Here is a 72,089-nt window from a genome sequence, read left to right as displayed (position 1 = left end):
TAGGCGGGCGAATTCTACAATGAGGGGAGAGAAAGACTCGACTCGATAAGACTCGATAAATGCCTCAATAATGGTGGAGATTATGTTGAGAAGTAATTGAAGTGTGGGGAATACAATGCAACAAAAATGGTTTGTAAATTTCTTCCTGTTTACTTACTACACCCTTTTGGAACTTACTTTAAGAACACGCCTCGTATATATATATATTTTTATTGGGTTATTTTACGACGCTGTATCAACATCTAGGTTATTTAGCGTCTGAATGATATGAAGGTGATAATGCCGGTGAAATGAGTCCGGGGTCCAGCACCGAAAGTTACCCAGCATTTGCTCGTATTGGGTTGAGGGAAAACCCCGGAAAAAACCTCAACCAGGTAACTTGCCCCGACCGGGATTCGAACCCGGGCCACCTGGTTTCACAGCCAGACGCGCTAACCGTTACTCCACAGGTGTGGACTCGCCTCGTATATCTTACTATCATCAGGTGAACAACAACTCTGTAAATCTAATAGTGTATCTCGTATGTGGCACATAATATTAAACCCATAATGTTTTCAAGAAAATTTTTAATTTCTATTGTAATAACAGCTAGGAAGTTCTTATCGTAATTCTGAATTTGATTTTGGACTGTAACGGAACTGAATACATAGTAGTACAGCAGCACGATACGTCAACAGACCAGCAAAACAAACAAGTATTGACGGCTGGTAAATAAACTCGTCTTTCAACCAACATTTAACGAAGAAAAATCCGGGAAAATATGAACATCTTACACACTCCTGTTCGCATAATTATTTAATAACAGATGAGTTTACTTTTTTGGAATCATCCATAAAATTAACATTACATAAATAATACAATAATAACAGAATAATTCACTTTGTTCAAAACCTAAACTATTAATATAAATTTAAAATATTCTTCAATCTATTCACGACTCTACACAACTCCACAGAATGATACTATGCGTTGTTTATGTGAACTGTATGTCGTCTGTAGCGAGTGTGAGTAGGGCGAGGCGCGGGTGACATCTATAGTCCTCTGCACACAACTAAAATCTACTGTTTTGGTACGAACTTTCTACCTATAGTTATGTTTAATTTTAATTTTCATTGTTACGTTTCCATGTTTACCAAGTAACTTACATGTATTTACCGTTATGTTCATCAACCCATTCTCAATTGTTGTGGTATGACTTCTTAATTTTACTCTAATGTTTACTGTCTTAAGATAATGTTAAAGTTTTCGTTGTGAATGGGACGTAAAAATTAACCGAAACTAACTGGCATCATTTTAGAATTTACTTGTTTGTATCTAATTAAAAATTAATACAATCTCAAACGCATCTACATTTTAATAAAGCAATGTTAGTTAATCATTTTTCCTTCATTTTGGGCCGATATCCCATGCATAACATAATTAAAATAATCCTTTATGAAGAAGGCTCAATTAAGCCTAATTTTTCTATAAATTATATTATGAATAAAGTATTATCAGATAGAAGCCTCGTGTAACTAACTGCATTCGATCATTTATTTAAAGGAAAACATTGCCTTAAGTATAGGAATGATGACATCTGTGAGGTATTTCGTCATGTGCACATTTATGCTATGAAAAAATCAATGACGTTTCAAGTACAGCGACAACCATAAAAACAGGAAAATTCATTGTAACATTACCTCGCTAACAGTTGTACATATACCACGTTAAGTTGCACGGGCGATATACTGTAACTATGGATTGTATTCGGTTATTTTTTTGTTTGGAGAGTGAGCAAGTTTCAACTACTCGGTTCCAATAAATTGTTTTCAATAGTGTATTCTATTAATTTAACTCACATTTCAAATGCAGAATCTATTTCAAATGGTATGGTAATATATAGTAGGTATTCTGAAGTATCAGAGAAAAGAATTTGAAATGTTTGGAATTGTTACAGTCACCACCAAGAATTTGGCCATTAGATCATCATTCAAATAGCCTACATCCGAATTTCTCATTCTGTTTTGTATTGTATTGTATTATATTTATTAACATTCCATGGTATTCATACATGCTTACAGCTAGAATATGGAACAAGTCAAAATACTTAATACTATTATAAAATCTTAATTTATAGTCACAGTCTAGATGAAATATATACAGACGAGATTTATAGTATAGTCTACTAGTATAACACAAAGTTTTAGTATCAATTTCATGAAGTGTTACTGAATGTCATGAATTCACCTACAGAATAGAAGGCGTGAGAAATTAGGTACTTCTCTAATTTGGCACTAAATAATTTTATGTTTTGAGTTCCATTTTTTATATCGATAGGGAGGCTATTAAAAATGTTTACTTCCATATAGCGCACTCCTTTTTGATAGCACGATAGACTTGCCGATGGAATATGAAAGTCATTTTTTGACGTTTATTTATGCTATGAACTGTTGAATTAGGTACAAAGTTTTCACGATTACATACGAGGAAAATTATTAATGAAAAGATATACTGACAAGCCATGGGCATTATCTCTAGTTTTTTAAAAATAGTCCTACACGATTCCCTAGATTTGGCACCTACTATTATTCTAATTACTCTTTTTTTGTAATAGAAATATATTGTTACTATCTGTGGAATTTCCCCAGAATATTATTCCAAAACTCATTACCGAGTGGAAGTATGCAAAGTATATTGTTTTTAAGGTATTGATATTTACTATCTTTTGCATAGATCTAATAGCAAAACGAGCTGAATTTAGTTTGGAGGTAATTTCTTTAATATGATTTTTCCAATTTAACACATTATCGATTTTTAAGCCAAGAAATTTGGTTGTTGTTGTTTCTAATAGGGATCTATTGTTAATTATTGCGCTAGAAATTTGCGATGTTGAATTTGGACAGGATTTAATTTTCTTCTTCCTTCATTAACGTAATTAATATTACAAAGATTTCTTCTCAATTATTTAGCGTATACGCTGGTAGTATAGGTACATTTTTATAATTCAAACATTCTGAGATTACATAGGACCTACGGTGGAATTTTTTATCAGGATTGTAGGAGGAATATAAATAATAATCCAGCCAACAACAGATTTGTACAAATAATATATCTCAAATTTCTTTCTGAAATTGTTGGTTGGTCTACTGTTTTACAAATCCGTCCAATACTTTGTAGCGTACCATGAAAACCAAAAGTTCTCTCTTTATTTTGAAACATGAAGATTGACATTACTGATGTGTAATGTTCTGGGTGACATTTCAAGAAAATTAAATATTAGCAAGGTTATAATATTAACATGACAGAGAACCAATTTCGTAATTAAACATATTCTTGAGTTCCAAGTAGTTTTCATCATGCAGTAAATCTGCCTTCTACCTCCATTCAGCTTGTACTAGAGAGAGAGAGAGATTTGAAAAAATTGTCTGTCCTCCACTGAGGGTGACCAAAAGGATCCAGAAGGCAATAATACAACAAGTAATTTGCAAACAAAGTTCAAGATTAATATTAAAATTAATATAGTATTATTGTTATTATTATTGTTATTATTATTATTATTATTATTATTATTATTATTATTATTATTATTACCTACTTTGTTTTTGTAAACTGCTTTAGTTTTGTGTCACAGAACCATAGGATATGCGTTTTATATTTTCCTTCTTTCGTTTGTTTCATGGTATATACGTTTGAGATTGTTGCCTTCGCTTGACAGAAAATTGCAAATGGAATGTGTTGTGTGAAAATGTTAAGGGAAGGGGATTCGATCCGGTGCTGTAGATTGAACTTCGGCGTAGCTCAATGGTTAATGGTTAGAGCGCTTGCTACGTAGAACCAAGGACCCGGGTTCAATTCCCGGTGCCGGAGCGAATTTTTCTCCTCTCATATAAATTCTATAGCAATTTTCGGTATCGGTTGTACAGCCAGATATAATGTTTTATTTCAGTGGTTTTTTAAATTTTGTTGCAGATTTCTGCATGATACTTTATTGTTCTGTAATTGTTAATTTATTATTGCTCAGCATTTAACTCAGATTAAAGTATTATAGTCGAGACGCTGTTATTCCCGGCATGACTCCTCCTCTTTGCTTACGTTTTAGGAAGTGAAGGCTCTATAAAGTCTAGGTAGGTAGTATCGTTCGCCATTTTTGTTCTTTCGTTGCCGAGCTGCCATACGAGGAATCTATTTGCCACACCGTTAAACATTATCATGTCGTAGCTCCTATGACAATAAATCAAACGCACTGTAATTTAGCAAATAATTGAGCGGCAAATAACGTCTTCGTGTGCTTTCTGCGAACGCCAACGAAAGAGCTAAACTGGCGGGCGATTATATTAAGTATTTATCGAGCCTTAAGAAATGAATAACGTCTTCCTCAGCGAATCACAAGACGCACACGTTTAACATGCAAAAGACCTTCAACAGTTCTACAGCAGTCAGCGCTCAGGACAGACGTGTGCGAGAAGCTCTGTTAGTTAGAAGGTTATATAGTGAGGTCATAGACTGGAGTGTAGCGAACTCCGAACAGAAAAATGGAGGTTAGAATGAAGGAGTTGAAAGAAAAAGTCGAGGATTTCAGCAGGAAGATGGAAGAGATGCAGCTAGAAAACAAACAAATGAAGAGGAAATTAAAATTCTGGGAGGATAAGCAGAGGAAGAAGAACTTAGTGAGAATGTGTGAACGAATAAGTGAATTAGTGTCCAGAGAAACAATAGTTGATAAAAGAAGTGACTAGAGAAAATTAGAAGTGTTTGTTAATAGTAATTGGTAGTGAAATGTTACTAATATTGGAGTGTCGACTAAGTTAGCGTACAATCAGAGAAATCGAAAGGATAGGAAGACAAAAAGTATTTCAATGTAAGTTTACAAAGGTTGAGTTGACTTACAAAAATTGTGCCAAACGGAAAATTTATCGGGGTGAAAGGGAAAAGTTAAACATGTGATTCAGTGTTTAATGGAGAAATAGGGGATAAGAGTGATGACAGAAGTGAGGAGAGGTAGAACTGCTTGAAAATTAGAGATGAAAGTGAATGAGTATGATTAAATAGTGTTAATAAAAGTTAGTTCAAAATTAGGGAAATTTTAGACGATAGGAAGTACTTCAATATAAGTAAACAAAAAAAGTGGTAAGGTGTTCATTAGAAAGAAGGGAAAATTTTAAGGGGAGAGGTTACAAAGCAAATTGAGAGTATGTATTTATAGTAATAGAGGTAACAAAGGTAAAACAAGATGACTGCACACGTCAATGAAAGTTTATTGTAAGGTAATGGGGAGCACGAATACAGAGATGTGGTGGCGACCCATTACCAAATAAGAGTTGTAGAAATAAATACAGGGACATCATTTTATTTTTACTAACATTTCTAATATTAACCTGGCTATACCTTTAGAGAACCAGAAACACAGTTTGCTATCCACTTCCACGACTGTAGTTCGATGATACTGGCGTAAAACACAAACAAACCGCTCTACTAGGTATAGGAGGGAAGAAAAGTACTTCATTTACGTAAACTAGGAAACATCGCGATTTTGAGTTCGATAATTTTCATTAGGCTTTTGTTTAATCTAAATACAGTACTGTATTAAGAATGTGTTTTTACTCACGAACTGAGTTATCCATGCGAACGTATTCATTATGCAGTGTATATTATACTGTCTACAGCACATTAGCGTACAATACAGAGAAAGAAGTTAAATTAAAAATTAAATCATAATATAAATATTTAAACACATTTTTGAAAATGGTGGCCGTTCATTTCGATACAGGCTTCAGTTCTTTTGTGCATATTATTGCAGTATTGCATCTAATTCAAATTGCCAGTTTCGTCCTTCGTACTAGTAACTCATGTTGAAATAATTTTGTACCTACTCTATAAAAGAGTACCTTACGTACTGTAAATTCAATCTTCACTTCTGCCTGACCCGCACAGATAAAATTACTCAGACATGCTATCTACTGTCCGTCCAAGTGGTTATGTCGCAGGATCGTAGAAAGGGGGGAAATCACGTGTCAGTTAATTACTTAACGAGGCCCTTTTATTTAAGTTATTTTAAACAGCTGTATAATATTACGTAAACGTCCAATTCCTAACAGAAATTAATGTTTTCAGAAAAGAGCAAAGACAGCCCAGCTTTTACAGAGGGGGGAGCAGAAGCAGGTGGGGGAAATCGGGATGCGATGTAAGTAAACGGACAGTACCTGTGCGAAAATATGATTTAATATTCAAAGCTCTTTCGTCACTGGAAAACGAGAACATATTTCTGGAACATACTATACTCACTAACTCAGTGCTGTTTACTATATGCGGCCTTGATTCTGTGTGGAGAACGGTTGAATTTCATTAGTAGAAGGGGTGGGAGTGAAGTACATTCAAAAACTCAGGTACAATAAAAATTGAAGTGAAAATAAAATGATGTCCCTGTATATCAATATCAAAAGACCTTCAACGCGATTGGCTGCCGGAAATTAGAGCGACGGGACTATAATTTTATTATCTTTCTTTACAGTTTATTCATTAATCTTTGTCTTTATGGCAACTTCTCCTTGAAGAAGAAGAAGAATAAGAAGAAGAAGAATAAGAAGAAGTAGAAACATCTGCTATTTTTGCTAAACTGCTGTTATTAGTCATAAAGGCCTGTTTAAAAAATAGGTTGCAGCCGCCAAATTACTCTTCAAGGAACGACCACTCATATAAATTGAGGGAAAGAAGGCAGGGGACGGACACTGGAAAGTTTTCTTTTCTCAATAGTACTATCAGGGACTGGAATTCTTTACCTGCAGACTTACTAAAGGCTTTACCAACAACCAAAAATGTATTTAAAAATAGGCTTAAGGAACTTACTAATAGACGGTAATTATACACAGTATTTAAAGGGTGTAAATGATATGTTGTTATTGAAGTGTTGTATCAGTGAAGAATTATGTTGTGTCAGTGAAGTGTGTTGTATCAGTGAAGAAGTGTGTCGTGTCAGTGAAGAGTGCTGTGTAAGTGAAACGTGTTCCTGTCAGTGAAGCTTTATAGTTTATAGTGGCAGTGCAAAGTATTTGAACAGTGAAATGTTTTTGAAGTGTTAGTGAAATCAGGATAGAATCAGTGAAATGTGTCGTAGTTCCAGTGCAGTGAGTGAGTTGACAGCGAAATGAGTGTAGTGTTGAAAGGTACTTGTGCAGATATGAACATATACTCGTGAGTTTTAGTTCGATCTTAGTTTTAAGATACAAACTAGAATATTTCAAATGTTATTTTAAGTGATCGTTTCATTTAATTTAGTATATTCCCTGTTGTTGTTGTTATTATTATTATTATTATTATTATTAGTATTAATTATTAGTATTATCATTAATTGCATTTTTAATTAATAAGTTTATTATTGTCATTATTGAGTGTAATTAGTTACCACTGCCACCGGGTATATACCCATTGCAGTGTGAATAAATACATACATACAAAAGTAAAAAGTGTAGGATTTACTAAATTAAGGCAAAGCCATGAAGAGATTCGTCCAGTTTTATCTCTACAACTTTTGCTCCGCTATTGATTCAGTAGATACATTGGACATAGGAAGGAAATTACTGTACAGCGGATATTTGCAGGCATACAGTGGGTGGTGTTGCCTCTATTTATAATTGAATTAGTATGAAAGTTTAATGTTTTCAAGAAGTTTCTCTCCGTCCGTCCAGCGCGCATCGCTGCTCTAGCTGTTCGCCCACGCAGGAACCCAGTGTGTTGGGCCAATTCCGGCAAGAGTTTGCGACCGACTACGGCTCAACCAGCTGTCGTACGGCATTACGGCGTGTTGTGCCGACAAACCACTGCACTGCACAACAAACCGGTCTGCACTCGAATTTATATTATACTTTCAAATAACCACCACAAGCAAAAAAGTCAATATGTATTTCGATTTAACCATTAAAATCAATTTTAAATACAGACAATTCACAGAAAAGGTTAAACACTAATTTCTAAATATTATACAGGGTGATTGAGAAGTATCAGTATATATGTTAGGGGCAGTCTTATGACTATTCTGAATAAACATTCATGTAAACATGTGCCCAATTTTCAATAGGTGAGGAGAAACAGTTGTTTGAATGTTATGCATAACAAACGTACAAGTATTTAGTGTTTATTTATTTAACCTGGTAGAGATAAGGCCATTAGGCCTTCTCTTCCCCTATACCAGGGGATTACTTACTTACTTACTTGCTTTTAAGGAACTCGGAGGTTCATTGCCGCCCTCACATAAGCCCGCCATTGGTCCCTATCCTGAGCTAGATTAATCCATTCTCTATCATCACATCCCACCTCCCTCAAATCCATTTTAATATTATCTTCCCATCTACGTCTCGGCCTCCCTAAAGGTCTTTTTTCCTCCGGCCTCCCAACTAACACTCTATATGCATTTCTGAATTCGCCCATACGTGCTACATGCCCTGCCCATCTCAAACGTGTGGATTTAATGTTCCTACTTATGTCAGAATACAATGCGTGCAGTTCTCTGTTGTGTAACTTTCTCCATTATCCTGTAACTTCATCCCTCTTAGCTCCAAATATTTTCCTAAGCACTTTATTCTCAAACACCCTTAACCTATGTTCCTCTCTCAAAGTGAGAGTCCAAGTTTCACAACCATAAAGAACAGCCGGTAATATAACTGTTTTATAAATTCTAACTTTCAGATTTTTTGACAGCAGACTGGATGATAAGAGCTTCTCAATCGAATAATAACAGGCATTTCCCATATTTATTCTGTGTTTAATTTCCTCCCGAGTATAATTGATATTTGTTACTGTTGCTCCAAGATATTTGAACTTCTCCACCTCTTCAAAAGATAAATTTCCAATTTTATATTTCCATTTCGTACAATATTTTCGCCACGAGACATAATCATATACTTTGTCTTTTCGGGATTTACTTCCAAACCTATCGCTTTACTTGCTTCCAGTAAAATACCCGTGTTTTCCCTAATCGTTTGTGGATTTTCTCCTAACATTTTCACGTCATCCGCATAGATTATAACTACAATATTAAGAATAATATTAAAATTATAATTACAATCAATAATTAAATTTACAATTGTAATTACAATAAAAATCATATTACTAAGAGATTACCGGTACCTGATTAATAAAGACTAGGCAATTTACTGTAGAAGCTACGAACAAAGAAAGAATTTTTTACTATAGTACAAATTAAACATATCGTCGTTGTTCCTGCAATAACTCCTATGTGCAAAATGTACAGTTTTTCAGTAGGAGGAAAAAAGACATTTATTCATCATACAGCAGCCGTATATAGGGCATTGTGAATTCTTACATTTTCGAAAGAAATAAATATAATTACATATAGCAGATTTTATTATTTTCTCTATCACTATTCAAGTTATTTAATAGAGCAAAAATCTTAAAATCGATAAATATGTCACATAGGAGTTATTGCCGGAACAACGACGATATAATAATTATACACGGTGGAAGTGAAATAATCCTGCAGGTTGAAAGGGGTGTTAGTAAGTTACACTTAAATGAAGTGACAACCTACATTACGTTTTGTGGTTAAATGCACGCTTAATTAGAAAATTCAGTTGAAAGTTTCAGCAGTCTGGCAACATTGCAGCTAACAAACTGCACTTTCTTCTCGTAATACAGATGTAAGAGGTCAACGAACTCAGGTTTGTCTCCCTATGTGAGGTGCCTTCTACCTCCCTCTCTGACTACGACGTTGCAATCTGCTCGCATGGTTCAGTGGCTTGAAATGAGTGGTTTTTAAATTAAATTTACACTAAAACTGTCCGCGCTATTGAAATAAGCCAAAGGTGTAAATGATTATTTATTAGATCTTTTATCGATATGAACAAAAATCACGATACTATTCGCAATAGTTATCAAATAAGATTATGTTCAACATATTGAGGGGGTGGGAATATTTTTTAGAAAACTATGAATTTTTCATCAATATGATATTCCGCTTTTTTGTCACACAAAACATGAAGTATTCGATCTGAAAACCTGCAGGGTTATTTCACTTCCACCCTGTATAGGAATAATGTGACAACAAGGAAACACGACTGAATGATTACTTTCGTGCTTATTTACATGGTATTTATTAAGCCATGATGTAGCTGGCATTAAGAAGAGGGGTTGCCCAGAAGACCCGCCGTTCTATTAATACAAAAACAATTGCAACTCAACATAATGTAACAGTTTCCAACTCAGGCCAAAAAATATATACATATTAGATTTTCATCACTTCTTTGTCCATATAAATAAAATCTGAGAGCCTTCGCTGTTCATAATATGCACGATTTCTGATATACAGGGTGTTTAAAAAATACGGGGCATAATTTCAGGTATGTATTTCCCACATGTAGACAATCAAAATAGTTCATTACAACATGTGTCCGGAAATGCTTCATTTCCGAGTTATGGCCTTCACAACATTGAAATTCACCGGAACGTTTTTCTTTCCGCAGGTCGTTGACGTCAAAGTAGACATTAAGAGGGCACTCTGACAGTTCATTCCGAGGCGAAGGTTACATTCAGTGTTGTGTAGGCGTTAGACTGTGCGACATGTATTCAAATCAAGAGCTGGCAGAGATACACTTCATGTACGGTAAGGCGGACGGCAATGCTGCGCTGGCTCGTCGTTTGTACCACGAGAGGTACCCACAGCGACAATGTCCAGATCGGAAGACATTTGTACGTCTCTATTACCGTCTGTGCGAGTATGGAAAATTTAACTCTCCTGGTTTGCGAAGGGGACGACCAAGATCTACAACTTCAGAAGTACAGGAGGAGATTCTGGAGGCTGTGAACATGACTCCTTCTATCAGCACACGAAGGGTAGCGTTTCAAGTAAATGTTCCTCATACGACTGTATGGAGACTGTTGAAAGAGTATCAATTGTATCCTTATCATTTGCAACGTATACAGGCCCTGTCATCAGCAGATTACCCTGCACGAGTTAGGTTCTGTCAGTGATTCTTGCAGCAGTGTGGTGTAAATCCGAACTTTCCTGCCTTAGTATTATTTACAGATGAAGCACAGTTCACACGAGATGGCATAACAAATTTCCACAATCAGCATGTATGGGCGTATGAAAACCCACGTGCAACTGTTCCATCTCATCACCAAGTGCGGTTCTCCCTCAACATGTGGGCCGGTATCATTGGTGATCGATTAAATTGGACCCCATGTACTTGTAAACAGACTTACGGGGCAGGCGTACACAAACTTCCTGGAAAACACCATATCTCATGTTTTAGAAGACACTCCACTGATCAATCGTCAACACATTCACTTCTTGCATGATGGCGCTCCTGCACACTTCAGTCGTACGGCTCGCCGGTACTTGGATCGAAAGTTTCCTGATCGATGGATACGTAGAGGTGACCCAATTGCTTGGCCTCTACGCTCACCTGACCTGATCTGAACCCTCTCGATTTCTACTTGTGGGGCCATTTAAAATCATTGGTTTATTCGTCTCCGGTGCCTGATTTGGAATCCCTTCGGAATCGAATTGTGGCATGTTCTGAGGACATACGCAATACTCCTGGAGTTTGGGATAGTGTTCGCAGGTCAATGAGACATCGATGTGAGGTCTGTATTCAAGCAGGAGGTGGACATTTTGAACATCTTCTGTAATGACAACGACCTGTGGAAAGAAAAACGTTCCGGTGAATTTCAATGTTGTGAAGGCCATAACTCGGAAATGAAGCATTTCCGGACATATGTTGTAATGAACTATTTTGATTGTCTACATGTGGGAAATACATACCTGAAATTATGCCCCGTATTTTTTAAACACCCTGTATATTTGTACTGAATACTTAACTGCAGTAACGACCAAAAATTTTAATGTAAATTTCGACAGTTGAAATGGTAATACACTTTTAAGCGCTGTCCTCTCCCCACTCTCCTTATAGGCTAATTCTCGGCACTGCAACTTGTTTTCTAGGTTCATCGAAGTTCCTTGTCACTATTTACATGACCTTCTAAATGTCCTGCACCTGATTCGAAACGTTATTTCAGTCAACGGTCTTCTTTATAGCCGGACGATAAATAAAATAGTTGGTGATCTAACGTATGTCAAAAGAAATCTGGTGGGTGGATGGGTGTGTGTGTGTGCGTGCGTGTGTATTAACACTGCAATTGGTTATATACTCGCTGGCAGTGATATATAATATACACCTGTGGAGTAACGGTTAGCGCGTCTAGCCGCGAAACCAGGTGGCCCGGGTTCGATTCCTGGTCGGGGCAAGTTACCTGGTTGAGGTTTTTTCCAGGGTTTTCCCTCAACCCAATATGAGCAAATGCTTGGTAACTTTCGGTGTTGGACCCCGGACTCATTTCACCACCTTCATCTCATTCAGACGCTAAATAACCTTAGCTGTTGATAAGGCGTCGTAAAATAACCCATAAAAATAATAACATTACAACAATAAAATTATAATAATTACAGTAAAAAAGTAACACAGATAAAATAAACGTAAAATTAATTCTAACTATAAATAAATATAATGAACCTGGGTCTATAAATAAAGACTATGCTCTAAAATATGACGCCTACTATAACCCAAAGTAAACCTAACCTACAAGTATTTCTATTACATCGAACTACTGTCAACTTAAGTAATTACAAGTCACCTTAATTACATATAAACTTAATTAATTACATGTCACAACTTAGATAATTATACTGCACTTACAATTAAATTCTCATGCAAATCTGTCTTTGAGGTAGTAGCTCCCTGTAAAGCAGGTATGAATAATGTCAAGGAAAAATTGTTCCGGTTCCGGGTATCGATCCCGGGACCCTTCGCTTAGCGCACGAATGCTCTATCGACTGAGCTACTATATACGACACCGTCACAATTTTTCCTTTATATCCACATAATATATTCGTTACTGGAGGTACGTTAACAGAAAGCCACAATTTAATTCACACAGAATTTGTGTGCACTCAAAGTTGAGTTCTGGCGTCTTGTCTGCTCATTTGAGTTGTGTGAATATAAAGGAAATATTGTGACGGTGTCGTGTATAGTTCCTGAGGTAGCTCAGTCGATAGAGCATTCATGCGCTATGCGAAGGATCCCGGGATCGATACCCGGCCCCGGAACAATTTTTTCTTGAAATTATTCAATTAAATTCCCAGTCTAATCTTTTCAATCTTTCTTTTGTATTGATTTTGAGAGGACCACCCTGAAAGACTGCTGCTTGTAAGTTGTTCCAATCTACTATTGTACTGATACTAATCGAAAGATAGAAACATTTCCTTCTTTTAGGACTGTTTCCCTGTTTTTCCACTCAATTAAACCTTACATACTAGAATTAGGTAAACACATCAAGGAACACCACCATGTGAAATCAGACAATATCCGTGTATTAAGTAGGGGATACTCTTGTACCTTTAGCATAGTGTACCTTTGAACATTTTTTGTTTTTTTAATTTTTGCTGCTACCTAGAGGACTCAAACTGAAGTAGATTGTAGAGAAAGCCGCTAAGTAGCTGTGGTCGTAGTTTCAGTTTGATTTATTGCAAAGTGTGAGTTCCGTGGACAAAAGAAGTTTTTTAGTACCAAAAGTAAACATTTCGTTCATTGATGTATGTTTTCTAACACAAAACCAGATTGCATTTGTTAATATCTTTCAAGTACGGTGTGTTCCCTATCATCTGGTGAGTAATAACATATTTTAATTTCCATGATTTATTTGACTCTCTTAGTTTTCGGAGCCATATTTGTTTAAACGTGCACCCTCTTGTACCTTTGAACACAAAACATCTTGTACCATGGAACATGTTCCAAATTACACAATACTATCGGTTTTTTTTTTTACAATTCATTTTAATATATCAAAATGCCTGTTAAATTATTAATAAGTATTTAATGAATTTCAATCTTAAGGCATATAAACTTGCAAATGTTTATTTGCTATTTAATAACAATATATGAACGTTTTCGCCGTCTAGGGCATCTTCAGATATAACAAAACATATTATCTGGACCTATAATAGTATTTTATGCAAATAACAAGGAAAATAGAGAACAATATATGTGATACATGAAATTCATGATCTTTATGTAGATATAACTATTATTTTATGTTATTTGCATAATATACTATTATAGGTCCAGATAATATCTTTTGTTATATCTGAAGATGCCCTAGACGGCGAAAACGTTCATATATTGTTATTAAATAGCAAATAAACATTTGCAAGTTTATATGCCTTAAGATTGGAATTCATTAAATACTTATTAATATCGGTTTTTGTTTTTCTTTTATTTTAAGGTCATGTCACGAAGTAAGTCTGGAATTAAGAGGCCCCCAATTGATTCGGATGTCTTGAAGAAAGCTGCTGAAGCAGTTATTGCTTCTCCAGGAAATAAAATCTCAATTAGAGAAGCCTGCTCTGGTTTATGATTGAAAATACATTTTAAATATGATTGTCAGTTTTTACAGCTATATTCTCACCTATATTCCATGTGTTCCAACTTACAAGAGGGTATGTTCCAAGGTACATGATCCTGTTGTAACTTTGAACACATTTCATATCCCTTCATTTTATTTTTTCCATCCTTAATAGATCTGTAAAACAGGAAAATACATACAAGAAGTTGTAAAGGAATCTTCAATAATTATTTCAAGCACTTTTTCATTTAAAAAATTTCATTTCCCAAAGTTAAAAGAATATAAAATGTGAAAAGTGTTTAAAGGTACAACAGTCTCCCCTAGGCATTTAAAATTTTAAACAATTTCTCGACCGTGAAAATTACATAATGCAGTAAAAGGAGAAGAAACGACAGAATAGAATATGAAATCACTGCAGATAAAAATGAAGTGTGAGATGTTATTGGTTATCTTAGAGTTCGCTGATAGTCCACCTATAATCGTGTTTCTCTCAAGTTTTCATTTGTCGACAAGAAAATAAATTACAGAGGGCCGTGGAAGCCTGATCGTCTGAGTGATGCTATTATGTTTTCAGCATCTGTAAGCCGAGGAGAATGAGGTCACGTCTTCCAAGTCTGCGGGAAGGAGCGCGTACGTGCTTATGAACTGCTGACTCCTTATTTTCATTCGATTGCGGAAGCAAACTTGAATATCGCCGGGAAGGTCTGATGCATTACTTAACTTCTGGCGCAGAAAGTAGCTTCGCAAGCAATCTTCAGATTACGAACAACTGTTTCAATCAATATTTTAGAAACAGAGATATGTAAACTTGGCCATAAATTATATCAGTACATTAATAAGACATCGAATTACACGTCGACGAGATAAACGAAATGTCCTCGGACGTGTTTCAAATGTTTTTTCCTCAGGTATAATTTACAATGTTACTAAATAACGTCCCAGTTACGTGCATGTATACATCTACTGGGTGTTCATTTCAAAGTGTGTCATGACGTCACTGTTGTTGGGTCACCGATTTGAAGCGAGTTTCAGTTTATATGTTAGAGAAGTTGCCTATTACTTAAGGCGTTCTTCAATCTGAACTTGAGAACGTGTACGGTATAACTTGAACGTCGTAGCAACAGATGGCGGTCTGTACGGTCTGTGTGCTACCATAACCTCTTTCGAACTGTGTTTTGCGCCGGCAAGTCGTACGCAGGGTATTTGTTATCATCGGTTGCGTAAGGTAACATTCCACAAAACAAATCAAATGCTCCGTGTCCATGTTGACCGTCGAAGTTAATGTCAACAAATACGTAAGTAATCGTCTTAACCCTCTCCCCATATCCCGACAGTACGTATTTCCAAACAGTTCACATTCCTGTCACTACAGGCGTTACCGTACGTATCGGCACGTACTCTTCAGAATGAACGCCGTACTTGCTAGCCATCTTCTCTGCCTCTTAGATTATACACCTGAGCTGCGGAAGTGTAGGAAGATTGAATTCTCTAGGCTCATCAGCTAGCCACATGACGGCATACAGCGGGCCAAGACACATTTTGAACTGAACACCCAGTACTTATACATGTATAAACATACATATATACATGCATACATATACATTACATAAATGCATGTCCACGCCTGTGGAGTAATGGTCAGCGCGTCTGGCCGCGAAACCAGGTGGCTCGGGTTCGAATCCCGGTCGGGACAAGTTACCTGGTTGAGGTTTTTTCCGGGGTTTTCCCTCAACCCAATACCAGCAAATGCTGGGTAACTTTCGGTGCTGAACCCCGGACTCATTTCACTGGCATTATCACCTTCATTTCATTCAGACGCTAAATAACCTAGATGTTGATACAGCGTCGTAAAATAACCCAATAAAATAAATAAATAAAAATAAATGCACATTTAACTATTTACTTTGATATGTAAGTAATTAAACTATAAGTTAATATGTAAATAATTAAGTTGATGTGTCATTAATTAAAATATTGATAATGAAATTAGTTTTATACGTAATTAAGTTCACATATAATTAAACTGATGTATAATTAAATAAGTTAAGTAATTAATTAGAATTTATAAAACAATTACACTACCTGTTGTTCTGTATGGTTGTGAAACTTGGACTCTCACTTTGAGAGAGGAACACAGATTAAGGGTTTTTGAGAATAAGGTGCTAGGAAAATATTTGGGGCTAAGAGGGATGAAGTTACAGGAGAATGGAGAAAGTTACACAACGCAGAACTGCACGCATTGTCTTCTTCACCTGACATAATTAGGAACATTAAATCCAGACGTTTGAGATGGGCAGGACATATAGCACGTATGGGCGAATCCAGAAATGCATATAGAGTGTTAGTTGGGAGGCCGGAGGGAATAAGACCTTTGGAGAGTCCGAGACGTAGATGAGAGGATAATATTAAAATGGATTTGAGGGAGGTGGGATACGATGATAGAGAATGGATTAATCTTGCTCAGGATGGAGACCGATGGCGGGCTTATCTGAGGGCGGCAATGAACCTCCGGGTTCCTTAAAAGCCATAAGTAAGTAATTAATTACGTTTGTACTTAATTAATTTAGTTTGTGTTCAATTAAGTTAATATACAGGGACATCACTTTATTTTTACTTCAATTTTTATTGTACCTGAGTTTTTGAATGTACTTCACTCCCACCCCTTCTACTAAGGAAGTTCCAACTCCACACAGAACCAAGACCGCAGATAGTAAGCAGTACTGGAATTACCGAGTACAGTACTTTCCAGAAATATGTTCGCGTTTTCCAGTGACGAAAGAGCTTTCAATATTGAATCACATTTTCGCACAGGTACTGTCCGTTTGCCTACGTCTCATCCCGATTTCCCCCACCTGCTTCTGCTCGCCCCTCTGTAAAAGCTGGGCTGTCTTAGCTCTTTTCTGAAAACATTAATTTCTCTTAGGAATTGGACGTTTACGTAATATTATACAGCTGTTTAATTTAACTTAAATAAAAGGGCCTCGTTAAGTAATTAACTGTCACGTGATTTCCTCCCTTTCTATAATCCTGCGGCATAACCACTTGGACGGACAGTAGATAGCATGTCTGAGTAATTTTATATTTTCGGGTCGGGCAGAAGTGAAGATTGAATTCACAGTACGTAGAGTAGGTACAGAATTATTTCAACATGAGTTACTAGTACGAAGGACGAAACTGGCAATTGGAATTAGATGCAATAGTCTATAGTGCGATAATATGCACAAAAGTACTGAAGCCTGTATCGAAATGAACGGCCACCATTTTCAAAATTGTGTTTAAATATTCATATTATGATTATTTTTCAATTTAACTTCTTTCTCTATATTGTACGCTAATGTGCTGTAGACAGTATAATATACACTGCATAATGAATACGTTCGCATGGATAACTCACTTCGTGAGTAAAAACACTTATTCTTAATACAGTACTGTACTTTGATTAAAGAAAAACCTAATGAAAATTATCAAACTCAAAATCGCGATATTTCCTAGTTTACGTAAATGGATGAACTACTTTTCTTCCATCCTATACCTAGTAGAGTGATTTGTGTTTTACGCCAGTATCATCGAACTCCAGTCATGGAGGGTGGAGCAAGCGGTGTTTCCGGTTCTCTAAAGATATAGACAGGTTAATATTAAAAATGTTAGTAAAAATAAAATGATGTCCCTGTATAATCAAACAAGTTTATGTATAAATAATTAAGTAGGTGTGTAATTAAGTTATTATGCATAAGTTTTAATTTCACGTGTATATAATTAATTTGGTATGTACCTAATTAGGTTCATAAATTAGAATTACTTTCAACAGTGTTTCCTTTATTTATGATACTCTGTATTTTTTAGGATTCTTCTTACAATTTAGATTTTCATATCAGATTGAGGTTACCAGATCTTTTCACCATTTTCCGGGAAATATCGATATATAAAAAATTATTAGCATTTCTCTTTGTTTGTCATTCACTTGTATTATGTTTACGTATTTTAAGAATTTAATGCTGCAATGCCCTTTGTAGGCCTAATAGACGTCCCATCAAAGTAGTTTTGTATATCAGAAATATAAAAGAGACTCACAATGTCTACAAAATAACGTTTCATAATCGTTTTATACAGTAATTGTCATAATGCATGAATTTAAGACTACAATGGTACGTCATAGTGAAAAAATAAGCTAAATGTAACTATAGTTAGCAAAAATGGGAAACAATTTGTTTCAGAAACAAAAAATATTTATAAAAAACTTCACGAGTTATGCATTAACCTTTCGATGACAGATTTATCTTACTCTCAGGCAGAAAAAAATTGTAGCTCAAGATTAAGGGGTGCAGGGCTCATTACTCCTGAGAAGCTAATTTCATGGTCCGTAGAACCACAAGCGCCATTCTAGAACTCTCATAAAAGTGCAGCCACTTCGGGCATGCAGCACAAATTATTCGCCGGCAAGTTCAATATAAAGCAACTCGTTCAACTAACTCAAAATTGTTACTCAGCTTTCAAAGTGGAATGCATGAAGTCTCTACGTGGGCCTTCAAAAATCAAACAGACGTTTATATGCACTTCAGGCTTTACAATGACAATAATCCAGGAACTTTTCTGTAACTGCATTACACAAAGCGAAACATCTTAATTCAACTTGTCTAATGTTAATAGCTTAATTTAGATTAATAAAGCTTGAGAATGATAATAATGAATTGAAATTTGCAGTAAGAAATATGCGACAAAACTTCAGGAATTCCAAAAGACAAAGCGAAGAATGAAACACTTCCTAAATTGAATATGGTATACTCCATTTTCAATTTTGAATGGGAGCTTCTGATATTAGTTTTTTTTTTTTTTTTTTTACCTTGGGGATTTAGTGAAGTGAATTTTTAATGGCAGGCAGAGTAACTATCTCATGCCCCCATGTTTTAGATTGCTACCAGTGCACTTCATTAGAACCAGGTACCCAGCTTCGAAGCCGTTAGCCCTGTGAACTTACAGTATATTTATGTTCCCCTATTATCATAATTCAGGGTTGTTATCTAAGAAATTAGCAAGTTCTTTGTGATAGTAGAAGAGAAAGAGTGGGGGAAGGGAAGTGGTCCGTGGCCCATTTCTTTTAGGGCTCATCCCGACATTTGTCTTATTGCTCAAGGGAAACCACGGAAAAACCTAGAGCAGGATGAGATGTCGTGCTGACGACAAGCCAATTGGCTATAGTGTGGTCGGAATATGTTCGGGTGGGAGGTTTTAATTTAATCATTATTCAAAGTACAAATACATTAAAGGTACATAAAAATTGTTTACAATAAGAACAATGCATCTATGCTGCCAATAACTTGATGACCCTGAAACAGAGAAATAACATTATTAGTGCATTAACAGACCTGTCTGTGTGTAGAGTCAAGTGGTTATTTAGTGTTCAAGTTGGTATTCGTCTTGTACGTTGTCGTTCCAAGCTAGAGGGTGGAGTACGCTCTTAGGTCTTTTATGTTTGTCTAATGCAGGATTGTAATTTCCTAGTGAAGAAATTAATGGGTTGTACAGTAATAACTTACGCGATAAACTGTAGGCCAACTTTTAACTGTTAATTAGTGTTTATTTTTAAGTGTCTATTAATAATAACTTAGGTATTAATTGTAGGCCGATTTTTAAATGTTAATTAGTGTTTATTTTAAGTGTTTATTAGTAATAACTTACGCGATAAATTGTAAACCGATTTTTAAGCGTTAATTAGTGTTTATTTTTAAGTGTCTATTAATAATAACTTAGGTAATAAATTGTAGGCCGATTTTTAAATGTTAATTAGTGTTTATTTTAAGTGTTTATTAGTAATAACTTACGCGATAAATTGTAGGCCGATTTTTAATTGTTAATTAGTGTTTATTTTTAAGTGTCTATTAATAATTGCTTAGGTAATAAATTGTAGACCGATTTTTTTATGTCGATTAGTGTTTATTTTAAGTTTTTATTACTAATAACTCACGCGATAAATTGTAGGTCGATTTTTAATGTTAATCAGTGTTAATTTTTTAGTTTTTATTACTAATAACTTACGCGATAAATTGTGGGCCGATTTTTAAGCGTTAATTAGTGTTTATTTTTAAATGTATATTAATAATAACTTAGGTAATAAATTGTAGACCGATTTTTTAATGTCTATTAGTGTTTATTTTAAGTTTTTATTACTAATAACTCACGCGATAAATTGTAGGTCGATTTTTAATGTTAATCAGTATTAATTTTTTAGTTTTTATTACTAATAACTTACGCGATAAATTGTAGGCCGATTTTTTAATGTTAATTAGTGTCTATTTTAAGTTTTTATTACTAATAACTCACGCGATAAATTGTAGGTCGATTTTTAATGTTAATCAGTGTTAATTTTTCAGTTTTTATTACTAATAACTTACGCGATAAATTGTAGGTCGATTTTTAATTGTTAATTAGTGTTTATTTTTAAGTGTCTATTAATAATGACTTAGGTAATAAATTGTAGACCGATTTTTTAATGTTAATTAGTGTTTATTTTAAGTGTTTATTACTAATAACTCACGCGATAAATTGTAGGTAGATTTTTAATGTTAATCAGTGTTAATTTTTCAGTTTTTATTACTAATAACTTACGCGATAAATTGTAGGCCGATTTTTAAGCGTTAATTAGTGTTTATTTTTAAGTGTCTATTAATAATAACTTAGGTAATAAATTGTAGACCGATTTTTTAATGTCGATTAGTGTTTATTTTAAGTGTTTATTACTAATAACTTACGCGATAAATTGTAGGCCGATTTTTAAGCGTTAATTAGTGTTTATTTTTAAGTGTCTATTAATAATAACTTTGGTAATAAATTGTACACCGATTTTTTAATGTTAATTAGTGTTTATTTTAAGTGTTTATTACTAATAACTCACGCGATAAATTGTAGGTCGATTTTTAATGTTAATCAGTGTTAATTTTTTAGTGTTTATTACTAATAACTTACGCGATAAATTGTAGGTTGATTTTTAAAAATGTCAATTAGTGTTTATTTTTAGTGTTTATTAGTAATAACTTAGGCAATAAATTGAGGTGCGTTTTTGCAAAAGTCGATAGATGCAGAATTTTTCGAACGTGAGTTACATATGTATATCGTATATTTTCTACCTCCGTAATCGATCTATGAAATCAGATTTACCAAAACTAGATTCATACCGTATGTAGAGACTACCAAACCTTCCAGGTTTTTTTTCAAAACTCGATAGATCCTGTCACTTAGTGTAATTTCTGTAAAATCTTGATTTCTACATCTATCGACTTTTGCAAAAACGCTCCTCAATTGTAGGTCGATTTTTAACGTTAATTAGTTTTAATTTTTTACTGTTTAATTCTAATAACTTACGCGATAACCTGTAGGTCGATTGTTAAGTGTTAATTACTGTTTATTTGTAATAAATAATGCGACAAACTGCAAGTTGATTTACTGCGCACTTCCTGACACTTGTTCACCGCCGTTATCGGCTTCACTCGCCCAGGACTCTCAAAGAGTGGAACCGGACGCGCGGAGGATTGTTCACCTAGTACATGACTGCAAAATATTGACATATATCATGAAAATATAAATTATACTTTTATGGTGAAATAATGCAGAATATTATGTTCTTTTTATTCTAGAAACTTCTGTAGTAAACATACGAAAATAGTAAGAGAAGACAGAGGTGACAGTAACGACAAATCAATAATTGACGATTATGATTTAATGATAAAATATGGCGCCGGTGAAGAAGTTGAAGACAAAAATGATGAAAAATGAATATGGTTGTAACTAAAGAAGAGGATAGATAATACAGAAATATGAAGATGATAATGAAATAGTACGATGAGAATAAGAGTTAACGATGATAATAACGAAAAATAACGATGAAGAAGAAATACGAAGATAATGACGTAAGATAATCGATTGCGAAAATAAATGGAGCTCACGGAAACGACGACCACGAGAATGACGACGATGACGACAAGAATGTGATGATGAGGATTTTTTTAGTGAGTTATTTTACGGCGCTTTATCAACATCGTAGCGTCCGAATGAGATGAAGGTGATAATGCCGGTGAAATGAGTCCGGGGTCCAGCATCGAAAGTTACCCAGCATTTACTCATATTGGGTTGAGGGAAAACTCCGGAAAAAACCTCAACCAGGTAACTTGCCCCGGCCGGGAATCGAACCCGGGCCATCTGGTTTCGCGGGCAGACGTGCTAACCGTTACTCCTCAGGTGTGGACAGAAGGATTGCGGTATGATTATTATTATTATTATTATTATTATTATTATTATTATTATTATTATTATTATTACCACGAGAATGATTCTCATGATGTCGATGACGAGAAGGATTGTGATTATTATGATTATTTTATGATGATCACGACTGATGATGACGAGAATAATGATAATGATGATGATGAAAGCTTCATACTTCGGACTAGCGTTACGGAAGAAACAGCGGTTCGAGTCTTCGTGGAGGAGGAATGTTGTCATAAACGTTCGACCAGTTTTTGGGACGAGTGCCCAATCAGCATCGCTATGAATTTGGGGACCTACAATCAGTACCGCTGTCAGGTTTCTCATGTCAGCTGTAACGGATAGAATTTATAAAACAGTTATATTACCGGTTGTTCTTTATGGTTGTGAAACTTGGACTCTCACTTTGAGAGAGGAACATAGGTTAAGGGTGTTTGAGAATAAGGTGCTTAGGAAAATATTTGGGGCTAAGAGGGATGAAGTTACAGAAGAATGGAGAAAGTTACACAACGCAGAACTGCACGCATTGTATTCTTCACCTGACATAATTAGGAACATTAAATCCAGACGTTTGAGATGGGCAGGGCATGCAGCACGAATGGGCGAATCCAGAAATGCATATAGAGTGTTAGTTGGGAGGCCGGAGGGAAAAAGACCTTTAGGGAGACCGAGACGTAGATGGGAGGATAATATTAAAATAGATTTGAGGCAGGTGGGATATGATGATAGAGAATGGATTAATCTTGCTCAGGATAGGGACCAATGGCGGGCTTATGTGAGGGCGGCAATGAACCTCCGGGTTCCTTAAAAGCCAGTAAGTAAGTAAGTAAGTAAGATGTAACGGATAATCGTGCCAACTGCACGTTACCCTCCTGCTGGTTAGATGATCGTTCAACTCTGCTGAGGCATGTGGACGTGATATCGGCAGTCGCTGTTTGATTGCTTGCCAGTATCGACCCCGGAACCCAGTGTCGCAGTAACTTATGTCCTCTTCTGTAGTGGCTTTATTAACTTGAGTGCTTATGTAAAATTGATGTTTGCAAGTAAAACCTCAAACCACTCAGTGGAGCGTGGCGCGTCGTTCTGAAAGACACTTTGGGAACCAATCTTGCGTGGAGGGGAGGGGAGGGGGAGCGCCGCAACGTGTGTCAGATACGGATCGCGACTCTGCAAGACGGCAGCAAGAGCAACGCCTTGGATCGAGTACAGAACGGGAGGAATTAGTAGCAATATAAAACAAAAGACAAGTCAATACTTCTGCAACCGAAAAGGAGAACTGCCCACACACTCCAACTATGGGGCGTTTACTATTTCTTTTGGCAACGATCATACTTCTAAATGTAATGAAAGGGACGAAGGTAAGGAATTTATGCTATGGCAATAATAATAATAATAATAATAATAATAATAATAATAATAATAATAATGATTATAATAATCATGATAATAATAATAATGATCATGATGTTGATAATGACAATGATAATAATAACAATAATAATAATGATAATAATAATAATGATGATGATGATAATAATAATAATGATGATGATAATAATAACAATAATAATGATGATAATAATAATGATGATGATAATGATAATAATAATGATGATGATAATAATAACAATAATAATAATAATGATGATAATAATAACAATAATAATAATAATGATGATAATAATAACAATAATAATGATGATAATAATAATGATGATGATAATGATAATAATAATAATGATGATAATGAAAATAATAATGATTATGATGTTGATAATGATAATAATAATGATGATAATAATAATAATAATGATAATAATGATGATGATAATGATAATAATGATAATGAAAATAATAATGATTATGATGTTGATAATGATAATAATAATAATAATAATAATGATAATAATGATGATGATAATGATAATAATAATGATAATAATAATAACAATAATCATGATGATAATAATAATGATGATGATAATGATAATAATAATAATAATGATGATAATAATGAAAATAATTATAATGAAAATAATAATGATTATGATGTTGATAATGATAATAATAATGATGATAATAATAATAATAATGATAATAATGATGATGATAATGATAATAATAATGATAATAATAACAATAATAACCCGATGATAATAATAATGATAATAATAATAATGATTATAATGAAAATAATGATGATAATGGAAATAATAATTTTTATGATGTTGATAATGATAATGATAATAATAACAATAATGATGATGATGATGATAATAATAATAATGATAATGATAATAATAATAATGATGATGATGATAATAATGACAATGATGATGATGATGATGATGTTGATAATGATAATAATAATAATGATAATGAAAATGATAATAATAATAATGATAACAATAATAATAATAATAATAGACCACCTCTGTGGTGTAGGGGTCAGCATGCTGGTCTCTTAAGCAGAGGGCCCTGGTTCGATTCCCGATCGGGTTGAATTTCCTGGCAGAGGTTTTTCAGGGTTTTCCCCTCATCCGTAAGGCAAATGCCAGGAAATTCGGGCCACAACATTCCTGAATATCACCGGCCTCATAATCACCGAAATCATATTCATAACAAATCAGTAATACATATACGTACAGTCGCCATCTAGTTCACAACAATAGAACCAGTCTCAACAATAGTACACAGGCCTTCGGATTTCACCTAAAAGATTAACTCGCGATATGACCAAAGATGTTAAATAGAGCATAAATAAGAGCCAGGGAAAAAATAATATATTATTATTATTATTATTATTATTATTATTATTATTATTATTATTATTATTATTATTATTATTATTATTATTATTATTATTATTACTATTACATAAAATTAAACTTTATTATATCGGTATCAAAACAACTATATCTAAAACTGTTATCCAATCAACCGCAAAAATTGGTACATACAAAATACTCAGAAAATATGTATGTAGAAAAAATAACGCGATGAAGTCAGCAAACTACTGTTTTGCCATATAAATTTATCATTAAGAGTTTTCATAAGGCTAATTTAACGCGTATGATCCCTCAGGATTTAAAGCCAATTTTAGCGTCAGTAATGATTTCTTCCACAGATTCCGAAGACAATTGGGATGGAAAATGTTAATTACTGCCAAGAGAAATACAACATTTCAATGGGTAAGCATTATTCGCATGTTGTTATTTTCAAAATATTTCTTTATTATAGCGTTACCAGGTTAAGGTGCAAATGTATTTACATTCTTGGCTCCCAGACGAGTCCTACACATCGTAAAGGAAAAAAAATTGTGTGGCGACGCAAATTTCACATCGAAAATAAGGGTCGAAAATTGCTGTGAAAGTGGGGGCATGGATAAATATATAATAGGATGCGAAACTGCGGTCAGCACCATCTGGCGGCAGGGGGCTGAAATAAGATGATCAGCGCCCAACGTCGTAGGTGGTGAACATTAGAACTACGTATTGGGTACATTACCCAGAGTTCTCTATATATCCATTCGAGATATTGCTCGGGGAGACAAGATGGCAGAAAGAAACTTGTTAATAAGTGAACGTAAAGTGATACTACGTGTGTGTATAAACAGTGATGTTTATGGACGTTGTAAAATTAGTGTTGTTGAATTTATCGTAAAGTAATAGTAATATAATAAATTGAACTATGTAAGTAGTGTTGTTAATGTTATGTTTTATTTAATGACGCTCGCAACTGCAGAGGTTATATCAGCGTCGCCGGTGTGCCGGAATTTTGTCCCGCAGGAGTTCTTTTACATGCCAGTAAATCTACTGACATGAGCCTGTCGCATTTAAGCACACTTAAATGCCATCGACCTGGCCCGGGATCGAACCCGCAACCTTGGGAATAGAAGGCCAGCGCTATACCAACTTGCCAACCAGGTCGACTGTAAGTAGTTCTTGCAGACTTTTCCATTGCGCTGTACCCAAACAATACAATCCAAATTATCCAACCTTTTGCTTTATTTTTTTGTGTCTGTCTGGTTATATTTTAATTGGGTAGTGTAAAATAGATCGTCTCTTTTATCTTCCTGTTGGCTCCGGTAAGAATTTTCAGTAGAAGATGCTGTGAGGAATAAAAATGTACATGAATAATTTCGAGGGAAAAATTGTTCCGGGGCCGGGCATCGAACCCGGGACCTTTGGTTAAACGTACTAACGCTCTCCCACTGAGCTACCCGGGAACTCTACCCGACACCGATCCTCGAAATTATTCAAATTAACTTTACAGGGAATTATTCCTGAAAGCTTAATTTGCATAATACACGTTACTGTACGTAACAGAAAACCGCAATTTAAAGTCACACAGAGTTAGTGTGCACTCAAATGTTGGTTGCTTGACGGTTGTCAGCCCACTTTGAGGTCTGTGGATATAGAGGAAAAATTGGATCGGTGTCTGGTAAAGTTCCCGGGTAGCTCAGTGGGAGAGCGTTGGTACGTTTAACCAAAGGTCCCGGGTTCGATGCCCGGCCCCGGAACAATTTTTGCCTCGAAATTATTCAAATTAACTTTACAGGGAGTTATTCCTGAAAGCTTAATTTGCAAAAATGTACATGTTTTATTTTAAATTGGGTTAGTTTTGAATATCGATGAGGATGGGAGGGAATACTTTCTGCATAGTTTAACATTTTCGTCACCAGGTGCGCTGCTAAATGCAGGGAGTAATTAGTTACTCTTTTCGCTACTTGGTGCGCTGCTAGATGTAATAACGCCCCTCCTCCCAACAGGCGGCAGCAAGGTCAATTTCTACAACAGCGCCTCTAGTATGTGTTACGGGAAACTCAGTAAGGTTCGCATCCTATTATATATTCATCCATGGTGGGGGAATGTATAAAGATGCGGGTAGGAGAGATCATTCCGTCGAGGTGGAGGTGTAGGCGATAATGAGTGGCAGCAGATCTCATTTTCGTGCTGTGGAACCATGCCTAGCCGGTATATAGGCTGTCAGTAAGGCTTCCCGCTGCGGACCAATCAGGAGCTAGTTCTTAGTTCCAACTGCCTGCCGTATGCTAGTGGTCGAAGCGTATTGATGGCAGGTTTCCATGCTGTACTCAGCTGTAGGCCCCGACTCTGTTGAAATTATTGCCATCCCGCTGGATTTCGATGGTTTCCTTGACGACCAGGTTCCAATAACCCGATGTCTTGTCCAAGACGGTGGTGGCGTCGAAATCTATCTTGTGGCCCGTTTTCAGGCTGTGTTGCGTTATTCTAGACTTATTGGGTTAATGTAGTCTTATTCTGCGTTGATGTTCCTTGCAGCGTTCCATAATGGTACGTTCCGTCTGCCCGATGTAGCATTTCCCACAGTTGCAAGGTATTTTGTAGACACCAGGTGTACTAAGACCAAGGTCGTCGTTAACTGGTCTCAGCGAGTTCTGGATCTTATTTATTTTTTATTTCAGTTGGTTATTTAACGACGCTGTATCAACTACTAGGTTATTTAGCGTCGATGGGATTGGACAAAAAATCGAATTACCAGCAATTAGCAGAACATCCATTATAAATTATAAATACAGGACCAACAAAGAAAACATTCTCTTAAAAATAAAGTGCCTGATGATAGCGAGATGATGTTTGGCGAGATGAGGCCGAGGATTCGCCATAGATTACCTTGCATTCACATTACGGTTGGGGAAAACCTCGGAAAAAAGCCAACCAGGTAATCAGCCCAAGCGGGGATCGAAACCGCGCCCGAACGCAACTTCAGACCGGTAGGCAAGCCCTTAACCAACTGAGCCACGCCGGTGGCTTTTCTGGATCTTTCTGGGCGGTTTATATGCAGGGCGTTTCCGAGGTGGTGTTACAAACTTTCAGGGATGATGGCGAAGGGCACATGTATCAATTTGAAATAAGGAACACTGGTCCAGAAATGACTGAGTCGAAAGTTATAAGCAAAAATAGTTGTGTGGAAATGGAATTGTAATTTGGCACCACGTGCCCTCCTTCCCTTAACTTTCGGAACAGTCGTTGAAAAATGACATGGGCTGGATGTATCCTACGTGGGTACTTAACGATACAATCTGTGAGCTTGTCTACTGTTCCCATTGGCTCATCCGTATTCGGAAATCAGGTCTGCTTATTCTGCTCTCGTGTACTCCTCCATTTCACTAGAACTGATCGACTGGACACTGCAACTTGTACACATACACTGCTGTCTACAGACGTGCATATCAGGACCGACCATGTCCGTTACACATTACGCTATCTGCATTGCTTTAGTGTAGTTTCCTGTCCCCACCCCTCAGACAGCGTACTGAATGAAATACTGTAAGTAGACAACGTAAACAACGTCAGATGAATACAGTATGTGTAAGATGTAGAGATAAATACACACAAATAAGGTGTACAGAGGAATACAATTTTTCATTTCCACAGAACTATTTTTGCTTGTAACTTTCAACTCGGTCATTTCCGGACCAGGGTTCCTTATCTCAAATTGATACATGTGCCCTTCGCCATCATCCCTGAAAGTTTGTAACACCATCTCTGAAACACCCTGTATATACTGGCTAGAAATGGCCCACGGCCCTTCAATCCCTGAAGAATATGTCAAAGCTAGTCATTAAAAGCTTGGAAGCAACTATCCAACTCACCTGGCTGAGAACTCGAGAAGAATTATTTCATATCCAACGACGGAAAAGTCTCAAATAGGTACTGCAGAAATACAGATATTACGAAAAAAATAGTCTGTACTTATGACTGCACAACTATAAAATAAGTAGGTCCAAAAGAGAAAGAAAATTTCAGGAATAGCTAAAATTGCATCATCTGGCAGTATGCATTTTGGATATGGTTTTTTGTCTTAATACGCAGCTTTTACTATCACAGAGTATTGTTAGGATAGCCATAACTTTATAGAATTTTGACTTGTGTTTCTTTTCTAGTTACTACCATGAAATTTATTATCTTCCATTTCAGAAACTTGGACCTACTTTGTGGATAATTACATGACATTGCCAGATCCATCCATCGAATCGCATCGGGTAGGTGTCATCAATGCATTCACTATGTGATATATTTTGAAAATAAAGTATTATTAAAGCGAGTACATATTCAGGTAGGATGACAATTTCAGAGTGAAATCAACTTCTAGGTAGGATTTCAGATTTATAGACAACACTTTACGCTCTCGCCTATTTACGTTGTTGGAAGACGTTAGAGTTGTGGGATTGTTTTAGTTCAGCAATAGTAGAACTGAAGTGAAAATAGACAATACGAAATATGATATTACCTGTATACAGTGGATACGAATAGCAAGAACCTCACCAATCGACTATCATTTAATTACCACAGTCCCAAAAAAAGTTTCTACAGGACAATATCCTGTATGTACTTATTTACACTGCAAGTTGGCAAGCACCCGGTGGCAGTGATATACACAATATAAACAATACACAATAAAATGATAAACAATACACAATAAAATTGTACAATACACAATACAATTATATACACAATACAATAAGAATACACAATACAATTTTACACAATAATTACAATTAATAATAAAACATAAAATACCTAATTTTACAAAACAACCTACATATGTATAGGGCCTACATAAGTTTCAATAGTCTTTCACTTTACTCTCATCTCACTCACTGTAGTGGCACTACGACGCATTTCACTGACACTTTAGGACACATTTCACTAACACTATAAATTATCACTGATAGGAACTCGTCAGGCTAAATAAATACATGTCACCTTAAAAATTAAATGTTAAATGTCATCTTAATTTTAATTTGCACTTTATACACAACTTTTTAAGTTATTCTTGAATCTCCTTAAGGAAGGACAGCCCTCAAAGACCGCTGCAGGTAGGTCATTCCAATCAATCATAGATCTATTTAAAAATGAGAATTTACCTACATCCGTTTTCTGTTTCCTACATTTGATTTTAAAATCATGATCGTTCCTACCATAGTACGTTGGCTTTTCTAACCGAGCCGTTATGTCTACCCATGCTTTCTGACCTAGATGTGCTCTATACAATGATGTTATTCTAGTTTTCCTACGTCTGTTTTCCAATGTTTCCCCATTTAAGTTCTTTTATCGTATCGTTTCCATCTTCTCTTTTACCTTTAACAAATTTAGCTGCCCTATACTGGATTCTTTCTAAGGAATTTACCTGATATATTCCATAGGGATCCCAACATGTAGTTCGACCTCCTGACCTCCTGAACAAACTAAAGTATTTCCAAGAAAAAAAAAAGAGTAAGGTAGGTACGATACAAAAGAGCATATGTCATTAAATACTTAAGAATTAACTAGATACAAAAATAATCACCATATTAATTAACTACAAATTTTCAAATTACCCAATATCAAAATCATTTATATCGTTTTCTTTTGTAAAGCCACGACGTTATAGAAGCTGTCTGCTCTAATCTGAAATGCGTGGTAACAACAAGAAATTCTGTAGTTTCCAAGTTCGTTCCGAAATTCAATCTTATTGGGACTGCAAAATCAGATCTCTAAAATATTTATTAAGCGATATGAGTTCCTACGAATTAATCTGGAATTACATAAACAAAAAACTGTTGGGGGACTATATTTATACTGTTTCATCTTGCCTTACTTTTGTGTAAAAAAGTGCAAAATATTAGATCAAACTACAAGTGAAGCATCATCTTATAGCACACTGGAGAGCAAAATTTGTTTCTCGTGTTCATAGTTTTCTCAATTGACTGGTGGACAGTGAGCACAAAAAGTTTGTCTACTGTTATAGAATAAAAGCCTGTATGATAATTGAGAGAAGGTATGCCCCTATTAGGAGTATTCGTTATGCAGTGTTATACTTAGTCCTATATTTAAATATCACAACATTTGATTTATATGTATTGCATTTTAAAGGACCTTCAACATCACATGATTTTGAATAGTTAAAAAAATATTACTTTGCTCAACAGTTGCTCAAAACCTGAATGACATGTTCCATTGCAGTGTTTCGTGCAGTGCATTATGGACAAGAGAAGAATGGTGAGTAATCAGTGTATTTCATATAATGTACCACAAGTAATATATATATATATATATAATTTGAACTGGTAATGGAAATTACGGGAAAACGGCTGAACGGATTTTAATAAATGGCCCCTCATTTTGAAGCTTGGAACCCAAAGTTTTTCGGAAAAATAGTAGTTTTCAGTGAAATATCAATTTTCCTACATAATTTTCCTATTTTTCAAAATCCATCTGTCGTCAGTTTTGAGAACTAGCTAATTGCATTGAGGAGAAGCGAAGCGAGCATCAAGTCGGCGTGTTGCATTTCAGAATAAAACAAAACACACACTACAGTAAACTATATTACACGAAGGCCATGATCTGCAAGAATGCTGACATATTTAGAGCTCAAATTAAGTTGGTTATTAAAAACTTAACTTACTAAAAATAATTTACAGGTTCGATTCTGTGGTGTGTAATTTTCTGGGTACAGCTGTGTATTGGATATTAAAAACTACAAAACTTGAGGTGGTTTGATGACATCATTACTATTAGAAATGAAATATTATTGTAGTTAATGCCGTGATGTGACTATTTTTTATTAATTATACATATTAATTGATGATATGAAAGTGAAATGTTTTGGGGTTATATAAGTAGATGTAGAGAATTAACTTAAATTAGATTTTGATTTCTATATTTTACTGAGTGGCGGCTATATAGTATATATAGTATATGTTACTGAAAGCTATAAAACTTACGTAAGACAATAATATTATTAAAAACCAAATATTTTCATAGTTATTAATCAAGTGGGGTTGGGTCTTTTTCATATATTTAATGGCGGTGTGGTGTAGATATTTATATGCGTGGTTCTCTTCAGTATTGGCTCGAGAGAGAGAGTATCTTTCATTGTTATGGAAGCAAATAACTTTCCGAATGTCTGGTACTCTTCATTGAAAATAAATCTGAAAAATGTTTATTTGAACGTCTAATGAACTTAGTTTGCAGCATTTGCTGCACAAGCCACTAGTTAATTATACAATCATCTTTGTGTTACTTTAAGTCATAGAAATATAATATTTTATCGTAACAAATAATTATAGGTATCATATTATACCATTTACTATTGTCAGTTGCTATACAATGTATAGATGGACAGGTCAATCAATAAAATTCTTGGAGTGAATAAAGCATTGTGAAAACAAAGTCCTTTAACACCATCTTAAACTTCTTCATACTACAAATTTGCAATATGTCAAATGGTAATTTATTTACAACCTGACAGAAACAACGGGAGTCTTTGAATAATAAGATATCCTGTAGTTATCAATAAATATTTAATTTCTTTCCCTTGCATAATATGTATAAAATAATATCTAATCATCTTTATTTAATTCAAACATTTCGCTATTGTTTTTATAGAAAAGAGCTGCTTTATAAATGAATAAAGGAGTATGGTCAAAATTTTAAATTATCTTAACCACTTCCCTGATTATCCCGAGTTAACTCGGGTTGCTAACTTGTGTCAAAATTTATTAACCCGAGTTAACTCGTCTGAGTCCCATTTTTGCTTCTAAGGATTATATCCCGAATATATACTGTACGTTTTCATTCTTTCATGAACCTTTTCCCCACTAGATGGCTACAGAAGTTAGCGATATTGCTATATGTGGTGGTGTTTTTTGTACTTCTTCCTTGCGAGTGGAATTCTATGCTCATATAGCATTCACACACAGTAGTGAGTAGATGCTAGTTAGTTTTGGCGGTTTCTGCTTGTGTTTAGTGTTTTTGTGCCGTTTTGTGTAAAGACGGATCAAGTTAGTGATTCCGAAACTTTTGATCAGGAATATATTCCTGTAGACGATTAGGAAATGAAACATCGGTATCAGAAGACGAAGTTATAGACCAACAAACAAATTAAGATCAGTTGATGTCGCGTCTTTTCGACAGTGGTTTGAATAGAAGACATCTGGCACCATTTCTTCTGCACCTCCGAGGTCCCCATTCCCTGAAATTTTAACATTGTTTCTGATAACGATAATTCTCAATTTTTTTAAATTATTCTTTGATAATGACCTCATCAACATTATATTCGAGGAGACGATTCGGCATGCTAATAAGTGATCCAGAATGCTGAAAATAATTCGTGGCGGCCTACTACAGACTCTGAAATACGTGTACTTTTGGGCATAGTGATACTGCAGAACATTATTCACAAACCTGAAGAACAGATGTACTGGTACAAATATTCAATGACTGCTACACCATTCTTCCCAAAACGCTCTCGTATAGGAGAGCAGATACTACTGTCCGGAATGCAATGTGCCACTGTGCGTAATACCCTGCTTTCGAGTCTATCACACGACAAGCAACATTTAACGCCTTGATAACAGCACTGGTATTGTACCTCATAAATTAATCCATAAAAAACATAAGTTGGTAAATAGTTCAGGAGAAAATCAAAGTGGGACAACTACCAGAGCTGGAATCAAGGTGCACGAGATAACTCGGGATAATAATTCAGGTATGAATGTATGTCTATTTCATAGTGATTTTTTAGGTATGTAAGAAAATTAGTGATGTACAGTGATTCTGCAGTATTAAATGACCTCTTTACGGAAATAAAAAAAACAATATGACTTTTTTTTATCACAAAACTGGTAGAATATATAGTAAGGGAAGAGGTTTAAATGTCTCTAAGAGATTCCCTTGGTTCTAAATTAAAAGTAATTATTTCATTGTTCGATACACTCTTTCAACACATTATTCACTACAAAACTTCATTGTATCCTTCATATACATAATAATACTAGTTGAAAGTAGATTATGGTTTAGGAATAATGGAATCTATTTAGTTCAACGTACATGATTGGGCGACCACGTAGAGCAGTTGGTAGAGCAACTGGAAGGTCCTGAGAGCAATCCCGTGTGGTGACGGGATTTTCTCGTTTTCGAACTCCCAGAACGGCCCCAAGATCCAGTCAGCCGCTTTCCAAATTGAGTGCAGGGTCTTTTCCGTGGGTATAAGACGGTCGGAGCATGGTGCCGACCACACAATCTCATTCTAGTGTCGAGGTCACGAAAACTCTATCCTCCCCATGTACCTTCACGGCATGTGAAGGGGATACCTTTCCCTCTGCTATCACTCTTACACAATGTTCTAATGCAGTGGTCGTCAGCACTCTCTGAAATGGGTAGAGTGCACGGAGGGTAAGGCACTCTGCTCCGTCGTGCACAAGGGATAGAGAGACAGCATACCCGACGATTGCACGCCAGGGCTATGTCTTGTCCGCGGGTAAGAGACGGTAGCCCGAGCGTGCAGTGTTTTGATGACCGCTGTTCTAATGTGTGTTTATGTTTTAGTTAAAGAATAACAGGAACCGAGATTTCGACAAAAAGTCTGCACTGAAGGAGTTCCTGCGCATCATACCGTACTTGGAGGAACAGAAGAAAAATGAACTGGAAATCAGGACTGCAAAAGAAGAATTTGACGACTGCATGGACACACCACGTGAGTACCCAGCAATGTCTTTCAAGTTAGAAATATGGTCGAGCATAAAAAGTCGTGTGAAACTCGCTTGCGCTCGTTTCATAAACATACTCGCGTCTTAATTACTACCATTATAGGCTCGCTGCATAATGTACCTATACAGTTTCAGTTGCTAGAAATTGGAACTCGCTTCCGAGTGATATAAGGGGTTGTTGGACAATAACTTCATTTAGGTCAAAATTACATAAATTCTTACTTAACAGATTAATTGCTGATTAATATTTGTTATTTATAATGAAACTAACATCAGTCCATTCTTATTATCATCATTAATTTCTCTAAATAGATTTACAAATCCTCTAATGGCAATTACATTAATATTCTCATTATAGAAATAGAAATATATATATATATATATATATATTCTCCCTGTAACATAGTCCTAGTAAGCTTATATTAAATTAATTTTCATCATTTTACTAGCTATTTCAAATATTAAATTAATTATAATTCATTAAATTAAATTAGCTCATAAATTAAGTTACTACTTTACCTTATAGATTTATCTAAATTTAAATAAATATTTAGTGAAGAATATTGCTGGAGAACCTTTTAAGTGTAGTGTAAATATTTGTAATTTAAATTTATGTATTGTATTGATTAAGGCTGGTTGAGTGGAAGAGAAGGCCTTATGGCCTTAACTCTGCCAGCGAAAATAAAACATTATTATTATTATTATTATTATTATTATTATTATTATTATTATTATTATTATTATTATTATTATTACCTACTATTCTAGGAGACCTTCCCAATCGATGACCAATGTCATGTAACGTTTCTTCTGTGACAACCCTACTCTGTCTGTATTGTTTCCTAGGCTAAACACTTCCCGTTGCCTGAAATTCATTACAAAGATTATGGATTGCTGTACGTGATGGAATTTTTACATCCGAGAATCGTGTTTCAAACCGCCTTTGTACTTAGCTGGCAGATTGGGTTAACACATATGAATCATAAATGTATACCTACAGTTTAAAACATTTGATTAGCTATTATACAGTCTGCACTTATTCACACGTTCACTTTAAATGCACAAGAAAACACCGTTCAATATCTACCGTGTCATTCGCCGGGCACTTGGAGAATGATTCACTAAACTTGATACGAGCCAGAACCAACAGGTGCATGCTTTAGTCATTGTTACGGGAACTTGTATGGGCTGTTCCATCTCAAATCGACCGAAATATAGAGAAAATTGACCTCACAATTTTTAAATACAATGATTTTTTTTGTACGTAGAGAACTGTGATACAATGCTTTGTGCAAAGTTTGAGGCATCAGAACTTCATAGTGTTTAAATTAAAAATATTTAAATTTATCGTATTTTCATAAAATTAGCAACTTTAAACTGTTGTGGCTCCGAAACCCTTTCACCCAATGATCAAAATCATGGTTTATTTTGATGCTGAGAAATTAAAGTTTATATTGACATGTAAACAGTTTTTCTTACATTTTATGGAAGTGGAGAAATTTAGATTTTTCTTCATTAAGACGCCTTTGCCCACGAAAAAATAATTTTAAAATATATGGTTAGATTCCGCATTGAAAGTACAAATAAACACACATTTTTTACTGGTGGCACGTTGATAAGAAAGTATTGAAAATATCAAATAAAGAAAATAAATAGTACGCGCGTGAACTAACCAGCTGACTGTGAGACGGGAGCTAGCCGAGACAAGCAAGGCCAGGAGACTAACACGTGATGTTTCGTCTAGTAGCGCATAGCTGGGCTAGCTTTATCACAAGTTTTCATAAACACAGGAGTACAATGACGCCCAATGCTCGTTTATCTTCAGCTCTCGGCCAGTGCGTGCGGTACTACACCGTTTAAGTCTAGGCGTGTGAAAATAATTTATTTAATACCCTCGAAACTTATTGCCGAGCCACTAAGCAAACAATGCCGAAGTCCCTCTAAATAATGCAAGGGTTTTCTAAATATTTTTTACATTTTTACAAATTGGCAGAAAGCCTAAAAGTAAGTAAAATCAGATTATCTGTCTCTCTGTATACAATAAAAATAAGGATTACTTCTTAACATAACCTACTAAATGTCAGCTTCAAAATGAGCTCCCGTTCAATGTTCTGCAGTAAATGGTTCCAGAGTTCTGAGCGCTGAAAGAGGCTTGTTTTTATAAAATACGCTAAATTTGTCGCTCAATAGTACGAAAACCGTTTGACTTTCGATAATATACTTTTGAAAATGCACTCTCCTCAGCACCTTGTATAAATAGGGAAAAAATTAGAGTATCAAAAAAATGCGAGGTTTTTTACTGATCGATTTCATATGGAATAGCCCGTATGGTTGTATCACCGCAACTCTACACTATCCGTTCCCCAACGCGATAGCGTCAGCAATGCACAGTGAAAACCCCGTCGCTCCTGTCCACACTTCATCTGATCTCTCTGCACAATTGGCCTCCTGTGTTGTGACGTACTGTGACAAAATGTCACACAAACATGGAATAAGGCCAAAGGGGAATAAAGAAGAGTCCGAGCCGGTACTGTAGACGGTCCCCGGCATAGCTCCGTTGGTAAGAGCATTCAGTGCATAGAGCTGAAGAGCTGGGTTCGATCTCAATGCTGGAGCGAAAATTTTTACTAAAACAACATATAACATAAGATTGTTTAATGATAAAATTTCATAACATAAAAAAATATCACAAAACACTAAAATTATTGAACTGCGAAGGTGCTGACATTTCGTCAGAGAAAGGATTTATTTGTAATGTTCCTGGGTTAGTAGTAGCAGGCCTCTCTGGGTGTACTGCCAGGCAGGAGAAGATGGCAGGACAGCCCTGTTATTGGTGGAAATAGCACTTGATCAGCGAGCTGTATTAAGGTCTCCACCTCAACTTCAAACAGAGCTTCGTTAATAATGTTTGCGACGGTTCTCCGGGTCGTCTGGTATCATGACCACGTTCATAAAGCGATTATCTTGAATTGTGGATGCTTGAAGAGGTCTTCAGCTGACAATAAGACTTCCTAAGTTGAGGAGAAATCGATCGACTCTGTTCTTGGTTTTGAACGAGTACAGACAGCGTTGGGGTGTGCAGCGGCTGGTTCTGTTCAGAATGTAGACTGTGACTAGAGGCAGAGATTCATCTCGGGATAATGGACATTTAATGGAACGATCTTGAAACAAACATTTTTTTAAATCTAATTTAGCTTCATTAAAAATAGATTTTTTACAACTATTATATTTTTAACAACAATGTTACCTCCCAGTTAAATGGCTGAATGTATTGTATTGTATTTGATTGCCAACATTTACATCCATGTAATGTGGACTTCACAATTTTTGTATCCGGTGCCACAATTACGTTCATTACAGATATACAGGGACATCACTTTATTTTTACCAACATTTTTAACATTAACCTGGCTATACTCGGAAACACTGTTGCCCCCTTCCATTACAGGAGTTTGATGTTACTACTGCAATATGTAAACAAATCATTTTACTAGGTATAGGAGGAGAGAAAAGTAGTGTATCCATTTATGTTGTAGGGAAATACGATATTACGATCTTCAGTTTGATCATCACTTTTACGGAATTTATCAAAATACAGTAGAGTAGTAACATTTTTTTTTTCAAAAACTCAACTTTTCAGGCGGCTATGTTCGTTATGTAATGTCTACTTTATTTAGCATATTAATTATTGATGTTAGCATACAATATAGAGAGTGCATTTAAATTGAGGGGGTCGTAAGTAAAGGGCTGTAAGTGCACTTAGGTTACTTTTGAGAAAATGGGGTTTAAATATTTAAGCTTTCGTAAAATTGGTGAAATTTTTATTTAAATTTTAAAGTGTGATGCGATTAAAATATCTCTTTGCCACTAAAATTTTAGATACTTTTGCTTACACTGGATGCACTTAACTCATGTTATTACAAATTTCACTAGCATTCCTTTGCTTCTAGCCACCTCAATTCAAAAAAAGCTAATCCGAATTTTTAAACAAGTTGCTGAAAATGGTTGCCGTTCATTACAATGCAGGCTTCAATTCAGTACGCATATTATTAAAAACATTTTGAAGCATATTCTCTGAAATTGAATTTATCGTTTCTTGAATATAATTTTTAGTACGATATTATTAATATAGGTTCTTTCTTCTATAGAAAACGCAATCATATTTATGAAACACACTATACACTGCAGTGTTTACTTCACTGCTTGAAGACTTCGAATGCAACAGCGGCCGTAAGTTTGTGTCTCTGACGGGAACAAGGACATTAGTGAAGGGGTGAGAGTGAAGTACATTCAGAAATGTAGGTACAATAAAAATGCAAGTAAAAATAAAATGATGTCCCTGTACCTTATATAGACGCTCTTTAAATTGATCAATTATTTCCATCTTTAAAAAAAACCTAACAACTTGATTTAGATCATTCTAAATTGCCACTTTTACGACTCTATTCCTGATTTTCAGTACACTTGTATCGTACACACACTGTTTCTGATAATACTTGTTACTAAAACATACTACCCCATTGACCAATAAGTTCATTATTATGTTTGTTTGTTGTGTGCAATTCCTTTTTCAGATCTCACTAATTTTCTACATATTATACTTGCTATCCTAGCTAGCCTCCTCCGCCAGACTCCTCACCTATTTTCAATTATCTCTATCGTTATACTTAACTTCCTATTACACTTCACTAGTTCATTCAGAATTGACACTTTTAACACTCTGTTCTTGATTTTCAGATCACTTAGACTGTATCGAACACACACTGTTTCCAACAATACTTGATACTAAATCTTATTACACCATTGTCCAATATGCTCGTTATTATGTCTGTTTCTTGTGTACCTTTCATTTTCAGACCTCACTAATTTTCTATATATTATACTTCGCCATCCTAGCTAGCTCCACGCCCATACTCCTTACCTATTTTACTAGACTATATCGAACACACACTGTTTCTACTAATACTTGATACTAAATCTTATTACACCATTGTCCAATACGCTCGTTATTATGTCTGTTTCATGCGTACCTTTCATTTTCAGACCTCACTAATTTTCTATATATTATACTTCGCCATCCTAGCTAGCCTCCACGCCCATACTCCTTACCTATTTTACTGGACTATATCGAACACACACTGTTTCTAATAATACTTGATACTAAATCTTATTACACCATTGTCCAATACGCTCGTTATTATGTCTGTTTCATGCGTACCTTTCATTTTCAGACCTCACTAATTTTCTATATATTATACTTCGCCATCCTAGCTAGCCTCCACGCCCATACTCCTTACCTATTTTACTAGACTATATCGAACACACACTGTTTCTAATAATACTTGATACTAAATCTTATTACACCATTGTCCAATACGCTCGTTATTATGTCTGTTTCATGTGTACCTTTCATTTTCAGACCTCACTAATTTTCTACATATTATACTACGCCATCCTAGCTAGCCTCCACGCCCATACTCCTTACCTATTTTACTAGACTATATCGAACACACACTGTTTCTAATAATACTTGATACTAAATCTTATTACACCATTGTCCAATACGCTCGTTATTATGTCTGTTTCATGCGTACCTTTCATTTTCAGACCTCACTAATTTTCTACATATTATACTTCGCCATCCTAGCTAGCCTCCACGCCCATACTCCTTACCTATTTTACTAGACTATATCGAACACACACTGTTTCTAATAATACTTGATACTAAAACTTATTACACCATTGTCCAATATGCTCGTTATTATGTCTGTTTCATGCGTACCTTTCACTTTCCGACCTCACTAATTTTCTACATATTATACTTCGCCATCCTAGCTAGCCTCCACGCCCATACTCCTTACCTATTTTACTAGACTATATCGAACATACACTGTTTCTAATAATACTTGATACTAAAACTAATTACACCATTGTCCAATATGCTCGTTATTATGTCTGTTTCATGCGTACCTTTCACTTTCCGACCTCACTAATTTTCTACATATTATACTTCGCCATCCTAGCTAGCCTCCACCCCCATACTCCTTACCTATTGTATTAGACTATATCGAACACACACTGTTTCTACTAATACTTGATACTAAAACCTATTACACCATTGTCCAATATGCTCGTTATTATGTCTGTTTCATGCGTACCTTTCACTTTCCGATCTCACTAATTTTCTACATATTATACTTCGCCATCCTAGCTAGCCTCCACCCCCATACTCCTTACCTATTGTATTAGACTATATCGAACACACACTGTTTCTACTAATACTTGATACTAAAACTTATGACACCATTGTCCAATATGCTCGTTATTATGTCTGTTTCATGCGTACCTTTCACTTTCCGACCTCACTATTTTTCTACATATTATACTACGCCATCCTAGCTAGGTTCCACCCCCATACTCCTTACCTATTTTACTAGACTATATCGAACACACACTGTTTCTAACAATACTTGATACTAAAACTTATTACACCATTGTCCACTATGCTCGTTATTATATCTGTTTCATGTGAACCTTTCACTTTCCGATCTCACTAATTTTCTACATATTATACTTCGCCATCCTAGCTAGGTTCCACCCCCCATACTCCTTACCTATTTTACTACACTATATCGAACACACACTGTTTCTAACAATACTTGATACTAAAACTTATTACACCATTGTCCAATATGCTAGTTATTATGTCTGTTTCATGTGTACTTTTCACTTTCCGATCTCACTAATTTTCTACATATTATACTTCGCCATCCTAGCTAGGTTCCACCCCCATACTCCTTACCTATTTTACTAGACTATATCGAACATACACTGTTTCTAACAATACTTGATACTAAAACTTATTACACCATTGTCCTATATGCTCGTTATTATGTCTGTTTCATGTGTACTTTTCACTTTCCGATCTCACTAATTTTCTACATATTATACTTCGCCATCCTAGCTAGGTTCCACCCCCATACTCCTTACCTATTTTACTAGACTGTATCGAACACACACTGTTTCTAACAATACTTGATACTAAAACTTATTACACCATTGTCCAATATGCTCGTTATTATGTCTGTTTCATGCGTACCTTTCATTTTCCGACCTTACTAATTTTCTACATATTATACTACGCCATCCTAGCTAGCCTCCACGCCCATACTCCTTACTTATTTTATTACCTCTAAAAAACTGTTCACTATTAGTCGAATGTCGTCTTTTGAAGCAAACTGGTCATTCTTTTTCTTCACTTCACTTCTCATCATTTCAGCTCTTGCACCCACAGAAACACTTTCACTTCCCTTCTCTGCACTGACCTTCCTCCCCACTAATCTGGTTGAATCACTTCCCAAATCACTTGTATTTTTACTCGTGTCATTAACCTTCATTGCCTTCGCATATGTCTTCTTCAGAATTCTTGATCTCAGCTTTCCTTTGTTCTGTCTCGCTTCCTCCAGCACTATCTGCAATTCAGCTAATTCTCTGTCGTCTACACGTACCTGGTCCATGATCTTGTTACGATAGTTACTTTCCACCACAATTGCTGATTGAGCAGACTGTCCATCACCTGTCGCGTATATTTTGTCCCAGTTCGAATTCCGATCTTCACTTAACATCTGTTTAGTTGGGCTGGTCGGTATTAATCCATGCCAATGATTTTCTTCACTTTTCTTACTTTCCAGTTGATGTGATAACTGCGGTTGCTCATTTTATTTTTCTCTTGAAATGGCTGAATGACGAACAGTCAAGTACCCGCCATTAGGAACTAATCTGCATCTTCTAAACTCTGAGTTGTCAGGGAAACCGTGTGAATAAACAAAAGTTACGGGTGCCATTTTGCATTTGTAATAATCCATAACGATAATAGTTTCAGTAAATTTGAAAATACTATACAACTGAGAAAGTAGTGTATATTGAGCATACAAAATTTCAGGGTAACAAATTTATAGTGCTGTGAAAAAAAAAAACTGAATTTCATCAAATTGTTCAGTACTTAAAATTACTTCAAGATGTTTGTCCCCCCTTAAAGACAACGCTATCAGCTTCATCAGAAGTATGTTTGGGCTACAACCGTCATCATCCAACGAACCAACCAATCTCTGGGATCCTGTATACATACAATGTTTATGAGACGTTCAGAAGGTCTTAGATGCACTTGCGACATCTCGTACTTCTTCTGCTGTATCACCGCCTTTTACTAGCGATCCAAGAATTAATTCCATTTGTAATCTGCCTGTAGGAAATGTAACTAAGAATAAAGAACTAGTAAATATTTGTAATGTACAATACTCATGCCTTTCAGTTACTATGCAGCCTCAGATCTAGTTCTGCGTTAAAAAGCTTCTCCATGCTCCGGAATTTTTGTTCTTTGTTGGCAGACTATCTTCTTCAGTTTTTCACCAGCTCCTAATAATCAGCTTTTTTTGGATCAGTTGTGGTAGTCTTTTGACTGAATTTACTAGACATGATTCTCCTTAATACATTTATAAAAGCTTTTAAATTCACTGCGACAGTCTGCTGTCATTGTGTGAAAACAAGCCGTGTAGAAAGAAATTTCATGGAAAGATTGAACAACGTAGCGATGACAACGGCATCTTCTCAACTGGTCCTTTATACACGCTTCGAATGCCCGGGCAGTTTTCCCCGACGAAGGTATATTGAGGGGGTTAGGGCTCAAATTTTCAACATCCACATTTTTAAGCATTATTTTTCAAATTTTAATCATAGATTCATACAATGAAAGATAAACTGAGAGGATTCAATCCGACATCAGGATGGGAATCCTGTGTGGCTTAGTGGATAGAGCGTCAACACGTAGAGCTGAAAACCCGGGTTCAAATCCCGGTGCCGGAGAGAATTTTTCTCCGTTCCACTCATCTTTCATCATATGATGACGCAGAATATCTACACGGAAATATCATATATACGTCGGTACATCATAATAATATAGATTCAGACAGTTAACATATGCTTTCATATTCAATTTGAACTTTATAGGTGAAACAGATACTTATTTAATAATTATTGCATTTCTTCATTTATTTATTTATTCATTCGCTCTTTCGTCGTATATCTGTCTGTCTGTCTGTCTGTCTATCTGTCTATCAACAACAACAACAACCAAATTTCTTGGCTTAAAAATCGATAATGTGTTAAATTGGAAAAATCATATTAAAGAAATTACCCCCAAACTAAATTCAGCTTGTTTTGCTATTAGATCTATGCAAAAGATAGTAAATATCAATACCTTAAAAACAATATACTTTGCATACTTCCACTCGGTAATGAGTTTTGGAATAATATTCTGGGGAAATTCCACAGATACTAACAGTATATTCCTATTACAGAAAAGAGTAATTAGAATAATAGTAGGTGCCAAATCTAGGGAATCGTGTAGGACTATTTTCAAAAAACTACAAATAATGCCCATGGCTTGTCAGTATATCTTTTCATTAATAATCTTCCTCGTATGTAATCGTGAAAATTTTGTAACTAATTCAACAGTTCATAGCATAAATACACGTCAAAAAATGACTTTCATACTCCATCGGAAAGTCTATCGTGCTATCAAAAAGGAGTGCGTTATATGGCAGTAAAAATTTTTAATAGCCTCCCTATCGATATAAAAAATGAAACTCAAAACATAAAATTATTTAGGGCCAAATTAAAGAAGTACCTAATTTCTCACGCCTTCTATTCTGTAGGTGAATTCATGACATTCAATAACACTTCATGAACTTCTTCAGCGATGTCGCGACTGCTGCTTCCAGGGTTTCTTCAAGAAAATTTAAGATGTCTTCCTCTTTGTTGGTAATTTCATCAGAGCGTTGTCGCCCACGATTACGACAACCTGGTATTATACTGCCCGTATCACGGAAACGCTGACAGACTGCAAAAAATGTCTCTGTATTTGGAACGCTCATCCCCAGATATCGCGCTGTATAAAACCGTTCAGCTGAACGAGAACTACGCCTTATTTCTCCGTAAATTAATACAGCATATCAAGAAGATATTCTGTATTTGTACACTTTGGCATTGCGATACAAACCAGCACTGAATATCGATAATCGCTATAAAAACTGACAAAGTCTACACCTGTGGAGTAACGGTCAGCGCGTCTGGCCGCGAAACCAGGTGGCCCGGGTTTGAATCCCGGTCGGGACAAGTTATCTGGTTGAGGTTTTTTCCGGAGTTTTCCCTCAACCCAATATGAGCACTTGCTGGGTAACTTTCGGTGCTGGACCCCGGACTCATTTCACCGGCATTATCACCTTCATTTCATTCAGACGCTAAATAACCTAGATGTTGATACAGCATCGTAAAATAACCCAATAAAAAAATAAAAAATAACAATAATAACATTCACTTCAATTAAATTCCCCAATGTAAAAAATAAATAAATAAATAAATAAATAAATAAATAAAAATTAGAAAGGCTTTAAAAAACAAACATAACCAGTTATAGTCCCGTCGCTCTAATTTCCGGCAGTCAATCGCGTTGCAGGTCGGCTACATTTAAACGTGTGCGTCTTGTGATTCGCTGATTCATTTCTTAAGGCTCGATAAATACTTAATATAATCGCCCGCCATTTTAGCTCTTTCGTTGGCGTTCGCAGAAAGCACACGAAGACGTTTGCTTAATTAGATTGCGTTTGACGTATTATCATAGGAGCTACGACATGATAATGTTTAACGGTGTGGCAAATAGATTCCTCGTCTGGTAGCTCGGCAATGTAAGAACAAAAATGCCGAACGATATTACCTACCTAGACTTTATAGAGCCTTCACTTCCTAAGACGTAAGCAAAGAGGAGGAGTCACGCCGGAAATAACAGCGTCGGAACTTTTTTATAATCACCCAAGACATATTCGAACCCAAGCCTCGAGTTAAGTTTGTCACTGCTGAAATAATAAGACAGCTTGAGCGATGTAAGGAAAAAAAATACTATTTCCTTACACACTTTACTAACAACCAGTGCAATATGAAATCTGACTTACACTTCATTTTTCTCCCATTTATTTGCAGCCGGAGGTGGCAGATGCATGCAGAATTATCTGATTTTGAAGTGTCTGCAGGCAATGCTGAAGAAAGTAAGTGATAAGATGAGTAGCTTCGTTTCAAAACGTATTTTCTTCACTCTTAAAAAGTTAACATGTAGGCCTATCATTTTATCTACATTCAGTTCGGAATATGTATGCTAAGACTTCGAACCAACAAGATTACAACGAAGAGCTAAACACAATCAAATACATAACACAAGAAAACGGATACTACCCTAACATAATAGACAACATAATACGTAAGACAAAACATAATCACAAAAACATAAGAATACAACACAAACACAAGAACACAAAATATACATCACACTAACATACCAAAACAAAAACACACACAAGATTCCAACCTCATTCAAGAAATTAAATTACAACATCGCATACAGAACAAATAACACTTTACAAAAACATCTCAACACACAAACAACACAAACAAACAAATACAACCACACAGGCGTATACAAACTCAAATGTAACACCAGCAACAACTTCTACATAGGACAGACAGGCAGATCGTTTCAAACACGTTACAAAGAACACATCACAGCCATAACAAAATTACAAAACACCTCCACATATGCAGAACACGTCACAAATGCTAACCACACCCACAGAGACATCAACACAGACATGGAAATACTACACATCCAACCAAAAAGCCAGAAACTAAACACACTAGAACAATATGAAATATACAGACACACGAAAACACACCCCAACGATATTCTCAACACACAACTCAACTTCAAAACACACACACTCTTTGACTCTACACTATACCACAGGAACACACCCTCACAGGAAACAGAACAAGTGGCGCCAAGACCAACAACGACCAGTTCTGAGGATGACCCATAAATGGGTCGAAAAATGTAAACGAGGTACGTTGAAATTTAACACAGGAAAGACTTACCATACATATTCCGAAGTGATACAGTGTTAAAAGTTGTGTAATCAAGATGTATACATTCAGGTAACGCAGAGCTAGTTCTTTTCGATCTTAATATGATGTTGAAATGGAAGTGTTGGTGTGAGTAGACCGGATTCTATCTTTTGACGAAAAATACTAACATAACAGACATCACCACACCTGAAAAATTGCAGCATCGGATTGCAGATGCCTTCCAGCAAATAAAGAATGACCCAGGATTGCTTGAGCGCATTTGTGGCGTCTTTGCGAACAAACGCATGCAAGTGCCTGATCAGCAGTTTGAGCACCTGCTGTAAAATTCTTCCGTTAACTTGTTCATTGCTTATCTACAAACTTTAATATTATGCAAACAAAAAAGCTTTTTTTGTATATGTTTAATCACATTTTTGTGCTGCTGAAGTCAAATTTATTAATTTTATTATTCTCATGATTAGCAAATTAAATGATATTGTCATTGCTTTTGTTGGAATTAGTACTTAGTATTCAGCGGGCTCCAACCAATACAAAACGGCATTACCTCGTAAACTGTTTATTTTAGGGATACATGCTTACCAGAACTTTCCTACATCTCTTCGTTTTTACTTTTCATCCCTAAAATTTTTATTATCACTTTTGAAACACACTGTATATTTTCCTGCGTTGTAGATCTTCTACTTGACACACAATATAGTATTATTAGTTAAATGTTCAAATTTGTGAACATATTAATAATTTAAAAAAATATATTTTCAGCGCGAAATTTTACGTTTTAATGGAACAATAGCGCATATTTATAATCAAAATTATTAACGAAATATCACTATTAAATTTTTTATCTTTCAGATGAAATATCTGTATGACCTAAAGAAAATAACAGAAAGTGATAATATTATTTTGCTTCTTGCAGTAGCTAGAGATAAGATAATAACTGCCTCCCATTGGAGGTAGCCCAGAAGGACTCAGTATACTCTCCTACATGAATTGTACAATATCAAATGTTTACATAAATTTTATAGAAAGAAAATTAAAATAAACATATATGAATATAAAGTGAATAAAAAAAATTAAACAGAGTGAATATGATGACTCAGAATTTGGCAAGAGCGTTTCAAAACTGAAGTTATGATGTCAGCAGTAAGTGTCTGTGGTAGTTCAAAAGTCTTCCTGAAGCTTTCAAAGAACTTGGGAATCACACCACGAGCTCCAATAAGAAGACCAATCACCTCAATGTCTTCAAGCTGGTATTTTGCTTTGAAGTAATCAACTGTTGGCAAATAAATGTTGACATCCTCCGGCTGGCTACTCCCCGTTTCAATCCTTATGGCAGGATCAATTATATATCCTTTCTTGGTAGTCTGGGAATACGCTATGATGTCAATACGTCTAGAGGAGAAAGTGGTAGTGATGTTCTTACGTTATTATTGATTTTAGTTTACTGTTGGTTTCATTTTTGTTGGTGGAAAATATAGCGGACTAGTGGCCTGTGCAGCAAATGCTGCAAACTAATTTCATTAGACGTTCAAATAAAAATTTTTCAGATTTATTTTCAATGAAGAATACCAGACATTTTGAACGTTATTTGCTTCCATAATAATGAAATATACTCCATCTGAATGGTTTTTTATGCCAAATATTTTTTCTTGAACCTATCCACCTTCAGTTTTTGAGTTTCAACGCGAAAACGCAAGTAACAATGTCAGGACGATCAGTGGATTTTTCCAGGGCTATAGCCCTGGGATTTTTCATGTAGGAGTAAAGCAATAGCTATTTCAGGTCATTGTGGATTGTAGGTGAAAGTTAAAAAAAATGTCAGGTTTGCTGTGCTTTCGAACAATAGACACAGCATCTTGGTATAGCTGCTGCATGTAGAGCTTGAAATGTAGAGGGTAAAATCATTTTATCCTGCTAAGAGATCTTGCTGAAATGATCGGGAGACTACAACATTTTGTAGGCCTCTTATTTTATCAGTAAGTAATACCTTTTGGTCTTTCCTTAGGAACTGTAATTTTTGCGCTCTCTCGAGCCAATACTGAAGAGAATGACGCATATAAATATCTACACCACACCGCCATTAAATAAATGAGAAAGATTCAAAACCACTTGATTAATAACTATGAAAATATTTGATTTTTAATAACAATATTATTATCTTAGGTAAGTTTTGTAGTTTTATATGTACAGTATATATATATATATATAGCCGCCACTCTGTAAAGTATACAAATGCAGATCTAATTTAAGATATGCTCTACATCTACTTGTATAAACCCAAAACGTTTCACCTTCATATCATCAGTATAGCATTAATATGTATATTAATGAAAAATAGTCACATCATGGCATTAACTATAATAATATTTCATTTCTAATGGTAATAATGTCATCAAACCACCTCAAGTTTTGTAGATTTTAATATCCAATACACAGCTGTACACAGAAAATTACACACCGCAGAATCAGACCTGTGAATTATTTTTAATAAGCCTTGATGTTTTTAATAACCAATTGAATTTGAGCTCTAAATATGTCAGCAATTCTACAGGTCATGGCCTTCGTGTAATACCCTATTGTTTATTGTAGTGTGTGTTTTGTTTTATTCTGAATGCAATTAGTTCTCAAAACTGACGAAAGATGGATTTTGGAAAATAAGAAAATTATGTAGGAAAAGTAATGCTTCACTGAAAGTTACTGTTTTTCTGAAAATCCTTGGATGCCAAGCTTCAAAATGAGGGGTCTGTCATTAAAATCCGTTGACACGTTTTCCCGTAATTTCCATTACCATTTCAAATATATAGATGTTTAGAAAATATTATGTTTACCAATACTGAAGAAATTTATATGATTCTCGTATACGGTAAATTTATTTAAAAAAATGCAATACTATCTTGCGATAAATTATTTCAATGCACTATACAAGTGTTAATTTTACATCGTAATTTAAGAAAATTAGAACATAATAACATCAAAATAAATTTCTATTATGATCTCAGTAAGGTTCACTAAATTTATGGATTAAAACGCTGCCAAAGAGACTATGTGATGAAGATGATAAACTTTCAAGTATGAGCTTTTTCATCAACTTTCAATTGTTGCTAGCGTATCGTCTTAAAGTGTTGCCTTTAGTTACAAGCTACTTAGTATCAATAACATACAATAAATTCTGTGTCGTGCGAGCAGAAATGAAAACCAATTTGAAACATCCATTTTGCACAATCCAAAGTACATACATTTAAACAGATTTGTACACATTTAGGATATAAATGATTTATTTTTAGTCATTAACCTAAAGAGCTTTCTGATAACATTCATCCAAGGTTTCATCAATTTCACTTTACACACGCTTTTCAGTTCAGTAACTTCTACTGGAACGTGACCAATTAGTTTAATTAATACAATTTAGCAGAGTAATTATTTGTTTTACAAATACTATCAATTAATTGATACAAGCAATCAAGGCAATGCAATCAGGTAAAATTTACGTAATGTCAACTGAAATATTTTTAGAAGAGAAACGTTGCTATTTTAGAAAAATCATTTAACCTTTTTTTTTTTTCAATTAACGTATGCACACCATTAACCGAAAGGTCAGAACGTGTGCTTCCCACTAAGGATATCCGGGTTCAATTCAGTCAAATCTAGAATTTATGCTGGAAGAAATATTTTGAACGTTTCATTTATATATTCTCACATTTCTTGTCAGCTATATCAGCATTTCTGGGCATATGTATACTTGGAGTTAAACTTGAAGTGGAGAACTTATAAGTAAGGTTGCCAACTTTTGTTAAGAAAATACGGGAGACTAAGGAATCGACAAAAATGCATGGCTTGTGGAAAGGCAAACCTCAAGAATATGCCGTCCTAAATAACAATAGGCAGATATGACTTCGAGAGAGTGGATGAGTTTAAATACCTGGGATCAAGAGTTACTTACTCTAATGATATTTCATATGAAATAAAGCAGAAGTTAATGGCTGCCAATAGAGCAGGGCTGGGCACATTACGTGATTCTGAGAAATGAGCGCTGTGTGCTTTAAAGAGCTGTTCTTCTGAGCGCTGTGACGTATGCATACTGTACGTCATTCAGTTTCGGTGCAGTGGTGACTCTGCAGTATGATGGCGAACTTTGAAGACGGAGCTTCCGCTCATACACCAAAGCGGCCCGCTACTCCCAATGCTTTTAATGTATCATGGGAGGATGAGTTCTTTTTGGTAGAGAGCAGTGGATTAGCAAAGTGTTTAATTTGGCATAAAACACTCCAACTGATTAAGAGGAGTATCTATTTGATATTTCAACAAACAATAATTTCCACTATTTCGGACATCTGGCCGAAATCTACGGCTAACCAGTAGGATCCAGAATACAAAGCAGAGGATAAATGAAAAATACAATATGATTGCGGAGAGAATACGGAACAATGATAAATTTTAAAATAAAGTACAATTTGAGTTCGAAGAAACATGAGATGAAAAGACATTGAAGAGTAATGAGATGAAGTGAAAAAAAAATACATACTATTATACAAGTGATTGTGTAAAATGGATAATGAATCTCTCAATAACATTAGACAATTTTGTTAATGTCCTCATTAGAAAATTTAAGAGAAAGGAGTATGGTTTTGGTTAACTTAAATGAAGTTCCCCTATAAGTTATAATACACTTAGTAATATATAATTTTAAATTATACAAGTATTAAGTTATATCATGGTATAGTATATTACAGTTTATGATTTATATCATATATCATATCATATCATATCATATCATATCATATCATATCATATCATATCATATCATACCATCTATATTGTCTATAAAGAAACTCTTAGAACAATATAAAGTAATTATATGAACATAGTTTAAGTTAAACCAATGCTGTAGTATTACTCCACAGTAATGGAGCATGCAGACTGTAAAAAAAATCATATCATATCATATCATATCATATCATATCATATCATATCATATCATATCATATCACATCATATCATATCATATATCATTCGCAACTGGATTTCGCTACCTATCGTAGATCCCCAAGTGCATCACGATGCTGGGTGAGCACCGGTCCCATACACTGGCCGAAATTTCATGAGAAAATTTCTTCTCCCACGAGGACTCGAACCAGCGCGCGTTCCGTAACGCGAGTCCTAGGCGGGATGCCGCGACGCCACGGCGCGGGACAAGATGGAATATAGAAATTGAAAAGCAATTTCGCAGGATCGAGACAACTGGCGTAAAATCGTGGAAGAGGCCAAGGTTCACATTGAGTTTTAGCGCCAAGAGAGAGAAGAAGACAAAGAAGAAGAAGAAGAAGAGGAAGAAGAAGAAATTGACAAAATTTCGCATACAAAATGGACAAATTATGCAGTTCCGTTACTAGAAAACAACTTTATTCTACACTTTGGCAACTAGACTTAAATTTAAAGTATTTTGAGACAGATTTTTTCTCGCGTAATAGTTCAAGTGGATTGCAGTTATTATTATTATTATTATTATTATTATTATTATTATTATTATTATTATTATTACCATTATCATTATTATTATACCCTGTCCTGACATATTATCTACAACGGCCATTTCAAAAATAATGCACAGGTTGGCAGTACTGCAGATTGAGTGACGCAACAATGAAAATTACGTTAGTTGCAGTCGAAAGCTTGATGAAGAAACACGTGATTTGTTTCATCCATATTCCATAGCTTAAATGACGAGAGCTAGAAATAGAGCCTGCACGTGTCTCGGGCACTGTTACTGTTGAAGAAACAAAGATTTACGTTGAACGTCAAGCATTCTTACGTCGAACGGCCATTTTTGATGAAGCTTGGGTTACAGACTGAGACGGAGTTGACATCACAGTCCAACGAGTGGAGAGGTTCGGCTTCCCCACGACCTCAATCGTAGGTGAAGTAAATGATGATCTTTGCTTATGATCACCAGACCCTGGAGAAAGTATTGCTTACAGGGAAACGCCCGATGTAGTATACAGCGTATTCCGAATCTCACCGGTCCGGTGGGATCAATGACGTCACGTTGCAACGAAAATAAGGAACAAAACTGCTAGAAGAATCGATGCTGTCATGGCGACCGTGTAAGTGGTTATCTGTGCTACGCTAACAAAATTTTGCGAAATTTTCTTACTGCCATCTCGTTCAAAGAAAAGAGATCATAAACAATTTATTTCTTGAACCGGTAGTAATAACTGGTCCGTTGACATGTTCGCTCATAAGCCATTAACATATTGTTTTTACGTTGTGCTCATTACAAACAATGCAGCAGAACACACCGCCATGACACAACAGTGCACGATGTCATTCGTCTGTTAATTCCCGCCCTATACAAGAACCAATCAGATTCACTGATGGCGGCTGATGGAGACTGCCACCACCTCTGCAAGTTGATGGCACCGGTGCGATACCGGTGGAGCATCAATGACGTCATCGGTGGAATTCGGAACACCGTGATGCCATCGGATTGCTCACCGGTGAGATTCGGATTACACTCATAGCTATTGTTAATGAACAGAGGACTCTTGCACGCATCACTGTGCAGGTAGGAGTAGTGCCGGCGCAGCTTAGTACAACGCAGTCAAAAGCAATCGACACGGGTCTTCAGAATGCCGAGACCAAAAGTACGCAAGATAGAAGCACTATGGAAATATGTTCGTCAATAAAGTGTGTTTTCCATCCCTGGTAATGAATTGTTTTGTGAAATTGGCAGCCGACATGGCATCCAACGTTAAGAAGCATATAAATAGCAATAAGCATAAACGCACATGTAACAGACAACAGGATTTAAGCAAGGTACAGCAGGAATCTCCTTCACAACTACTTGAACGAACATTTCGAATATATGTGTGACGCATTTATTGCTTCAAATATTCCGTTAAACCAATTATAAAACGCGAAACTCCGTGACTTTTCAGAAAACTACACTGGAAGACAAATTCCTAAAGAAGCAACACTGCGGAAGAAGTATGTGCAACATGCATATAGAAATGTCTGCGTGAAGTGAAGTGTAAATTACAAAATGAGAAGATATGGGTTTCTTTCTGTAGTTGAAAGCATGGACTCCGTTGGACGTCACGTTGCAAATGTGGTTGTGGCTGCCCTTAGTGCGGAATGTTGCCGTAGACCCTATCTCTTAATGAGTGAAGTGTTAGAAGGGGTTAATTATTCCACCAAATGTGAACTTTTTGATAGTGCTATGGAGTTGCTATGGCCATCACGTGTGCAAATCGAAAATGTGTTACTATGTCAAGTGCAATGAAATATTTAGGTCTCTTAATGAGAATAAATTAGAATTGCACTTTGTAAGCTTCATAGCTAATCACTGGAAATTTGTCAGAAGGACGCACAAATAATGAGACTTTCATGTATCACTTCATTTCTCATGAACCAAACTGTACTACTGCCAACGTCACGCTGTCTATCGTTATTTATCCCATCCCTCTCACAGCATGTATGCTATGTTGCATACTAAGCTGATAGCAATACCTTTCCCGGGGCCTAGTGATCACCAAGGAATCATCATGACAGATAGAGTCCCATGTAGAGTGTCGTAACTTCGTCCAAAATCTGCTCGGAAAATGCACAACAATCGAACCCAGTCGCTCGAGGATGGGCCACTGTTTCTCCATGATGATGCTCGCCTGTACATCGGGGATGGTGTAACTCAAAAGCTGTGCAAATAGGGATGGGAAGTGTTACCTCATGCTCCCTACAGTCCTGACATGAGTCCACCAGAATTCGACTTGTTCCCAAAGTTGAAAGAACATATGCGTGGACTTTTTTTACTTCTCTGGAAGAGCTTTCCGAGCCATTCGCTAGATGAACAGCATTGGTGCTATGAAAGGAATATTAAAGCTTCCCAGACGTTGGGATTCAGTCATTAAGAAGCAGGGAGACTATATTGAAGGATATTGCATAAAATAAACCTGTAAGTGAAAAGAGTTGTGTATATTATTTATGAAATGACCCTTGTAGTTATAAATTTCTTAAGTGTTTAGTTCCTCCTTATTACATGAAACTGTAGTTCGGGGTAATGACTTAAATATTAAAAAAGAAACTTCAATACTACAAAAAAGTGCTATTACATTAAAGTGAAAGTCCACACCTGTGGAGTAACGGTTAGTGCGTCTGGCCGCGAAACCAGGTGGCCCGGGTTCGATTCCCGGTAGGGGCAAGTTACTTGGTTAAAGTTTTTTCCTAGGTTTTCCCTCAACCCAATATGAGAGAATGCTGGGTAACTTTTGGTGCTGGACCCCGAACTCATTTCACCGGCATTATCACCTTCATCTCATTCAGACGCTAAATAACCTAAGATGTAGATAACGCGTCGTAAAATAACCTACTAAAATAAATAAATTAAAGTGCAATATGGAAATAAACTCATTGCAAGCCTTTATTTAGGAAATTAAAATTTTTAGTGGTAGTAGCTCTATTTATGCTACGTTATACATAAGGGAAAATTTTGACGCTATTTACTAATACAACACGGAAAACAGAAATAATTTGTACCTAATTTCTGTAGAAATACACCAACTGAAACAGCTCTCAGAAAATGGGGAATCAAACTATTCTTTGTATTTCCTAATGGGATCAGATATCTACAAACCAATAATTTGAATTAGCTGTCAAAAACCTTTTTACTCTTTCACGATATTAAAAAGTACGTACTATGAATTATTTAGAAATAAAGTTTCTTCAGAATTAAATTTTATTCATTTAACCAACTTATATTCATTTATCCGAGATACATTTTAACCTTTAAATTTGCAAAGTATCCTATAGGATACAACAGGTTAATAGGCTATATGCTATAATTTTAATAGAACAATACAAAAAAACTGGTAGGAAAATAATTAAAATTTCACAATACTTTAATAATGTACAACACATAAAATATGGACATTGCAATAGTTGTTTTCTTTGCAGTCCGACACGGTTTAATAAACTAGTGTGAGAAATGAAGTTTTGCCAATTTGAGGGTTAAAGTACTTTGACGTTATTTCCATATCTCTTCTGGAAATGAAATAGCTGGTTTGCAAAGAGGTGACTTCATTCGCTATCTATGACAAGATTAATTTTGATCCTCTTTCAACATTGTCTAAACTAAGAACAAATGTAGAATTGCTTATTTCTTCACCACACTTACAAGCGGATCAAAAATACATCATTAACACCTCAATCTGTCCTAGTCTAATATATCCATTTCAGACAGTGCCTCCAAAAAAAATTTGTAATAAATTCATAGTGGATGCAGATATTATGATAAGGGGTGTGCTGAAAGAAATACTGCAACTGCCTAATGACCTTCCTACAGATATGTTGTACACAGACACAAAATTCGATGGATTAGGTTTATTCTGTTCAGCATGAGAATTACACTTACAAAATATAAACGCATGTAAGATATTGCTTAAATCCAATAATTCCTTCCTACATGCTACAAGGAAATTATCCCAAGAAATTGCATCCAGTCTCACAGCACTCAATATCACCGAATCAGCAAATATTTTGGACAATTACGGCACTGTAGATACGCGAAGGGTACGGCAAGTATTAAGAGAAAAAGCGTTTGAGAACTGGAGCCAGAAAAAACATAAAGGCAAAGGCGTGCTCTTATACCAACAATATACCCCGGCCAATAAGTGGATCCGGAATCACAAGGGTCTTTCCTGTAGTGAGTGGAGGGAAGCAATCAAGATGAATGCGAACGTGTCAGCTGTGCGTAGTGTACCTGGCAGGTCTTCGGGCAGTAATCTCTGTCGACGCTGCGACAGGGAGGTTGAAACCCTTGCCCATGTCCTGGGGGCCTGTTCACACAGTGAACTTCTACGAAATACGCGCTATCATACAGTAAGATCTATAATAGCAACTGCCTTAAGGAACAAAGGTTATTCAGTATATGAAGAAGTACACGGCATATCCAGTGAGGGCAGTAATCGAAGAATTGACATCATTGCATTTAAACCTCCCTCTCTTGAAGGTTACATCATAGACCCTACTGTGAGATTCGAATCGCAAGAACACCAACCAGAAGAAGTACACGAGTAAAAAAGGAATATATATATAAACTTTCCATCAGTTTTTATAAGGACAAATACCATCTGGAATCCATCGTCATTACGGGACTAATGATAGGAGCCCGTGGGACCATACCCCGGTTCCTAGTCGACTTCTGTAAATCTTTTGGCCTGCATAAAAGTATTTTAAGAGATCTAAGAATTGCAGCACTCAAAGGCCCAATAGCTATTTTCAGGCCTCATACGTGGTACAGTCATTAAGTTCTAATACTGAGCGCATAGTGGCGTTGTGGTGCACTATAGCGCATAGGTGGCGCCATGGTATGATACCTTGTCAGTTAGTCTCTCGACCCAACAAGAGACAGTCGAGTGTATGCACTGTAAGCAGAACTACGGTCTTTGTTGTGACGGTGATTTGAATGCGCGCGTCGGAACTCGAGTATGTTGCAGTTTGAGCAACGGGCAAACGTCACGTTCTGTCAGAAATTAGGCGAAACTGCTATAACCGATCATAACTGGAGACGAAACATGGTGTTTCCTTTACGATCCGCAACTGAAGCGACAATCCGCCACCTGGAAAACGCCATTATTTCTACGACAGAAAAATCCGCAACAAGACAGGTCAAAAGGCAAGGTGATGCTTTAACAGTTTTTTTATTCAAATGGAGTTGTTCACACAGAATTCATCCCACAAGGTGCAACTGTAGACAAGATCCTCTACAAAGAGATTCTTGGCCGTTTAACCAATTCAATTCGTCGTAAGCGTCCTGAGCTTTGGCATAGGAAGAATTGGCTGTTGCCACACGACAACGCTCCTGCACATCGCTCCATCCTTATCCAAGTGGAACTTGCAAGGCAACAGGTCGCTGTTTTGCCACACCCTCCGTACTCACCTGATCTCGCACCATGCCATTTTTTTTCTCTTTCCCCTCATGAAATCAATCCTACGAGGGCGTAATTTTTATGCGGCCGAAAAGGTCATGACTGCCACAAGAGAAGCCGTACGGCATCTTCCTGCCAACATCTTTCAGCGGTGCTTCCAGCAGCTACACCAACATTGGCAGACGTGCATAGCGGCCAACGGCGACTATATTGAGGGAGGATGTCGATCTGTTTAAGTGTACGCCGTATCACGCGGCATCTTCTGAGACATCCAGATTCTTGTGGGTGCCTACCCTTCAGGCGTCAGTGTCAGAACTTAATGACTGTACCACGTACATATGGACCATGACTAATTCGCATCTCCCTGACGTTACTTCGTTTAACATCATGTGTTTCAATATAATTCAAATTCTTTCTTTTTCACTCAAACAACAATTTATCACCAAGCCTCAAGGCTTTTACTCTATTGTATCATGGTACTCTTTGTCGACGGCAACCTGTAGTGGTTACAGGAAGAAATTAAATTAAATTAAATTACTGAGTAGACCTAACTGTGCCCTTTGCTTTACCCTGAGGGGAGAAGGCGTTCCGTAGCGCTAGGCTTCTGAGAGAACTCTTATCCTAACCCCAGCCAGACGCATTCCCGTTCCACACCGGCTGACTACGCTAACATTCGCTGTGCAGAGGTCATTCGTTATCTTGTGAAACCAAATGCTTGTATGTATGTATGTATTTATTCACACTGCAATGGGTAAATACCCGGTGGCAGTGGTAATTAATTACACTCAATAATGACAATAATAAAATTATTAATTAAAAATACAATTAATGATAATACTAATAATTAATACTAATAATAATAATAATAATAATAATAATAATAATAACAACAGAGAATATACTAAATTAAATGAAACGATCACTTAAAATAACATTTAAATATTCTAATTTGTATCTTAAAACTAAGATCGAACTAAATCCCACGAGTATATGTTCATATCTGCACAAGTACCTTTCAACATTACACTCATTTCGCTGTCAACTCACTCACTGCACTGGAACTACGACACATTTCACTGATTCTATCCTGATTTCACTAACACTTCAAAAACATTTCACTGTTCAAATTATTTGCACTGCCACTATAAACTATAAAGCTTCACTGACAGGAACACGTTTCACTTGCACAGCACACTTCACTAACACGACATACTTCTTCACTGATACAACACACTTCACTGACACAACATAATTCTTCACTGATACAACACTTCAATAACAACATATCATTTACACCCTTTAAGTACTGTGTATAATTACCGTCTATTAGTAAGGTCCTTAAGCATATTTTTAAATGCATTTTTGGTTGTTGTTAAAGCCTTTAGTAAGTCTGCAGGTAAAGCATTCCAGTCCCTGATAGTACGATTGAGAAAAGAAAACTTTCCCGTGTCCGTCCTCTGCCTTCTTTCCCTCAATTTATATGAGTGGTCGTTCCTTGAAGAGTAATTTGGCGGCTGCAACCTATTTTTTATTTCTCTCCAGGCAGGCTCACCTCTGTATGTTTTGAACAGTGCGCATAATCGAATTCGCGTTCTCCTGTCCGTGAGTGTGTCCCATTTTAATGGTGAATTTTTCCGACAACACTTAAGAGCCCGTTTTTGAATCTTTTCCAGTGTCTTAATATGTTCTAATCTGTAAGGATCCCAACATGCTGCACCATATTCCATTACTGGACGTACTAGTGATTTATACGCAATCTCTTTGGATTTATCAGAACCTTTTCTTAGCACCCTCATCACAAAGTGTAACGCTCTCCATGCTTTTCCCGCTGTATGTGTAACGTGTTCCCCCCAACCGAGATCGCTGCTAAATGTTATTCCGAGGTATTTACATTTGTTAACTTCCGGAATGGTTTCACCCCCTAACGTATACGATGCGACTATTTTATTTCTTTTCCTTGTAAAGCTGATGGCTTTGCTCTTTAGAGAATTTATTTTCATTTTGTTGGCTATTGCCCAATCATTTATTCTATTGAGGTCATTCTGGAGAAGAGTAGTATCTTCATGACTTTTTATTTCCCTGTATAACATACAATCATCCGCGAATAAGCGAACCCTAGACAAGATATTAACTGGCAGATCATTTACAAAAGCCAAGAATAGAAGAGGCCCCAAGACACTCCCCTGCGGGACCCCGGAAGTAATTTCAATTGGGTTCGATAATTCCTCCCCTACCCGTACTCTCTGAGTGCGACAAGTTAAAAAAAAAAGTCGTAGCATAGAGTAAAAATCTTATGGTGGGTCTAAGTGAGGTCGCTAGCTACAAGTTAAGTGTAGCGAGGTAGGGACGCTTCCCAGTCCACTTTCTTCTTCCCCTGACGCGCAGGTAGGTTTCACGAGATAACGAATGGCCTATATCCAGGTTTCGAGACGACTACCACACTCTTTCCTAGAGCGATCTGTCCGTGCGTCATCACCCGACGATCAGGAATGAAGTTCGGACGGAATGATTTGATGCTTGACGTGAGAAACATACAAGTACAACTTTAACCTCCACAACTGTGACTGTGACTTTTAACGAGAGTAAAAATCCCAAAAAAGACGAATCCTCGAACAAGGATCGTCTGCTTAATAGACCGAAGGTCTACACCATTTGTTAAGCGACATCAAAAACTTTTTACTACCATTTTTAACTATGTCCTGATTGTACCTATGCAGTGTAAAATATTACCATGGCAACTGAAACTTACGATTAAGCAAAGCCTGCATGGTATAGTAAAAAAACAAGGTACGATACAATGTAAGGAAAAAGTTTTTGACGTCACTGTAGCAGGTAATGAAGTATATACAGTAGCTACTGTTTGTTTTTCTAGGTAGATATAAGACATAGGAATCTTAATAGTGCGATAAGAATCCTATGTATAAAAACAATGAAAAAATAACCTAATCAGTGGGCCAAGTTTAGAAATTAGAAGGCTTTGACAATTTGTAAAACAAGAGAAAGTCCTTTACGGTTACTAAGTCAAAGTCAAAGAGAAAGAAATTGATGTTCAACCTATTCATTCATTAATTCATTCATTCATTCATTCATTCAAAATTCATTCATTTATTCCATTGATTGATTGATCTATTTATTTATTTACTTATTTATTTGCTTATTTACTTATTTATTTATTTGCTTATTTACTTATTTATTTATTTGCTTATTTACTTACTTGTTTATTTGCTTATTTACTTACTTGTTTATTTGCTTATTTACTTACTTATTTATTTGCTTATTTACTTATTTGTTTATTTGCTTATTTACTTACTTATTTATTTGCTTATTTACATACTTATTTATTTGCTTATTTACTTACTTATTTATTTGCTTATTTCCTTATTTGCTTATTTACTTATTTATTTATTTGCTTATTTATTTATTTATTTGCTTATTTACTTGTTTATTTATTTGCTTATTTACTTACTTATTTATTTGCTTATTTACTTACTTATTTATTTGCTTATTTACTTATTTATTTATTTGCTTCTTTATTTGCTTATTTACTTACTTCTTTATTTGCTTATTTACTTACTTATTTATTTGCTTATTTACTTACTTATTTATTTGCTTATTTACTTACTTATTTATTTGCTTATTTAGTTATTTATTTATTTGCTTATTTACTTCTTTATTTATTTGCTTATTTACTTACTTCTTTATTTGCTTATTTACTTACTTCTTTATTTGCTTATTTACATACGTATTTATTTGCTTATTTACTTACTTATTTATTTGCTTATTTACTTACTTCTTTATTTGCTTATTTACTTACTTGTTTATTTGCTTATTTACTTATTTATTTTCTTATTTACTTACTTATTTATTTGCTTATTTACTTATTTATTTATTTTCTTATTTACTTACTTGTTTATTTGCTTATTAACTTATTTATTTGCTTATTTAGTGATTTATTGATTTATTTGCTTATTTACTTACTTATTTATTGATTTATTTGCTTCATTAATTGTTTATTTATTTAATCATTCATTCATTCATTTATTTATTTATTTATTTATTTATTTACTAGCCGTACCCGTGCGCTCCGCTGCACCTGTTAGAAATAAATATAAAGTAATAACATGACTAAATAGGATGTTTGATCCAGGGAACAACTTTTACAACAGCGCAAGATAATCTGCTTCGCTCATTACCCAATTTTTTTTTTTTTTTTGCATTACATTGATTGCATATATATTTTATGTATTTTAACACGATTCAATTGAGCATAGTTAAAATTTGAATTATAAAATAATGGATTGCTATGCTAACGTACTATTACTGCATACTAAATCAATACACTCTCGTTGTTCGTTAATTCTCTGAGATTAAAATGAGTGTACATAAATATTATTTTGAGAAATACACAAAACGAATGTACAAAATAGCCTATCAAATGTTCTGTGCATAAGTAGCTATTTTAATCTTACCTGTCCTCGATTTACTCAGACGTTACTGTAATAACATTATAGCATTATGTCCATCTAGAGAAACACTTTCCAATGGTGAAATAATAATTAATTATACACATAGGTTAATTTAGCTTCTGATATTACTTCATACAAACACAGAAACATTCTCTGTAGGCTATGTTTAATAGCTTTCGATTGTTGATGTCTAAGACCCCTGTTTCGATTGTTGTTGTCCAAGGCCCATTATAGACGAAGTAATTTGTTCTTAATTCATTGCACCGTCTTAGATGGCGTTATTTTAATTTTAAAACTCATTTATCTCATTAAATATCAGTCCTATCAAAATTTTGTAAAGAATACAACTTATCGGAAATCATTTTTAAAGAAACGTTTGTTATGTAACATTTTTCACAAAAATCAATAATAAGCGAGATATTTCGATTTATTTAATTCAGGCCCCCTTATAACCCCCCTTTATATAAAGTATTTTGAATGCCATATAGCCTAAAATCTAAGTTACAACGAACTTAATTCATATTCCAATTTTCATATAAATCGGTTCAGCCATTATCACGTGAAAAGGTAACAAACATACAGACAGACATACAAACAAAAATGTCAAAAATGCGATTTTCGGATTCAGGGTGGTTAATTATATATGTTAGGACCAATTATTTTTGGAAAATCGAAAGTTACCAGAAAAATTTGGGCTACAGATTTATTATTAGCATAGATTTATTCCATTGATTGATTTATTTATATATTTATTCCATTGATTGATTGATTTATTTATTTATTTATTTATTTATTTATTTATTTATTTATTTATTTATTTATTTATTTATTTATTTATTTATTTATTTACTTATTTATTTATTCCATTGATTGATTGATTTATTTATTTATTCCATTGATTGATTTATTTATTTATTACATTGATTGATAGATTTATTTATTTGTTTATTCCATTGATTGATATATTTATTTATTTGTTTATTCCATTGATTGATTTATTTATTTGTTTATTCCATTGACTGATTGATTTATTTATTTATTTATTTATTCCATTAACTGATTTATTTATTTATTCATTCCATTGACTGATCGATTTATTTATTTAGTCATTCCATTGATTGATTTCTTGATTTATTTATTTATTTATTTATTTATTTATTTATTTATTTATTTATTTATTTATTTATTTATTTATTTATTTATTTATTTTATTTATTTATTTACTCCATTGACTGATTTATTTATTTATTTAAATATTTATTTATTCCATTGACTGATTTATTTATTTATTTATTTATTTATTTATTTATTTATTTATTTATTTATTTATTTATTTATTTATTTATTTATTCCATTGACTGATTGATTTATTCCATTGATTGATTGATTGATTTATTCCATTGACTGATTTATTTATTCCATTGGTTGATTGATTGATTTCTTTATTCCATTGGTTGATTGATTTATTTATTTATTCCATTGGTTGATTGATTTATTCCATTGATCGATTTATTTATTCCATTGATTTATTTATTCATTCATTTATTCGTTCATTTATTCATCCGTTCATTCATTTATTCATTCATTTATTTATTTACGTATTTACCCTTTCTTAAGCGCAGATACTACATTATTAAGAAAATTTGAAGTAGGTCTCTCTTTAACGGCAAATTGAAATTTTATTGTTCTACAAGAGGGATTTGATAGACTAACACAAGCTGAGACGAAGTAAGGTACCACTGTATTGAATGCATTAATTTTATTAATGTTTGTATCTCCCCACAGGTGTTTCACGAGTAACAGTTTGCTCGCTTCTAGAGAACACATGAATACAGCCAACACTGGTGTGAAGCACAGCTTTGAATATATGTGTGTAATAAAACGTATCTTAATAATGTACTGTACATCCAAATAGTTACAAAATAAAGTGCTTCACTTTCAGTTTCTTTCAAATGTTCACTGTTGCTCGTAAACAAGAAGTGCAATAAGGCTTTGCATTGTATCTACAGGAAACTTGTGGATGTGCTGATGTTCTTAAATACGCTACTGTCAATGTTATTAATTATTAATTTTATTACTTTAGTAATGCTATATATTATGGAATTTCCGTGATGTATACATAGTTCAGACCTGTCTTCGAACAGTTCACTAAACAACAACATGTTTTGTACTGTTTCTGGGATTTTGGTCAATAAAGAACATTACACAGAATTTGTATTAATTTATTACTTTAGAAATGGTCCCATTTAAAACGTAGATTTAAACTGACGATTTATTATTTTGTGCGAGATCGTTCGTATTTGCTTGGTTTCCGCACAAAACCAATCCGCGGAAAGTCTAAAATTCCACATTCAGTATTCCCAACCTAACACACATAACAATTTCCCTCTTCTTACCGCTTAAGTGACATATTGATTTTATTGCTTTAGGCTTTTAACATATTATTTTTAGAGACGTTTAACATAGTAATAATTATAAATTAAAAACTTACCACTGCAATTTCACCTAAATTGCACTGTTAATTATTGTTTTTAAATATTTGCGAAAATTAAGTAAACTCTACAACTCCACTAAAGTTACTGCATTCGTGATGAAAGTAACATTAAGGAAGCCGTGAAAAAAAACAAGATTCCAGACTCATCATAGACTGGGGGGGGGGGGAAGACAGACGTATATCACGGCCTGCTGGAGTATAGTAAACACAGAAAACATTTTAAAGCAACAATGTTGAAGAGAGATATTTTTGTTTTGCAAATTTGCCGTCATTGAATACAAACCAAGATGGAGATTTCATTGCAACTAATTAGAAATTCCTCTTTCAGGGATGTAATAAACGATCTTCGCACAATAGTAATATACGTTACAAGAGCGGTATGTTGACGTTTTCATGGTCGAGGAAAAGCTTGAAAAAGCGAAACGTAGTTGGGCTTTTTTAATTTCCGAGAACATGAAAACAAACATACCGCTCGTGTATCGTACATTATTTTGTGCGAAGATCGTTTATTACATACCTGAAAGACGAATTTCTAATTAGTTGCAATGAAATCTCCATGTTGGTTTCTGTTTAATGACGCCAACTTCGGAACACCAAAATATCTTTCAACATTGTTGCTATAAAATGTTTTCTGTGTTTACTAAACTCCAGCAGGCCGTGATATACGTCTGTCTTTTTTTTTCCCCCAGTCTATAAATGCGAACTTAAAACAAACGGTAAGGTTATGTAATGATTTATTTTGCATTTTAATAGTTTAACAATATTATTTATATAACATATTGCAGTAATAACATCGGCATCTGGAATCTTGTTGATTTTTTCACGGCTTCCTTAATGTTACTTGTATCAGGAATGCAATAAGTTTTGTGGAGTAGTAGAGTTTACTTAATTTTTGCAAACATTTAAAAACAATAATTAACATTGCAATTTAGGTGAAATTGCAGTGGTAAGTTTCCAATTTATAATTATTACTATGTTAAACGTCTCTAAAAATAATATGTTAAAAGCCTAAAGCAGTAAAATGAATGTCGCGCTTAAGCGGTAAGAAGAGGGAAATTGTTATGTGTGTTACGTTGGGAATACTGAATGTGGTATTTCACACCTACCGCGTATTGGTTCTGTGCGTAAAACAAGCAAATACGCACGATCTCGCACAAAATAATGTACGATACACGAGCGGTATGTTTTCTTTCAATTCTCGGAAATTAAAAAATCTCAACTACGTTTCGCTTTTTCATACTTTTCCTCTAACATGAAAACTTCAACATACCGCTCTTGTAACGCATATTACTATTATCTATGCTCAAAACAATGATTGCCGGAGTTTCAGGAAGTCGCTATGGCTTTACAAACGAAAGTAGATGTGTATTTCCTACGTGTAATGGAAGACGTTTCGTTTGGTGTGTTCGCAGCATTACGTTTCTCATCAATTCATCATTGCTGTGTCACAGCGTCACGTTTACAAATTGGTAGCTCCTGTGGATAAGTAATTTTCTGTGTTGCAATTTGAGAAGTCCGATTCTGTAGCTTCTGTACAGCGAGCTTTCTGACAGCAATTCAGAATCGATGCTCTACCCAACGACAACATTCGTCGATGGTATAGACAATTTGAAACAAATGAGTTAATCTGTAAAGGGAAGAGTTCAGAACGTCCACGTGTGCCCAACGAAAGATTCGAGAATGTCAGAGAACTTTTGTAAATAGTTCATGGTCCTCCCACCTCACATCATGTGATTTCTTTCTGTGGGGGTTAAGTGAAGGACCATGTGTACCTGCCTACTTGCCAGAGTTAAGAAGAATAAAATTGTTGCTGCTATTGAGTCTTATATCGCTGGAAACAACAATGGTGCTACTGAAGACAGTCATCACAGCAATAGTGACATATGGAATCACTCTCATATGGGAAAAACTAACTCTTACCGACCTAGAGGGAATAATAATAATAATTTATTTAATCTGACAGGATTAAGGCCATAAGGCCTTCTCTTCCATCCTACCAGATAGCACATATAAATACAAAAAAGAAATACAAACACTGATGAAAATGATACAAATTAAGTTAAAGCCCTATAGAGGGTCAACAGAGTCAAAAGTACATTATAGTGCTCTCATCGAGCTAATACAACGAAAAGAAAGAAAACAGAGATAGCAATGATGATATTGATAACTGACAATAATAATAATAATAATAATAATAATAGTAGCAATAGTAATAATAATACTAATAATAATAATAATAATAAATACATTACATATTAATTTTCAATTTTACAACAGCATAGTTACAATATTTACTATATGTCATGGGTTAAGGTGAAGTTGCGCAACCTGACATGTGTTCAACAAACAATTCCACGAACTAGAATGTGATTTTTTAATTTAAATTTGAATTTTGATATTATCCGACAGTCTCTGACGTGGTCAGGGAGAGAATTCCAGAGGCGTGGAATAGATATGCTGAAAGATGATGAGTAGAATAGAGAAAGTCAAAGCACGCTTTCTCAAATGCACACTAGGGATAGGAGGAAACGCACCTTCAAGACTAGTGTACGAGATGGCCAGAGAAACTTTCTACGTAGAAGACTTCAGACTCCAAATATTACTGCAATCGACACAGCCCTACAAAGACCTCCTAGAGAGAAGAGAAGATAAACGCCGTACGTAGATCCCGACTTCTACGCCACAGGTGCTATGGTAGATAGGAACTGGACTAAAGAAAATCAGACTCAAAGACATGCAATAACCCGCTTTGCGATACATGGTTTTCACCATAAGTTGTGCAAGACAAAAAGTTACCACGAACCATGTGAAAGTTGTGTATGTGAGTTGTGCAATTTAAAATGTGAAAGATACCATCTAACAAAGTGCAAGAATAACGATAAGAGTATTATCACTCCAGACATGCTGACAATTTAGGGACGATTTATGTATAACAATAAGAAACCATCAGGAAACATCCAGCATAAATCAAAACAGAATTCAAAGCTTTTTTATCCTGGACTTAACTCGTTTTGGGAGAAAGCTCTTTAATTATTATCGTCAAATTGTATAATATAATGATTTTCGATGTAAACACCTTACCATTAACCAGAAATTATTTACACCCTGACACTGGTATGAGATCAACTCTCACAATCCAAGATATTCAATACAGGTTTCAAATGGTTTCAGAATGATTGTGAGGCCTTCAGAAGCTATTGGATAGCAACATGTTCTCAAGTTTTGTGGAAGAACTAGAGTAAGGAATAAATGATTTGCTTTTAAGACAAACGTTTCGAAAGCTGGAAATTACCTTCGGTACATGTAGATGCAACGCTTTAAATTCCTTGCACACTCGATTCTTCTGGAATTCGCTGCTCCTCCCATCAGACTGCAGCACATTTCTTCCGCGGAGGTACTGGCACAAATCTATTCGCACACGAATTTCAGTTTAGCTCTTCAACGATGATTCCGCTCGTCTGTGATGCCAGGGGTGAGTAAAGTTCTCGTACACACGAACAGCATACTCACATTGAGCTCACAAGGAAAGCTCACCAAGTGATAATGGATTTTCACAACGACTGTTCCCTCATACGTTCCATTTGAAACAAGAAACCTCCCTGTAAAGCCTAGTTATAGAGACATGATTTTTTCAAATTCTTCAATCCAGAGCTATAACAGCTAATGCAAATAGTGCTATGTGCTATACATATCAGGCAATAAATATCTTCTAACTGCGTACCGTACTGTCAAGATCTCCTTTTATAATAATACTAGTGGCTTGTGCAGCAAATGCTGCAAACTAAGTTCATTAGACGTTCAAATAAACATTTTTCAGATTTATGTTCAATGAAGAATACCAGACATTCTGAAAGTTATTTGCTTCCATAATAGTGAAAGATACTCTCTCTCGAGCCAATACTGAAGAGAACCACGCATATAAATATCTACACCATACCGACATTAAATATATCAAAAAGCCCCAACTCCACTTGATTAATAATTATAAAAATATTTTATTTTTAATAATATTATTATCTTACGTAAGTTTTATAGCTTTCAGTAACATATAGGCCTACTATATATACTATATAGCCGCCACTCAGTAAAATATAGAAATCAAAATCTAAATTAAGTTATTCTCTACATCTGCTTATATAACCCCAAAACGTTTCACTTTCATATAATCGATATAGCATTAATATGTATAATTAATGAAAAATAGTCACATCATGGCATTAACTGCAATAATATTTCATTTCTAATGGTAATAATGTCATCAAGCCACCTCAAGTTTTGTAGTTTTTAATATCCAATACACAGCTGTACCCAGAAAATTACACATCACAAAAGCGAACCTGTAAATTATTTTTATTAAGCCTTAATGTTTTTAATAACCAATTTAATTTGAGCTCTAAATATGTCAGCATTCTTGCAGATCATGGCCTTCGTGTAATATTGTTTACTATAGTGTGTGTTTTGTTTTATTCTGAAATGCAATTAGCTAGTTCTCAAAACTGACGACAGATGGATTTTGGAAAATAGGAAAATTATGTTGAAAAATTGACATTTCACTGAAAACTACTATTTTTCTGAAAAACTTTGAGTTCCAAGCTTCAAAATGAGGGATCATTTATTAAAATCCGTTCAGCCGTTTTCCCGTAATTTCTATTACCAGTTCAAATTATATATATAGCCTAGATTATGAAAATGACATACCAGATATACAGGATATATCAAAAATCATTTTACAAACTTTGGGGATAAGTTCCTCACGCCAAAACAAGAAACAAAGTTCATAAAAGTATATGTCCGAGAATTGTTCGTTTTTGAGTTATTAATGAAAGTTTACGTTCAATCCATCAACTGAAGTTTGTAACCACCCAGATGGCGATGTGTTGCCATGGAGACTTGTTTACATTTTGTCATTTGTGTACCCTCATTCTCACAAATGGTCGGAAAATGTAAACAGATCACTTGCGCTCCAATTGTGTCTCAAACAGGAAGTTGTGGATTGTCAAGTATTCTTTACCAATGAAAGGAGACTAACACATACATGTACTAATGCGATTTAAATATATTTATTTCATAATATTAAGATATATTTTGATAAATATGTGCTATAGAATATCTTTTCTTACTTCTATTTCCTTCAAAAGAAACAATTTCATTTCCTTTGACAACATTTCAATAATTTTGCAGTGTTTGTAATTTCGTAAGAGTTACGTTTGGGGGTGAAGATCGTTATTAGTGACATCTGTTGGTTAATAATGGAAACTATTAAGGAGCATTATGCGGAGATCGCGGACGAACATGATGATGAAAGTAAGGAAGTTTCATAACAACTCATTGGCGTCATATTGATGTGTGAATCGCTTCGACTATCAGTTGCATTGTTGTCTGCAGACAAGGCCTCACGGAATGAGGAAACGATTATGAAGGAGTTAATCGAGAAGTATGCGTCTTGTTAAATTGAAATGCTAGGTGTATGAAGACAGAAATGAAATTAAATATTAAACTTTTATTCCACATTTGGACTTCGTTACAATCCCAATCATGCTCACAATAACAATCACGAACAACATAAATTTTCACGCAATTATAAGAATTTCATGTGAATTCTCCGTCACCTGTTTGTGTGTTTTTTTTTTTTACTATTTTCACGTCAATGTCTATTCCCGCTGGATACTCATTGTTACTGGGTTACTATGGCGACTAGATGAGCTTATGACCAGGCTTCGAGACTTTGGACCCGATACAATAAATTTACTGTGCATGTACTCTAGGTTGTTGACTTGCTGCAGGTACTGAAAGGTAGAGATATGTTTAGGTTACAACGTTGCTGTTTATAGTAGAGTACGGTAGTATGGGGAAACACACACATATGTACATTCTGAAAGTAAATATACATTACACAAAGACAATGTGAAAAGAATGTGAAAATCATTTATTCTCTTGCATTTTATAAGCATTTGTGTTTAATTATACACAGTGTCAATGGTGGAAATAAGCATGTAGCAATTTTAATTTCTTCATTTATCCTATTGGTCGTCTTTAGGAAGTGCAGTTACAGTACCGAATTGCAATGTACTACAAGATACATTCTCAGAGTCTCAAACGTAAATCTTTTTCGGTTATCTGCCAAACACAGTTTGTACTGTAAAAAGCTGCGCTCTACGTCGCATGACGTGATAGGAGCAAAACGAAAGAACCTAACATCATTGCAGTCTCTAAGAGACAGTCCTTTATTCTCAGGTGACTCTACGTCTACTAATTTGCTGTTTACATTACACAATGTTCCATATCCGTTATTTTTACATAAAATTGATTTCCACTTCTGTTTCACACGTTCAGTAACCGGTGTACTTGATGTCTCATTAATTCTCTGCGTCATTTCCTCAATTAATTTGAGGGCTTCCGGCATCTCTTGCTCTGACTTTTCTAACCGTGTAATAGTTTCAGATACAGTTTGTATGAAAACCAAATTATTCGTCAGAACCTTCAAATCCAGAGCGTTTTTCTTTTCGTATTTGTTGGCATTCATTCTACAGTACCCCCACCCACTGTACACTTTACCACTATACTCAGTACGCCGTTATGCGGATTTCCCACTGAACTGCTCTATTGGGTCCGAAGTCTCGAAGCCTGCTGATGACATACAAGAGAAGTTGTAGCCAAATTTTATATAGAGTTCTTTGAAATGAGCTCATACATCTTTTATAACAAAAAATGTTACTTACTGCTATCAAGTATCTATCGTCTTCAGAATTCATTTGCATGCGACATCATGAACAGTTGAATTTTCTGGCAGAATTTCCTACTTTTGCCACCCCTGCATTGTTGCACATAGCAATAGGGGGAGCAAGGGGCATTCTGCTTCCAGCGCTGCACATCCCAACGCCTTCCTACAGTCCCTGCACGCCCTCGATAGGCTATTCCATCGCATCCGAGCAAGAAAACCCTAGTAAATCCTTAAAGGAAAAATGTATAATAAAACTGAGGGGGTTTTAGAAAATTTTTCAATTTTCCGCCTTGCAAGAATCTGTCATGTCTGAGCAGGAGATGTGTTAAGTCGAATGAAGACCGTTCCGACTGGCGGG

The 72,089-nt window shown here is 35.2% G+C and overlaps 1 protein-coding gene across 1 annotated transcript; it reads left to right on the top strand.

Annotated features, from left to right (window-relative positions):
• Positions 1-25,778: 25,778 nt before the first annotated feature.
• On the top strand, positions 25,779-47,457 carry LOC138696389 (uncharacterized). Its single transcript, XM_069821326.1, has 6 exons — positions 25,779-25,838; positions 29,610-29,674; positions 31,638-31,673; positions 35,004-35,151; positions 46,199-46,263; positions 47,335-47,457. Exons 1-6 carry the CDS (start codon positions 25,793-25,795, stop codon positions 47,455-47,457), a joined length of 483 nt encoding a protein of 160 aa, XP_069677427.1. The 5' UTR covers positions 25,779-25,792.
• Positions 47,458-72,089: the final 24,632 nt, after the last annotated feature.

The sequence above is a fragment of the Periplaneta americana genome, chromosome 1 (genome assembly GCF_040183065.1).
Source record: "Periplaneta americana isolate PAMFEO1 chromosome 1, P.americana_PAMFEO1_priV1, whole genome shotgun sequence".
Lineage (NCBI taxonomy): Eukaryota > Metazoa > Arthropoda > Insecta > Blattodea > Blattidae > Periplaneta > Periplaneta americana.
Note: the sequence above shows the minus strand (reverse complement) of the source record. Positions and strands in the feature narration are given on the sequence as shown.

Excerpts from the sequence above, each read along its gene's own strand:
- LOC138696389 (XM_069821326.1), top strand. The coding sequence starts at position 25,793 with ATGGAAAATGTTAATTACTGCCAAGAGAAATACAACATTTCAATGG. Across the intron at positions 31,674-35,003 it reads TTATGGACAAGAGAAGAATG|TTAAAGAATAACAGGAACCG; the intron begins GTGAGTAATCAG and ends TTTATGTTTTAG. Across the intron at positions 35,152-46,198 it reads CGACTGCATGGACACACCAC|CCGGAGGTGGCAGATGCATG; the intron begins GTGAGTACCCAG and ends ATTTATTTGCAG.